Source organism: Micrasema longulum, unplaced genomic scaffold (assembly GCF_059751315.1).
Source record: "Micrasema longulum isolate JH-2025_06_02 unplaced genomic scaffold, ASM5975131v1 h1tg000435l, whole genome shotgun sequence".
NCBI lineage: Eukaryota > Metazoa > Arthropoda > Insecta > Trichoptera > Brachycentridae > Micrasema > Micrasema longulum.
Window position 1 is genome coordinate 1,298,762 of NW_028277635.1, and position 72,089 is coordinate 1,370,850.

Genomic DNA, 72,089 nt, shown 5'->3' on the forward strand with positions numbered 1-72,089 from the left:
GAGTGGGAAAAATTATCTATTAGAAAATCGAATCTAAAATCCCAACTGCTTGTGCGCCCTGTAGCCACAGGACAAGTTAGGACGTTTATTGTACAGCGCCCTTGATGTGATTTTCCACAAAAATGGCACTATAAAAATTATTCGGAATAAATAAATCATTTACTAATAATTAGTGGGCCAATAGGGAAATATCACATACTACGGTTACCAAAAAAATATATAAAATTGATTTAGAATAATTAACTGCATTTTCGAAATCAATATGGATATTGTAGAGAAATGTTTTTATACATAAATGCTAAAAAGAAATTCAATAAAAATATGTTAGTAGAAAAACGCGACGTATTTAGATTTGGTTGTTATGACGTCAAGATTCGTGAAATTGTTCTACACAAATTTCAATGGCAGGAACAAATAAACATGAATCGTGACGTATTAGGGGCGTGGCCAATGGAATCGCCGTTTTTGCGGGAATTCAAAATTACAAATTTAAAAATGTTTTTTATGCAATAATAATTAGCGCAATATTTTTTTTACTAGACAGTACTTTATAGACCTTAATTACTTTAAAAATGTGAAAAAAAAGTGATATTTCCTTATTAAAAACGCGAGTGGATAAAAGGTGTTATGTAACAAAATCAATAAGCAGAGACAGTTATTTGGGGTAAAAATTTTAAACACCAGTACAATTATTAAAAATATAACACCTTCATTTGCTCTCAAATTGTTTTTCTGCTATACAAAGGAAGAATTAAAAAAAAAAAACGTCTCAGTGGCAAATAACTGGCGCAGCGTTTATTTAGTCCTTGAAAAGTTTATTGATGATGAATTTTAGAGGTTGTTTTAGAGACCTTTAAAGATAGGCAGAATGGTGAATGCTACAGCGTGTAGGTAAAATGATCACCTAAAACAGTCGATTACATAAGCCCCGTAAACGTCTAGATTTTCATATTCCCTTCTTAAAAAGGTTCACTATTTCTGTAGGAGTATCTATTGAGTATCAATCTTTGTAAATATTATATCATATTAATCCGATGATAATATACCCTTTTTATTTTTATTAACAATAAATTATTTGTCTATTTTAATATTTGCAGTGTATAAATGAATTCGTGTTTTTTTTGTGATGGCAAATACTATTTCCCTGTTCTTAATTTTTTTGTACATACCTAATGCTTTATTTTTGTTGATTTATTTATTAGAAACTAGATATACTACGATAAGAATATAAATGCGGTACTTTATGCACCTTTAGTTGCGTATAAAGACATGGTGATGATGAGTTTATTGTGAAGTTTGTTGATTTTACACAAATTTATTTAGATAATATGCTATAATTTATTGTCTTTTCTTTTTTAAACTGCGTATTTCTAATAAAAGGACTTATTCACGTCTTGAGAATAATATAAAATAACTTATGAAAAATATCAAGTAGATTGGTAAATCAATTAATTCGATTATTCATTATTTTATATTAACAATTTATTGTTTTTATAGTTTTATATTTAAGAGAAACACAATATAAAAAAGACAGTAAACAATAGACATATACAAGTGTTGATTATTTTTTTATATACCTGCAATTCACAATTTGCCGCCCATCTAGGGCAGTGATCCCCAACCTCCAGTACCGGGCCGTGGACTAAATGGTACTGGGCCGCGCAAGGGCCTGCTTAAAAATCAAAATTACTTTTGAAAAATCGAACATACTTACCTATAAAATTGATCATAGTGCTGTAATGACTGAAAATTAATATTCTTAGGTCAATCCTTTCTCTAGGATAACAAAACAAAGTGTTTTTCCAAAGTATAAATATTTAGTTACTTTTCACCCCGGTTCCCCTATTCCTAAATCTCTATTGCCATTTCCGACATCCTATCCATGCGAAGCGGGGTTTTCTGCAGTGACAGCAACCAAAACAAAACAAATAAATAAACTGGACATACGCAAGCCACTTTGGGTGTCACAATCTCCTATTACCCCCCAGATGGAACCATCTCGCTTCAATAAGCAAGATCAGGGTTCTCATTTAGTAAGCAGTAAGTTCAAATATTCAATCTGATTTTATTCATTTTTAAGGGGTGTATTTTATTTTGAGAACATGTTTAAACACGATTCAATTAAAATATTCAATCAAAACACATAAAACTTTAACATCAAACTTTTAAAAAATATATATAAATAACTTTCAACTTAATATACCTGCAAGATATCAGAATAACATTAAAATCCCGATGTTAAAACTCATTCTCATAATTCTTTGATCTATCTTGAATAAAAATACTTTCAACTTTCTGTTGAACCTTAAAAATTTTGAAAATACCCATAAATCCAAAAGAAAATTTAAAAAAATATCTGAAATTTAATAATCCTTCAAAATTATTTTATATATTTTTTCTTAATTTTTCCCACAAACCTTGTGTTTTCTTTACTATTATTTGTCACTCCAACTTATGAACCACAGTTGTAAATTGTATTATTATGTATTGTTATTAATTAATTAATTAATTAATTCATTCAATGTGTTCCCCCTCCCACCAGTGGGCCGCGGTAAAATTATGAAACGTTGACCGGTCCGCGGCGACAAAAAGGTTGAAGACCACTGATCATATTTCGGATTTATTCGTTACAAAATGAATGAAACATACTAAGAAAAAAATTATATTAAGCATCAAATGAAAAAAAATTATAAATAAATTTTAATATTTGGTTCAATCCACATTATATGATTTCTTTTCCCTAGTTAACCCTTTTGTTCCATGAAAATAGATTAAGTAGAGTTTATGAACTTTTTCTTTTTGAGTTGTGTTGTATTTATAGCTTGAAAAAGATTATTTATTTTCTTGTTTTTTTTTTTTAAACTCTTTATATATATATATATTTTAAATGTGTTACAAATTTGTTCCATTAGGGAATTGCAATATAAAAAGTTGCTATTTTTGCAATACGGTGTAGCATATTTCCAAAAATAAAAAAACCCGTATTACAATCAAACCACAAAAAGGTTTGAAAAAAAAAATCTTACTTGTTATGATAATTATTATTATATTGAGGTTTGTACAGGAGTAGTAATTTTACACAGCCAAACGGGTAACAGCTCTTCGCAAAACTGATCCCCAGGAGTCATTTTTGGAACTAATTACTCAGTAATGGCCGAAACTATTTAAACATGTTGAAATATGTTCCGACAGTGATTAGTTACATCAAATAATGCATTCTCACTTAAGAGATATATGAGTTATTTTACACTTGGACAAATTTGTACTGCCAGGGAGCAAAGGGTTAAGTTACTTTTCTATGATGGCACTACCTATATATGATGGTATTATCTATATACGGCTAAAGGGCTTATGGTTAAAAATGCTATAACATAATAATGTATACAATAATTAGTATTGATGCTCTGGGCAAAGTTAGAATTAAAACTAAGTAGAATTGTATATTTACTTACATTTTTATGTATAGAAAATAGCAGAAAACTTTTAATTGGAAAAACATTTTTTTCAATGAATTCTTCGTGTTTGCTAACTTTCCTACAAAAAAATTGTGATAATTCGAGTGAGTCACAAAAACAAAAGAGTAATCTCCAAATTTTTAAAATAAAAATGCTGATTTTATTAATTTATACATCTTATAAACATCCAGAAGTTACTTTATTAATGAAAGGTTCACATGCTATTCTCTAATTGGAGATCGCTCGACTTGATTTTAATACCCCCCCTATTGTTTAGCATGCCGAAAAGATAATTCAAATTCAAAAATTGTTTTCTTTTTATCAAATTTGAGCCCATTGCAAGAGAAGTGAACCGAGACTTTAAAGGTAAAGTAAACCCATTGCTTGTCACATATTGCATTTCTGTAATCAGGACCTATAATCGGAAAACCTCATTTTCGTGGTTCTGTATGTACAAAACATTTTTAATTGAAAATATCAAAACAGTTTAGTAAAAAAATAGACAAAAAGCTCAGAGTTAAAATATTGAATTGAAATGTTTTATCATTTTTGCAGTTGTTTCACTTCACCTGCAATGCTTATTTTAATCATTATCAGTTTTTTAAGGGATGTTTTCTAAACATTGAACAATTGAACACAAAAGCTTTATTTGTTCACAATGTAAAAAACCCAATAATAATCCATTTTTTTCAAGTTTAGAACATTTATAGATTAAGAAATTGGAATAAAAAAAATTCACATGGGATAAAATAGTTTTATTATTTACATTCTTTTTAATTTACACTAATATCACAAGATATATTATGTTTTACACAAAAAATCATAAAAGGTATGCACACTAAATCAAACTCTGTAATTGAGTAATCTAATGTCCTGAAATACAAAAACCTAAAATTTAAAATGTCCTTGTGAGCTCTGCCATTCCCAAGATGCGTGTATTAATCATTCATTAACAATTGAACAATTATACGAATCATCTAATAACTACTACATTTAGCAAATAACAAACATAATTTTGCTACTTCCAGTTATTTGAAAAAACTCAGCAATTAAACAAATTGAGCCGATAAACTTTATTTTGAATATGTACTTGAATAAAGTCTTTTTTATAGAAGTAAAAATTAATATTGTTATTTTATACTGTGTGATTTTTAATTATGTTTTATCAAAATAAAATTGTTATTTCTGTTCTTTATCTAAACGCATTTTAAAATAAACATTTCAAATAACAAAAGACCTCTCCTTGATTAGGCACACATCTAAAGGATTCATACAAGGATTATAGTCAACTAAAAATTGTAGTTACTCCAGAAGTTTTCCAAATTTAATTGTTTTTTTTTACTATCCACCTTGTGGGGCACCGTGGACATAACCTGGTTGAGATTTTTACATTTTAATGTTGAAAATGATTGTTGTTGTTTAAATGATGGATTCTTTTATGTGATTCCCTGACTGTATTTATCATCTTGGATCTTAAGGCATCTTGGACAGTGAAGTTAAATAAGTGAGCTGCACAGTGAGGGTAACTTCTGCAGCCCTTTGAATTCTACACTCATGTTTGTGGCACGGTCATAACACTGCTCACTGAATTTTTCACTAGATATGTCCAAATGTACTAGAACTACTTCAGTATCTAAAAAAGGGTTTCTGCTTTAGTACTAACAGTTTTGTACAGCCCGATGAAGTCTTCTCTTGCCTTGAATTTTTCGTGAACAGTAAACACGAAGAAACTTCATGAATTGACCATATTTTGCAGACGATAAGACGCATCGGACCATAAGACGCACCTGAATTTTTCGTTGAATTTTCAGAGTAAAAGAGTGCGTCTTATGGTCTGAAAAATACGCTAAATGAAAACATGGAATGAGGAGTTGCAAATCTCGTTGACTATGATAGAAAAATACTCATGGATCTTGATTTTATTTATGATACATCACAAAATATTATCTCCCAATATCCTGGATAACGAGTAACTTGTATTCCAAACGCTAAACCGTTGAGCTTGGGTACGTTGTTTTTTCTCAAATTCAGTAACTGTCTAAAGTTCAAATATAATTCTTTATGGTACCAAATTGGTACCTGATCCTTGGCAGCAGAGGAACATTAGAGAAGTGAAGATGTCCATAAGAGTCAAATGCGCTATCATCTTAATGTCGATTTGATCATTATGTTGAATAGCTATGCAAGTTTTGGAAAGCGACGCCAGGTTAATTATATCTTCCTCGTGGGTTTGCATATTTTCATGTATCCGTAACTTTTTTACCCCTTTTTTCAAGTTTGAAAGCCCAAGAATTGTGAAAGTGTCCTCCTTAAGAGAGCTGTGAAAAATATCCGGTTTGCTTACCGTAAACGGACCAATCGGCCGAACTGACAGAGAATAAGCGGAAGAGAACCTCTGACTTCACACGCGGGGATATTTCCGAAATATAAAAGTTTAAAAAATCATAGCGCTGATAATACAATGTATAAAAATTGAAAAAAAATATATGGCTTAGTTTAATAGTCTTTTAACAAACAAAACAATATAAAAAATCCACTGAACTTCCTCAATGGTGGATAGCGCGTTTGCACTAGTATAAGTACTCAGGGGAAATAAAGGAGGATTAGCTGGTTATGGCGAAGCGTATAGGGACGGCGGCAATTGAAAAAAAAAGTAAATACCTATCTTTTCATTGAACAACCACTAAGATAAATTTTCGGAAGAGTTTTAAAAAAAATGAGATATTAAAGTGCGCAAAATGCGATTCGTTTACTAAAATCTAGTGCGGATGTGACCGTTTCTTGCTTCTCCTCTCCTGCCTGATCAATGATTTTGGTTAGCAACTAAACTCATGCATGGTCTTTCTTTACATAGCATCTGAGGGCTTGGTACTGAACAGTTCAGCTCATGGTAAGGAAAAATATTTTTGAAGTATATTTTTCAAAAATAAAACACAATAATCGAATTAAAAAATAACATAGTGTGTAGCGTGCTTTTCATTCGACACTTGGTCAATTACCCAAGGACACAGGATAAGATGTTGGGAGGGCTCTGCGCTATGGAGTCGGCAGAACATACTGATTTTATTAAATAAGCAATTTACAAATGAAAATTATTAAAAATTTAAATGTACCTTGAAATATAATGTATGTGTTATCTTTGACAGAACTTTGTAAAAGGATCATTGATCATCGCATATTATTTTATTTATGTAACATACAATTGAAATTCCATATAACTAAGTGTATTTTCAATATTCGCCACATCCAATTTAAACTATTTTGGCATAGAACAAGAAGTACTTTTAATACGTGTGTGCCTATTTTCTTTTCCATTCCCACATCCGTATTAAAAATCTTTGATATTTTTCATTATAAGTATCTACGAACTACCGTTTTTGCATTTTCGATACCACATGTCATTATTTTTTTACTACTTGGAAATGGTGAGTACAGGAAATAGATGACTCACTTATTTAATGTGCATAGTACATTTTGTGCAGAATAAAATATGAATAAAATAACAAATATTTCCAGATAAAATAAACTTTTCAAATCTGTACACAAAAAAACAATGAGGAAGTTTAGTTCTACTTGAAACTGTATTTTCTTTTTTGGACCTGATGATGAGTATCACCCAGAACACTGCACGATCAGGTACACCAAATGCAGTGTATCTAGATAATCTATTATACGAAGATAAGACGAGAAGTCTAACGATTCAGGTGGCAGTCTAGGAATAGTAACATCAATTTAATTGAATATTTAATGTCAACATTACCAGAAATTAAAATTAAGCCACTACACTACAAGATGGACTTTTTTTCATTTAGGCCAATCTTTCAAATTAATTAGAGGATGATTTCTACATGAGGCGAATTTATCTCCTGGATTCTGGTTTTATTTCACATACTCGGAGACAGACTATAGTAATTATAATCATAATATACAAAATCAAGCGTTATCAATATAACACAAATTGAAAAAAAAAAATAGCCCAGTTAAATATTAGAGTAAAAATATTTTTTAATAACTAAACTCCCTCATTACACATTTAAAATTGACAATGATGCATGACACTTTTAAATGACAATTGAATACTACTTAACTTACTGCATTAATTGTTAAATTTATTTTATTCATATGATTCATATATTTTTTTATTACTTTAATAGAGAGATCAAATACATTCTTTATTATATATTTGATTACAAACAAAACTTATGCTAAAGGATATGTATATATTATTTCTTAATATTCATTGAATTTACATTATAATATTTTCATTGGTTTTCTAGAAATAAATTAATGTAAGATTAAACTAGTAAAATAAATAATGTTCTTTTAAAATTCCTCAGTCATTGTTTAATATAATTTTTTAACTTGCGATTCATGGTCGATGCAAAATATCTTTAAAATTCAAGGGCTGACAGATCAGTGACGAAAATTGTAATAATATAATTTTAGTCACCATACACTTATTCCAGTTCTATTTTTACTGGCCAACTCAACTTTTCGCATTTAACACAATAATTGAGCTTCAACACATTGATGGAATTATTATGTTTTTCAGATAAAAAAAAAAAATGTATTTCAATATTGTTGTTTTTAACATTTAAACATTAGCCTGTATGAATTTAAATGTAGACAAATAATTTATTCCAATGTGATTTCTAAGATAACAAAAATAATTAAAGCAAGCTCATGTCTTTACATATCTGAAATATAACAAAGATTATGATAGCGAGGCATCTGTTTTGACAGACGGACGGTTTACTACAGGTAATGTTAAACACTATTGCCACAAATCCTTTCTTAAGAAAAAACTATTGAGCTGATTTTGATGTTTGCTGATTACTCAAAGTTTTAGTTAAAAGTAAATTATTTGAGGTTTGAATGGTTTGAGTTTCCTAATTGGCAACATTGTTTTATAAAAACCAAACATACTTAACACAACAGGATATTGAATGTGTAAATGTATTTGTAAATAATTATGTCAGAAAATAAGAATCAAGTTGCGTTAAAGTGGTGTTTAGAGCATCAGACATTTGATCTATAAATGCAGAAACAAGATAGCAACATAGAATAGTAATGTAAAAATGAATTATTTTATTAATTATTTTATTATTTTTTTATTATTATTTCACTTTTGATAATTCATCGATTTGTTACTTAATACATATTTTAAAATCTAGCTTTGCATTTTTCCTTTAAACACAAGTATGTTTTAGCAAGCATTTTAAAAATAAAATAAATATTCCTATTAGGCCTGTCGATTATTATACTCAATTTCCTTTAATTAATAAAAATAGAATATTTAAAAACTGTATAGTTTTGAATTATTATGCTTTCAGTGTAAAATCGTATTGCTAAGATATTATGCATTGTATATTGTATTTATATTGAGAAATAGACAACCATTGTACTTTTAACATTATGCGTAACATATTATAACTACATACTTATTACACAGAGAGGTCAGGGATATTGACAAGCAATTTACATATATTTATCTAAGAGAGCAATAACTTCATTGTGTAAATTCAAAACATATGTCTATTTCTATCTCAACTTATCAACGTGGATTCTGTTATTCCTGTTGAAGACAGAAACTCAACTACTAAATTGTGATATGTGATTATATAGCTACATATGTACATAGAAATAAACATATTTTTTTTATAGTATAATCTTAGATCACTCAAGATGAGAATTATTAACTACACTATTTAAATTTTATATTCTAGAAGAAAAAAAGATTGTCGTAAGAGATTGGCTAGTGTAAATTCCTTAATAAAATAAATAATTTCACATAAAATTAAATTGAGGCTTCTAAGTATAAATAACTTTCTATATTTACATATATGTATATTGAATTATGCTACACACAAACTCATGAATTTTAAAAAACTAATGTTTCAAATAAGGGCGATATTGTTTATTGTGCATCATGGCCAATTATGGTACTAAATAAAATGAACCCGATGAAAATAAATATCCAGTTAAAATAAAGGGTGGTCCAACCATAATAAACGATGTTAATTGTAAGTAAAACAAAAAGTTTTCAGAGAATTATCTTAATTTTTTAAATTTTGATAGAATGATCTATGACAGTTATGTGTGAAACAAAATATCGGCCAAATGCTCGCCTTGGCTTCGGTGGCATACCTCTATCTGTTGGTCCATATTTTCAATGACGCTGAGGCATAATTGAGGTTCAATGTCGTAAATATGCGGAATTATCTCATCCTTTAGCTCTTGAATTGTTCTTGGCTTATTGACGTACACTTGTTTTTGATTGTTGAAAAGCCGATGCATCAACAAAAAGTGACTGTTTGGTGTGGTTTATGGGCTGGCGGCGTCATCGGGCTGTACTTCTTCGAAAATAAGGTCGGCCAAGCAGTTACCGTGAATGGTGTTCGCTATCGCGAAATGATAACGGACTCTTTGTGGCCAGAAATTGAGGATATGGAGCTGGACGATATGTAGTTCCAACAGGACGGTGCCACTTGTCACACAGCCAATGAAACAATCGATCTTTTCCGCGAGAAATTCAATGGCCGTGTTATCTCACGTCATGGCGATGTCAATTGGCCGCCACGATCACGTGACTTGATACTGTTGGACTTCTTTCTTTGGGGATGTTTAAAAAAAAAAGTGTACGTCAATAAGAACAATTCAAGAGCCAAAGGATGAGAGAATTCGGCACATTAACGAAATTGAAACTCAATTATCCCTTAGCGTCATTGAAAATTTGGACCGTCGGATAGAGGTACGCCACCGAAGCCGTGGTGAGCATTTGACCGATATTTTGTTTCACACATAATTGTCATAGATTTTTCTATCATAACAAAAAAAAATTAAGATAATTCTCTGAAAACTTTTTATTTTATTTGCAATTAACATAGTGCGTTATGGTTGGGCCACCCTTTATATTATTATGGAGTGGGATGCTGTTAATAATTATAACTATGTGATTTTAAAAGCGACTACACAAACCTTGCTATTCTTTGAAATGTGCCTTGATAACAATGCATGTAAATTGGCTTTAACACATTGTTTGCGGGAACCGAGAAAACACGTCTTTTGCAAAGCTTCAAACATTGAAGTACGGATTAGTTGTGGTTTGTTTGAAACGTGTAATATAAGATATTCAGTGAAGTAGAAATCATGCGCTACCTATTGCTGTACTGGGTACTACCTATATGCCTAATAATTCATAGAATTAGGGCCTTATCATAAAAACCGTAATCTTAAAAATAGCGGTAAATTTAACAATTGAAATACAGTCAAACTTGCTTATAATGAGGACAATGGGACCAACTGAATTTGCTTGTCATAAGCATTACTCGTTATATCGGAGACAGGTTTTTTTAAAGTCTAATCACCATTGCATATTGTCAATAATGAAACAAATAAATATGGACTTATAATTCATACAGATAATCAAAAAAGTAAAACTATTAAGGAAAATTATAATAAGTGCTTACAATTTCAAACATGCTAGTTTCTACATTTCCATTTTTTAATCACCCACTCGTAATGTTTATTATGCATTGACCACAGAACGTTGAAAAAAACTGAAAAATGTTCTAAAAACCCCTGAAACAATTCATAAACTACAAAAGAAGTAATAAATTATTGTAATGTGGTGACGAGCACCGATTACATGAAATTTCAACCATATGCTTGATACTTTTTTAATGTTGTCGACCAAAACTACCAGTTAAGCACTTGGACACTTACAAAGTGTCATAAACGTAATCCGATCCGGATACCCAGCGGCATTGGTCCTAAGTTAGCCGACATTTGGATTTTACTACTTAGGTTCTTATTTTAAGAATTATGTTTTTAAACGATTGAAGAATTTTTGCTCAAATTTTGACAATATTTTTGTTCAGTATTTCCGAGAAATATCTCGTTATAAAAGTGAATGAATGGAGAAAACCATAAATTAAAATGTCAACTAATGTTTCCTCATTACATCCGAGATCTCGCTATTTCCGCGATCGTTATAACCAAGTTCGACTGTATGTATAAGAGGTACCTGCAAAATAGACATTTTGTTTTTTATCTTTCGGTACATTTTTTCCCAGCGTAAATAATTTGGGATATATTGTATGGCCTTGTCTTACACCTTCATTTCTTAAGTATTCGCAGAATATGAATACTGTTAATACGTACTCTATTTTCCTTTCTTCATATATTATGCTGTATAAATTTATTTTTTTAACAAAATATCTAATTATCAGTTTATATTATTCATAATTCATCACAGTGTTTGAACCGCTACCTTAAATAAATTTGTTACATTGTTTTTATAATAAAGTGATATTTGATATTCTAAAAAATCTTCAAGACAAGATCTTCCAGGATGACTCTACTGATATGAAAAAACATAATTTGGAAAAGATTGAAGGCACTGCATAGTTAAAAGAAGAATATATTAAGGAAATGGTGAATGTGCACCGTCCGCAAAAAACATAACTAAACTCGCTATAAGTGAATTCTGTGATGTACCATTACACAAAGAAACATGTTTCCAACTATATAATACACTGATTAGACTATAAGTGTTTATTGTTTTGTATTTTACAAAATACTTTTTTTTTCATAATAATAAAATTTAATCTTAAATATCGTAACTGCTTAAAAAAAAAAAAAATTGCATCATAATTATGATAAATAAAGAAATTAATATGCGAGATTCTGAAAATTTTATTTAAAAATAAGCAACAGTCCAAAAGATATGATTATTTTTTATGTGAAACATAACTTCTGATACGAGTGTGAAAAAATATTCCCGCTTTTTGAAGTGTATTATCTGCAAAATACCCGCTAACAATGTGTTCATTGTAAAAATAATAAAAAAACAAATTAAATAAATTTTAAATTAAATCCTCTAGGAATCCTTTAACTGTACGAATTGGATACTTATGTATATACAGCTTCCAACGACACTGTAAATAAAATTGTTTTTTTAATTAAATAGTAATTGTGAAGGATTCCATTTCTATATAAAATATGTTTAGCCCGTGAAGTTTAATGTGATTTATTTATGGTAATAAAATAATTATCCGTAGTACGAGGGTATTGATATGCTCCTTCCATATGGACGGAAAAAATGCTTTTGCAACTTATTTTTTGACATAGTCCTCCTGGACTTGTTTGCACTTCTTTCAACGATGCTCCAATTTTATATAGCTTTCTGGTAGAGCATTTGTCCGACCACTGCCAACTACACAGCGCATGACTTTATTGTCATCCAAAAATTTATTTCCACGCAAATGTTCCTTGGTTTGGGAATAGTTGGTGGTCGGGGCTTGATCAGATGAATATGAATATAATATAACCAATTTAAACCCAGCTTCTTAAATAGCAGCCATTGACACTGACTATTCATGAGTGACTTGCAACAATAAATGTTCTACCAGGAGGCTATAGAAATGGAGCATCGCTGGAAGAAGTGCATACAAGTCTAGGGACTATGTCGAAAAATAAAGTACAAAACTTTTTAATAGATTGAGTTTTTCTACTGACATTTCTTGGTGGAACTGCATTTTAATTATAATAATAAAAAATATGTATATACATAGTTTTATTCCGCTTTTATTTATAATTTTTACCAGTGACCGGGTTTTCGTCGCGACCGACATCGTCAGACTAGTGATCGATGTCGGTTACGACGAAACCCGGTCACTGGTAAAAATTATAAATAAAAGTGGAATAAAACTACATATATATGTGTATTTTATTTTAAAACTTTTTCTCATGCACTTAAAAATAGGTCAGGGGTGGAGCATATCAATCAACCCTTGTATATTGGACATAAAATAAAAGAAAATTATTAAAAGAGTTACAGAGTTACCTTTTTCTTGGCAATTATAGGTTACATAATATGATCTCATTTTTTCATGACGAACTAAAACACGAGTCAAAAAATATTCGGTCAAAACTGTTTTACCATATTTTTTATTTAAATTTATTTCAACCGAGGGAGAAAACATTTTTGAGAAGGGGATCTCCTTCTCTCTCTCTGTTGAAATACATTTAAATAAGAGTAACATAGGGAGGAAATCTAGCCAGTCTGCAAGCATTTGGACATACTCAAACATTGCAGCATTATCACAATTCATAATAAACTTTGATTAAAACAAAAAAATGTTTATGTTTAGGATTCTGAAGCCTTTTGAACCATCAAATTGGTTAATATATATTTTTTTGTTTTATTCTGCCAAAATAAGGGTTAAGAATAAATTATTTGGGACCTTTTACGTATTGATTTATTTGAAGAAAATAACAATATTCTTAAGAAATTTGCTAATAAATTAGAAGTTGAGATGTAAATTGTTAAAAAAGTCAAGATGATTTTATAGTCATCAAGTACTAAATTTTAGCTGGATTCCCTAATTAAAAACCTTTAAAATATATTGCAGAATAATAAGCATTAAAAAAAAAATAACAGCGCAGTTTAAAATATATATTATGAAAAGACCCAATCATTCCCCAATCTTCATTAACTAAAGAATAAGGGTGTCTTGCTAAAGAACAAGGTATGACAAAACGACATATTGTTTGTATTCATGTCGATGTTTCCACTACTCTTTACTGTGAATAATAATATGCCAAAATATAAAAATCGTTACTTGCATCTTCAGGAATCAAACTTAATTAAGTCTTATAATTACGTATTCAATAAACATTAACCAAAATATGAATGTTTCACTATTCAGTAACAATCATAATGAACTGGATTAAAGCAAATTCATGCACTAACTAATTTGTAATTTCATATACATTATTTATACATACAGTAAAACTTCCTTTTTACGTTCCTCGATTTTACTTTCTCCTGCTTTTTACACCGAAATGTTCAGGACCCATTTTTCTTCAAACATTCTCATACAGATATTCCCCCAATTAACGTTTTTTACATTTTTCATCACCCCGGTTTTACGCTTAAAAATTTTCAAAATTCATTTGATGTATCAAAAAAGCCAAAATTATGTCGTAATAATAATGCCACGGCCCGCGCGTTACCGCGTGTGCCACGCGAATGAAGAATAAAAACAGGTAAGCAAATAATAAAGGAATAATTTATTATCTTAACCTAAATTCAAAGCAGGTGCAGTGTAATTGACCTTTTTGTTTAAGTCTCTACCTTTAGGGTTAGTCTTAGTTTTCATTTGAACACAAACGTCATATTGACTTGTACAAATCATGATACGCAGTTGCCAAACGTTTAGAAAAAATAAAGTTTTAATATCATTAAATTGCAATGTTTAAAACATAACAATAGAAATATTAAAAGTTGCAAAAAAGTTGTCATAAAAGTGGAAGGAAAAATTTTGCCGCGATCTATATGACAGTAGTGATGCCATAGAAAAAAAGTGATCCCATATAAATAAAATTTCCCAACATTTAGGGGAAAAAATATTTTATGTTATTTTATGAAAATTCAAAATTCTATTTTCGTTTTTTTTTATTTACACATAAAATAATTTTAACATGGTGTTTTTAAATCAAATAAAAAAACAGATTACATAATATTAAAAAATATAAAAATATTTTTAGTGAAATCATTGAAAATAGGTAAAGAAATATTGTCAATTTCCACTTCTCACCGTTATGAAATTTTTTCTGGAAGTATATGCACACTATAGTGTAGCGAATCAATTTTATTTTTATGTAATTCCCATTTTTTCCGTACAATTTTCATTTCCTCATTTTAGTGTTTTCCTTAGTTTTACACTTTTTTTCTTGATGCCTTGAAAAACGTAAAAAGGGGGTTTTACTGTATTTTAATATGTAATGTAAAATAAATAAAATATATAAGCTTTTCATTTTGTAAAATTAAATATAAAAGACAAGCTACACTTTTCTTTCATCCACTGACAAACATTTTGTAGACTATACGTTGCTTTCTTCAGTCGTATCTTGCTCCATTAGATTAGAAGCTTTATTTTGAAAATGTAAGAATCCCTAATCAAATTTGGTCCAATTTTGGCGAGAAATTTGGAATTTCTGAAAATCTATTCCATATTTTTGCAGCAGCTCATCTTCTTGTAATCTTGCTCCCACAGGATTTAATGTCTGTAATTTAGAGAAAAAAACTCACATTATAGAAAAACATATGTTTTCCCATAAAATAACTGATTAAGTCAAAGCAGAAAATGCAAAAACACATAAGTATTTAACAAGTCACGTAACGCTTTCAAAAATATAACCATATGCAACTTAATGTTAAATAAAAATATTGTGAAGAAAATTGGATACATAAATCAACGCTAGTCAAAGGGTTTCAGGAATCAACATTAAAATAGTAATTACATAGCTGATTTAAAAACCATGATATTTAGAATGATACAGAGATTATTATTTATTACAGTTATAAAATCAATAGTCCATATTAAACTTTGGAACCGTAATAAACTCTTATAATATTGATTGTCAATTTTTTTTATGGAGAAACCTGGATTTGAAATATGAATATGCAAATCGGTTACTTAAAAAAATAAATACGCCATATTTAAAAATATTTTTTTTGTGTATTTATGTTACAAATTAATCGATGGCAGCTACATAAATGAAATTTTTAGAAGCTGATCAAATATATTTTAAAGTTGAAATTTATTGCAACAGAGAGGGAAAACATTTTAAAGAAGGGAATATGGAAGCCTAGGCATTTACAGGGCTTATGATCTGTCATTGGCTGGTCTCTGTTGCAATAAATTTAAATCTAATTAACTCCCCAATGTGAAATCCAGCCTTGTCTACAGACATTTAGACGTATTCAAAATATTGTTGAAATTATAAAGTGTTTATTATAGATAAAAAATTCTAGTGTCATATAGTTACATAAAGTTTACTAAGTATAATCCAAAATTCAAAGAAATTCTCAATTACAACAATGGAAAATTTACACATCTTTAATCAGCACTCCTGAACATTACAAAATATGAAAATTTAAGTAGTTGCCATCGATATTATAAAACCTCAGATCAAGAACAATGTATTCAGTGGGTTTCACAGCCACGCCATGAACATTCGTTAATCTAATTTTACTGTACCCACCCACTGAAGACATTCATCAATCATTAATGAATATAAATATAAAGAGCAGTTTTATAGATTTGAACCGATGGTTGTAGAATTTCATGCAAACAGGAAATATACAAAATTAAATGAAAATACAGAATAATTTTATCAACGCCAATAACATATAACACATAAATATTTGGGAGAATTTGTATATTTTTTCGCAAAACAAATCAATTTCAGTTTAGGAAATCATATCAAGTCATGTTTTTTTATCACAAATATAAAATTCTATACATTATGATTTATTTAAGATAATAAACATTCAATAAATTCATATTGCCCACCAAGAACCGAATTCACAAATTTAGTTTTCACACATAGAGGTTTTGGCATAAAAACAATTGGTGAAAATCTTTAGGAAATACCTAAATAACACAAGCTTGGGAGAGCTTGCACAAAAACCGCCCTTGAACCTGTAGCAATTGCACAGAAATCTTTAATCCGAGTCATCTTAAAAAAAACATTTCGATATCCAAGTGACTTGCTCTTCAAAGAATTCAGAGTACTGAATATTATTCAACAGTATATATTGAGAACGGTAGTGGTTACACACATAAAGAGAGACATTTACCCAAGCGTCAACCACAACCATAATACAAGATACTCTAATAGGGATCTGATACTAAGTGAAGGGGTCAACACTGTTCTGGCATCGAGACAACACTATAACGTAGGCAAAAAGGTCCATAACCTTTTGCCAGAATCGTGGAAAGACGGGAGTGTTGTCAAGTTACGGAAGGTGTTGACCTCGCTCTTTCATGACATTGGTCGCAGGGAGTCAGAAAAGTTGATGCATGCCACGGATTGGAGAACCTTACTGGATGTCAAAAATAAAATATAAAAAATAAGGAATAATTAAAAAAAAAAATATTTATAGATGACAACCATGAAGTTTCGCATAAATAAATTGTCTATGTTTTTATGAATGTATGTATGTGTATGCGCATGGGTGTATGTACGTGTGTGTGTATGTACATGTGTATATATGTGTATATTTATATATACATGTGTGTATATGTGTGTATGTCTGTATGTATATGAATCAAAATGTGTATCCGAATAAGTGTATATTTTGTTTGTCTGTGCTCTATATTAATTTGTTAAATATTATAATATATAAAAATGTAATTGCCTAGCTTGGAACGGGGTATGTACCCTTGTTAGCTGGGCAAAGTGAATATGGAATTGTATTTTGATAAAGAGTGTGAATAAATAAATAAATAAATAAATAAATAAACACTATGTGTTCCTACAGCAAAGGCAAGAATTCAAGATGCAGGCGGTGTTATCACTCCCGGGTTAAAAATGACACACTTGCCATGTCTGCCTAGATCTTGTCATGCCTGCTATACTTTTAAATAGATTCTGAGGATATATCATTAATGCCAATCAATTAAGCTAGGGTTTCCTAGGACAGTGGTGCCCGTATCTTAACGACCGTAGTGAACGGTGATGCGGTAGACAGCCGTCGTAACAGTGACTAGAGAGTGGTTTCCTAGGAAAACGGTTTTGATAACATTTATTAACACCGTTTTCCTAGGAAACCACTCTCTAGTCATCGTTACGACGGCTGTCCACCGCATCACCGTTCACAACGGCCGTTAAGATACGGGCACCGCTGTCCTAGGAAACCCTAGCTTCAGGGCTTTAATAACCTGTTGATTGGCTTAAAAATAATAAAAAAAACACTAATAAATTACAGGCCACAGTTATGTTATATTAAAAAGTAGGATCAATATACCTACAGTGCATTTACATGTTTAATAACCATGTGTTAATGTGTTAAGCTAGGGTTTCCTAGGACAGCGGTGCCCGTATTTTAACGGCCGTAGTGAACGGTGATGCGGTAGACAGTCGTCAAAACGTCGACTAGAGAGTGGTTTCCTAGAAAAACGGTGTTAAATAGTGTTGATAACACCGTTTTCCTAGGAAACCACACTCTAGTCACCGTTACGACGGTTATCCACTGCATCACCGTTCACTACGGCCGTTAAAATACGGGCACCGCTGTCCTAGGAAACCCTAGCTTTAGTGACGGCACATTTTCAAATAAAATATTCTAGTGTGCCTTCTACCACAAATGAAATTTGTATGTTTACATGGTTCAGCATACTGTATGCGTCTATTTGATTATAAGTAAATTGATTGACTAAAAATTTCTAAATTTGTTGCAACAAAACGGGGAAAAAAAATGAGAAGGGAATATGGAAGTCTGGGTATTTACAGGGCTTATGACCTGTCATATTCTTTTCTTAAGAGTTTTTTCTCTGTCTGTTGCAATGATTAAGATACTAATAACTCCCTAGTCAACAGAATAGGGTATAAATTAGCATTATTCGCTCACCATTTTACCACATTCAACCCAAGCAAATGGCATAAGCGCTAGGCATTCCTAGTGCAAACGTATCCAGCCATACATCCTACTGAACTGAACGGCACTCAGATTGCACAAAGTGCCAGCCTTTTTTTGATATTTGGAAGCAAAACAGGAGATTAGTTTTTAGTGAAAAGATTTCACAGAAAAGTTAACTGCGAACTGTGGAATTACAGTATCTTTACATGTGTGTGTGGCGTTTAGTGTATTAAAATGATACTCAAATTGAGGGGGCTAAAATCAAAAACACCACTGTCCATGATTACTGTTTTAGGGAAAACGTGCATGGTACAATCGCGTGAATTTGTTGGTATTGCCAAAAACAGTGATCATGGACAGTAACGTTTTTTTTTAACTCCCTCAATTGATAACAGTCGCCAAAAATACTATCAGAAAATCTGAAAGAATGGAAGAGCTTACATGGTCATCAGATAGGTCGGCTAGGCCAGCCAGTACCAGAGGACACACGGTAGTGGAAGATCTCGGCTTGGATGTAGTACGAGGAGAGGTAGCCAGCAGTTCAGCAAGTAAGGAAGCCGGTGTTTGACGTCGGGTGTAAGAAATGTCTGGCGCGTGGCGTAGGGTGGGTTCGCCCTCACTGTCAGAGTCCCCTCTTCCGCTTGGGAACATCGCCTCTTCTGACTGTGTGGGAGAAGAGTCCAGCAAAGAAAAGAACTTTGCTTCACTTTCTCTGAGCAGCTTATCTTCATCTTGGGTATAGGTTTCCATACACACAATTCCCCCACCGCTTGATAATGATCTAAAAAAAATGAAGATATAAAGGCTATCAACATATTACAACAGAAATGAAGAAAAATGTATAATATGGAAGTCTAGGCATTTACACGGTTTATGACCTGTCGTTCGCTGGATTAAGTGGCCACTTTACACAATCTGTAACATTCACTATTCTCCCTATATTTGAACATCTATTTTCCATTAGTTTTTCCATCAGTTGATTTTCCATATTCCCTTCACTAAAATACTCTCTATCTCTGTTGTAATACTTTAAAAAAATATATATATTTGCGTTCTTATGATGTGCCCAAATATTTATATTTTGGGGCCATAAAAAGTTTCGGTTTTTAATCAGTTCCGGCCAATAAAATAGGTTTTGGCCTAAAATTAGCCAAAACTTCAACTCAGCCGAAACCTGCAAGCAGGATGTGCCGAATTACGATTGTGATCCATCAAAAACGAATGTTGTTTAGAAACATTTAAATATACCCTTCTTTATGTACCGAAATCGATATCTTCTCAGTTTTTGTAGTATGGGCATTATCTCCGAATGCAGCCTAGGTATAAATAAACAAATACGGCAACTATAGGTACGATTTCATATCACTATTTTTAAAAAAGAATTAATCTATAGGGCTCATCTATTTCGAGGGTAAATTTTAGTGAAGATTTGGCAGTTACAGTAGCGATTGTGTCTTCTAAAACCTTTATTTTGTTGAATGTTCCTTTGCCCTGAATCTAAATTTATTAATTTTATTAGTAGAATCAATGAAATTTAAATATTCCTATATTACCAAAGTTGTCTATGATTTAAAAATAATATATAAGGGGAATTTAAAACAAATAATGAAAATAGGAGTAAACTATATAAATAAAACTCTATAGCCCATCGAAGACATATTTATAAAAATAATAAACAAATTTTTATTTATGTCACAATTTAAAAAGCACTTCACCTTTCATCTTTAGGTGACAGCGATATCAAATCCTGTGGAGTAGTTTCATTCACTAGAGTTTGTGGCTGCACCTGGATACAAGAAATTTAATTAGGAATTATATTATGTAAAACCTTACCTTTTCACTGGTATTATATATTTTGCAAATAAAAGGAAAATCATAAATAGAGGAAAGTTTTATTTTAAAGAATTGCACCAAAAAAATGAAATGTAATGGAAGATTATTTTTGTATTACATGTTGTTAGAGAAAGTCCAGGAAAGCTGTTTTCTTCCGACCCCTCTATGTCCCTCGATCTTCCCCTTAATGACAAGCTGAATTATGGCATATTTATCACCTCTCAACACATGGCCAAAATATGAAATCTTACGGAGCTTAACAGTGGTGAATAGTTGTCTATTAGTATTGGCTCTACGTAATACTTCATTGTTGGTTATCATATCGGTCCAAGATATTCTTAACATTCTACGGTGGATCCACATTTCAAATGCTTCAAGGCGGTTTATAATATCAACTTTTAGAGTCCACGCCTTTACACCGTATAGTAAGACAGACCATATATAACATTTTACCATTCGTTGTCTCAGCTTAAGGTTTATATTATCGTCACAAAGAAGATTTTTCATTTTCTTAAATCCTGTTCGGGCTGCTTCTATTCTGCATTTTATCTCAATGTCGGGGTCTAGATTTTCTGTGATGATACTGCCTAAGTACCTAAACTGTTTCACTCTCTCAATATTGATACCTTTGAGTTGGAGATTTACATTTAGATGACTCTCTCGGCTAAAAACCATAAGTTTAGTTTTGTTTCCATTAATATTTAAACCAAAACGTTCACCGATGGAGTTAAGAAAACAGCTTTCCTGGCTTCGAAACATACGAGCATGGACCAGGATTAGAACTGTGGAGGAGCTGTTTCGCACTGCTCGGGATAGGGAAACTTTCTCCCAAGTGATCGTCAACGTCGGGGAGACCCGACATGACACGTGAAGAAGAAGAAGAAGAAGAGAAAATCCAAAGAAGGGCAATTATAATGGTAGTTATAATTTCTCTAAGGAATAAACCATATAATGAACCCTTAAGGGAGCATTGTTTAAGTATACTCTAAGAGCAAAGGCGGCGGCATGGTGACTTGATTACGATATTTAAAATCTTGATGGAACAATATATTGTACCGAAATTGAAATCAATGTTCACTGTGAATAAAAACCGCCATCTCAGAGGTCATTCATTGAAATTTAACGCTACCTCCTTCACATTCAACCCCAGAAAGAACATTCTGACAAGCCGAATTTATACATCATGTATTATCAAATTACAACAGGGATGGAGAATGTTTTAGAGAAGGGAATATGGATGTCTAGGCATTTACAGGGCTTATGACCTGTCATTGGTTGGTTTAAGAGGCTACTTTACACACTGTGCAACATTCACCATTTTGCCTATGTTTGAACATCCATATTTCTTCAATTCTGCCAATTGTTGATTCTAGTGAAGTTAAAGAGATGAAACCTTTATTAGATTAAGTACTATGTATTAGATTACAAACTTTTATAATACGTAATAATATTACGTAACAAAATATATTAAAGGCATTGCAAGTATCATAAAACAATATGCTCGAATTTGATTGAAAAAAAAAAAATTCGTAAAACCTTAGCTATTGTTTCGGAAGAGAAACTGGAGTCTTGAGATCCTGTTGGCCTCTCCCACCATTCTGAACCGCCAATAGCCCTGAAAAGAAATTAATTTTATTATTGATGGTATCATGTAGCATGTTTTATCAATCACGCACTCACCAACATTGTTATGGAATTGATTCAAAACAAAAAAAGTTATGGTCATTTTTCATTTATTTAAATCTTCGACTCTCTTGCAAACTTCAGTTTTGGCACACACTTATTTACCCTTCTACTGTCAATATGACTTTTACGATACAATATTTCTTTTAATTAAATTTTATTTTAGATTCATAAGGCAAAAAGTTGTCATTGTGATGTAGTACTTTTACTCAAACAATAAATTTACAAATCACCAAAAATAAATAATAATTTGCTACTGCTTCTGGAAGCGACCTTTTTTTGTACATAGAACAGAATCCACAAATACTAGGCTAAATATACGGTGGATAAATATTACAACAAACTGAAAAATGATACTAACCCAGAGGATCCCCCAAGAGTACGTTTGGCTACAACCAATTTGTGTTTAAGTCCTTTGTAAGCAGATTTTACTCCTTTATTGCCAGAACGAACCTGCATATTAAAAAAGTATAAGATTAATTAGAACCCATAATTAAAAATAAATCGGAAATCTCATATAATTAAATTTTTAAAATATATATATTGCATAATTCAAAATCTGTCAATAACCTGTGACCGATTATACAGTTTTCACGACACCTTCAAGACTGGCCAAGACTAAATGTATCAGTCTTCTTTTATTTGTATAATAAATTGATTTCCACCAAGAATTTTCACTAACAAACTTGATGTTTTAGATACTTACAGTTTTAATAGCAGAGTCCATCGCAGGCTGAGTCTGAAAGATTAGTTAAACACCTTGTTAATTAAAGGAAACACACGATAATCTGTGGATGTTACGATAGTTTAAAAAAATAAATGGGGATAAGGATAATCAAGTTTTAAAAATAAATGTTATATACTACCTTGTGTTTAAGAGTTTTTAGAATTCTGGCAGGATTTCTTTGCCATTTTCTTCTTCTTCGGTAGTTTTCTTCCCAAGCACAGCACTCTCTGGCAAATTCATCACTGCATCCAGCTTTGGCCGCTACCAATGCCATTCTTCCTTCTAAAAACTGGAATGAAAATATCAGTGAAGGTTTCTTTTTCCTAAAGGTAGGGGTCAGTGCTATACTAGCTCCTGACGTCAATGTGGCAGGTTTACAAATTGTTTAAAACATTAATCATTTTTGTATACATGGGTTTATATTCCGTGTCGCATCACGTTTTATAATTCAAATGATTTTGAAAAACCACAGATTCACATAAATCAATTTGAATTAAAATTGAAATATTCTAAATAATTTATCATCGACTGTCATACTAAAATTATTTTTTATAAACTGTTAATACCTGCTGAAACATTTGCAGAGTGAGCATTTCACGGAGAAATGGTTGAACCCCAGACCCCCGGCTATTCACAAAAGCTTCCTTATCAAAATGAGGACGAGAACCGGCATCAGTCCTGAAAATAAACACAATATACAGGTGTAAAACATTTTTTAAAAAAAAACTCAATGGCTAATATGTAACAAGGCTTTATATTGATTAATAATTTAAGTTAACATTCTACTATTTAATTTTTTTTTAATGTATTTCGGGTGAAAAATACATATGCTTATCCTTTAGTTTTTAATAATGCTTATATTACTTTTTAAATTTATAAAATTTCTTTAACTTTTTTCTTAGTAAAGGTAAAAATAAAACCCGCACAAGCCTGTTTCGCTGTTTAGTGGGTTTAATTATTTTTCCTTTTATATTTTTCTGTTCATGTATGCATCTTCTTAAATGAAAATGAATTTTTTTTTTTTTAAAAGCCATATTTTAAAAATGTGATACGGATTAATGAAATGGAACTAACCGTATAGCATTTTCTATCCCTCCTAAAAGATGAACCAAAGTTTGTAGAAAAGCTCTGGCTAAAGAGTCTCCTACCAAATTTTTACAGCTTTCTAAAGATGCAAGAAGGTCTTCTACCTGAAATATGGAATTATATTTAATTATGAAGCTATTAGCTCATTATTTACGTATGTTAGTAAAATACATTATAAACTTAAAATACAAAAAAAAAATGTAAAATAAATTAAAAGAAAAACATAATTTTATTAAATGAGAGCAATGTTAAGGGTTATTTTATTAAATGAGAGCGATGTTAGGGGTTTGTTGGATGCCAGTTATTCATTTCAGAATAACAATTATCTAGTTTGCATACAGTCCCCCCCTACCTTCTACTATTATATTAAATTCCTAACTAACTATGAGCTATTAACTAACATATAAAATTAAGCTAGTCTTATAATTAATCGTATATTAATAAAGTTACTTCAGAATACTAAAATATATATATTAGGTAAAGAAAAATTAAACATAATATACAAAATATGGAACTACTGCAAGGATAAATGAAATTTATTAAATTAATAAGGTGTCCCTGGGATACGAAATATTATCAACATTATTTATTTATTGACGGACTTATGCAGTCCATTCTAACAATGGTAAATACAATTTCTTATAATAAATAGGTAAAATACAACTAAATAAAATTAAAGCTGGGACAAAAAAAAGTAAAAATTACTACCTCAAGACAAGATCCGATCTATCTTAGTGATTTTTTTTATCTATTAAGACTTACACCAAAAATGTCCAGATCTTGTCTCGAATTTACAATACGACACAATCGGGACATTGGTGCATGCAAGCCATAGTTTGTGCTGTGTTAATCAAGAACAGCACATTATTATTTTGCAACCGGCGCAGCCGATTGGAACATTGAATGCCACTTGTTCCAGTAACGTGGTACATCATTACGCCATTCAGTAAATTAAACATAAATAGTTAAAATCAATGTTATTTTTATGTTTTTGTAGACTTGAGATTTTTAACATTGACTCCATTTCTCCGTAAGTGTAGTCTCCCTTCTCGAGGCCAATCATCCATTATGAGCCTAACCGGAAGAATTTTAGGTAGCTGAATCTTCAGTTATTTTATCAATGAGATTTATTTAATTTACGTCGGTCTCAAGATATAGAGGTTAGCATAGTGAGTTACAGCGTAGTAAAAGTGAACTTGAAAAGTTGAACCAGGTTGTGGTCCTGTGGTAGTATTGTGGACTCACGGACCAAAGGTCCCAGGTTCAAATCCTACCCTACCACAACACGATTTCCATTTTTCTAGCACAATTTATTTACAACTTTTAAGAAATGGTCTGAAAATTAAAATATTTGAGTAAATTATAAGAACTCAAGTATTACTCTTTAAATTATTTTTTTTCAAAATGTGAAATGTAAATTATTCATGAGGTGTTTAAAAAGTAGGACTATATAAATATTATACACCTAAGATGTTGTATACATGTATGTCAATTTTTAAATCAATGATAAATAATAAAATACCTAAAAGCATTAAAATTCAGTCTCATTTGTAAGGTAAAGTTACTCTAGGATATTTCCCTTTATAAAACTTTACAGTGGGCACTGCTTGTTTGAAAGAAATGATTTATGCTCCTACCATTTAAAGTTCTGCTTCATAAAGGGTGATATAATAGTATGATTCTGTACATCAGTTTGTTGACCATATAAAATTTTGAAATAAATACCAAAGAATTAAACTGTGAAAGTTTTAATATTACTGCATATGCAGTGCTTAGAATACCAAGGGTTGAATAGATCAAGTAAAAATCAATAAACGTGTATAGACTAACTTACCACTTCTTGCGGTAGTGAAGCCACATCATCAAATGGAGAAATGATAGTACACTCGTCAACATTTACAGTTACCACATCACCAATGTCATGTAAGACAAGGCTCTAGAAAAAGAAAGTAAATTTTATATTTTAATTTGCAAAAAATTGAAAAAGTTTTATTAAAACCAAAAATACAAGTTTCAATAATTCTGAATCAATATGTGCAAGGTTTTGTGGTAATTGGATCAGTGTCTTATTCAAATTGGAAAAGCAAAGATTATCACGTTCAGCTATTAAACTCATCTTCTTTTCTATATCAGCTCTTAAGTGGAGCATGTGGATAAAACCAGACACCTACAAGAGACCCTATCGTCAACCAGCACTCTCGCTTCTTACCGCGTCAATCCTGCGTCCCTGAGGCCGGCCAAAAAGACAGCCGGTAAAAAAGATGCAACTTGTATTTAGGTTCTCCTGAGATATGCGCAGCACGTGTCCAAGCCAGGACCACTGCCGCTCATGACGGTCACTATAGGAGGCCGCTGCGTCCGTTCTCTGACTTCAATGTTAGTTTTGAAATTGTACCACCTTATGCCTAATATTCTCAAGTACTGGCATTATACAAGAGTTAAATAACCAGCATTTCGTTTTGACTGAGTATAGACTAGAGTTCCAGATAACGCATATATGTTTAAAGTTGCTTTAGCAATTTCTAGGCAGGTTGTGAGCTCTCTGTGCATGCTTCCACCCTCAATTATGTATACTCCCAAGCATTTAAAGCTGTCAACTTTCTTGATCTTTTACCCATTATTATAGGGAGGCTGATCAGGGTCAGGACAGTATTTGTTGCACGTAATCGGAGTCTTTTTGGTGTTAGTATTAAGAAAGAGAAGAGCAGAGTTTTCCAGCAGTTGGTCAACAATTTCCTGAAGATCACCAACAGATTTTTTAAGAAGAACCGCATCGTCTGCATACTCCAAGTCGCACAACTTTAGGGGGAGTTCACTTCTATGCCTCGATCAGGTGGTATTGATTTGCCTAAGATAAAATCCATCAATATGATGAATAAGAATGGTGCAACGATGAAGTCTTGCCTCACTCCAGTGAAGGCCCCGAACCAATCAGTCAAAGAGCTGCTGATTCTCACACACAATTACTGTCTATATGGAGGGCCTTTACAACAGCATTAATCTTGGGAGGAATACCGTACACACCGAGAATTTTCAAGGGAGATAGTTGATGCAGACTATTACATGCTTTCTCGTAGTCAATGAAGCAACACGCAAGGGTTGAGTTCATTCATTGCTCTGTTGGAGAATGCATCTTTTATTATGGATATGGTCCGCACAACACTAACTAGGAATAAAACCAGATTGGTTGACTCTCAGAATCTGCAGTACAGGAGCTCATATTTTGCTCAAGATTACGTTTGCAAGAATCTTTCCTGGAACGCTCAGAAGAGTTATTCTGCGGTAATTATTGCACTCTAAAGGATCGCCTTTCTTGTGAAGTGCAATGATTGTATCATTAATCAAATTCCCCGGACAATGTTTTTCATCCCAGATTTTTGATAATAAAGTGCGGAGAGGTTGAACAATTGCATCCAAACTACTTTTTATCAGCTTAGAATGAATTCCACCTTCGACCGGCGATTTCCCAATCTTCAAGCCTTTCACCGCCATTATGATTTCATCAATGGTTGGAGAATGGTCGAGGATATTGGCTGCTCTAGGGATGTTTGTTTGAGAAGCTTCTGCCGGAATATCAAAAAGATCCGAACCACAGGGCTGATAATCAGCCTCAAAGGTTAACGCTAAATTAGGTGATGTTAAGATATTCTGTAAACTTGCTAATCTAATTCGGTTCACCAAAACTCTAAATAGGTACATATTAATTGAAGTAAAAAAATAAAATGTACATGTTAACATGTTTTTAAAAATAATTATGAATTTGCATTCTTATGATAAAAACAAATATAAACATTTTTGGGGCATTTTTAACTAGTCCTTGAATAACTCCATGACATACAACAGGAATCAAGTTGTATGAAGTAGTTTGCTTGGGATTTTTTGCACTCTATATATCCATTTCCGGGCGGATAAAGAATAAACTAATAAGAAATTAGGAGATAAGACGCCGTACAACTACGAATTACGTGACTGATATTGCAGAAAGAGCGGGAAGACAAAAATGGCAGTAGGCGGGTCATGTGGCGAGACAAGAAGTTGATAGGTGGACCCTCAGTATACTAAATTTGAGACCCTACAAAAATAAAAGGAAAGTAGGGAGACCACAGAGGAAATGGACTGACGACATTGTCGAACTCGTGGTACATGGATAGAAGACAGAGTGCACAGGACAGAAAAACATGGAAACATTCAGAAGAGGCATTTATACAGCAGTGGAGAGAAACAGGCTGATAAAAAGATGACTACTCCGTGAAAATCCTAAAAAAGAAAATAGAGTGGAGATAAGTCTACATTGTAGTTATTGTATTGGTTAGCGCATTTGTCTACCATGCTTGAGGTCTCGGGTTCGATTTCTGGCAAGGTTGATGTAAAATATTTGTTTAATAGCTGGTGCTGCAATATTTTCTATTCCATAGACTTGGAGCGTAAGACTAACCACCTTATATTTTATGCACCACCAGATGTGGATAAAGGTATGGTGATGATACAAAATAGGCTGGGATTAAAAGGGATTAAGTTGATGATTTATAGTAAACATTCAAAGAATGTCTACAGATATCTCTATCTGAACCGCGAGGGTCTCAACTGTACGTAAAATGTTTGTGAATTTTACGTGATATGAAATAAGTTAGTATTTTTGTTAGATTATATTAAGCAATACGTACTTCATACACGGGATAAGGAACTCCTATTAAGTATGGCATTGGAGCAAGAAGACAATCCTTGAGAGAAGTCGGAAGAACAGGAATGTAGATTCCTTGCCACTCTAAAGGGTAAATGAGTTGATTGGCGGCCTGTACACAGGCTGATAAGCGAGACAGCTTGCGAGACACTATCATGATTCTTCTCTCGTGGAGAAGGGATGCCAACACTCCCACCATGCAATCTGAATCTATTGCGCAGTAGTACTCGGTAAGATTTATCTGAAAGAAAAAAAAGTTAGTTAAAGATTTTTCTTACCCTTGTCTACACCCAATAGCACATAGAAACATAGGAAAATTATTGCAGCATGCATTGATCATGCCAATGTGTCGCGTTACGTTATTAGTCTTGGGCTTCAAATCCAGTTCAGGAATTATTAATTCATTATGAAATATAGTAGTGGAAAAATACCTTTTAAATTAATTTCTCATGCTGATTTTGTCAGGAACTGAGCCCCAGGTAAACAGACTAACCAATGAGCAAAATAAAAAACGGATAGTTAAGAGAATGAAAATCCGTCGACTGGTATGATGGAAAAGATTGAAAAAGAATGACCAATATGCTTTGGCCATGTAGAACAAATGGATAATGAAAATTGGTAAATCAAATACTTTTATTCATATTATACAGGTGTTTATGGTGACTAAGATTGAGGACGGCCTAGAAAGATTTGACATGATCCAATCATGTCAACAGTCCACATAATTGAAGAACATGCATGATAAGATGTATAAATATAGTAGAAGCTAGGATAAAAGGATAGAAGAAGTCAAAATAGACATATGAGGCGTTTCATTCTCTCTGCTTACCCCTACAGAAAATGTTATGATTATATTAGGAGAAATGAAAACTCCGTTTTAGAAATTCTAATTAAAAACTTGAATCATTATCATTTCTACCCAGGGGGTAATTACAAATGTTATCTTTATCAATACGTATCAAGACTAAATGCTTAAATTTTCTACTGCCTTTATGAGATATTTCAAGGTTAACTCTACCAACATGTCGACATGTGTTTTCAGGAAGCTATCGATGAAAAAAAAAAGAAATAGGAAAAATACTAATTTTTCATTAAGGCAACATTTCTTCCCAAGTGTTGCTATTGCACCTTTTTTTTCTTTTTCTTATGACGCATTAGGGCGGGTCGAAAACAGGAATTTTTCAATTATCGAACTCAAACGGGGCTCAAAACTTGCGTATTGGCACGCTTGTTAAGGGAAAAAGAAAACAAAAAAAGGCATGCACAATTTATAGCGTAAAAGGGCCTAAAGTTTTTTAAAAATGACAAAATCAAAGAATTAAAATTTTGTGCTTGGAATATATTGTTAACATTTTATTAATTTTAATAGCATCCAAGTTCAGTTCAGTGCTGAAAAAATCGGCGTTTATACTAAGTAAAGCATAGTATTATATATGATCTGTTTGCAAAACCGTGAAGAAAGTAAAAAATATAAAAATAAACAAAATTAAAATATAAGTAAACATATTAGGCACTGTCTATTCTCACTTGGTAGGTATAGTTAATACCTGTTCTGAGGTAGATGGCATTTTCTTTTTTTTATATATATAAAAAATTCAGCATATTTTTTATTAGAGATGTCTAAAGATAATTAATAAAAAATTGAATAATATATAAAAATAGGATAATCTTACAAAAATTATGGAACTAAAAAAAAAACAAAACTGTCAAAGTATAAAATATATGTAACTGAAAAAATATATGAAAATGAAAAAATAAATAAAGAAAAAAAAATACCCATAAAAAGGTATAAAAATTAGTCAACGAAATTTGTAGACTAACATTTGAAAAAAAAAAAAACAACACACTGACACACACAGAAACTCTTGATGGTGATTCGAAACGAAAATATGAAACTCAATATTCATAGATGGCGCTTTTATTAATTTTGATGCATATTTGCAATTATTAGCTTTATTTTTACTGGAATACTACCAAACTCGGTTTGCAAAAACTTTACATTGTATTGGTTATTACATTTATCATAAGAATATAATTAATGTGAATTTTCAAAAACCGTGTACAAAACAAAAAAATTTGCTCATCTTGTTTTCACACATACAAATAGAACAGCATACAGCAAGAACGTATGTGACAGACACATTATACCTTTCTCTCTCTAATAATCACCCTGTCCTTATCTGCTCTATTTATGAGGAAGAAGCTACAATAGTTCATATGAATATGAATTTACTGTATTATTATTTTCTGTTTTTCTTTTTATTTCGCATATTTTTTTTCTCATGTATATTTGAAATTATATAACTTTAAATGACTAAATAACTATAACAACATAAGTCAGTCTCCAAGCAAAAGAACTAGTCTCTTTTTTGGAAAGTGACAGTTATAACATTTACTAAATATATAAAAGTAGATTGTAATAGAAGAAAAAACATGTATCATTTATGTAACTGTATTAATTAATGAAAAAAAATTTTTTGGAGTATTTCTCATTAAAATTAGATTATAAATTTTTTATTTGAGATTTGTTAAATTAATATAATAACAGAAACTGTTAAAATAATCACCAAATAATTTATTTGGTTTGGAAATTTACGACCATCTTAGATTCAGCTTGGATTCGATTATTTTGTTTTTAAAATAAAATAACAATATTTGGAGTATGGATAAATCTTTATAGACCAATACTGGATTTCATCCTGGTAGATAGATATCAATATATGTATGTATAAGATATGTCAAGAGAGGTGTAGAAATTTTATGGGAGGAGAATATGGAACTCACAGCATTTGCAGGGCTTACGACCTGTCATAATATAACAAAAACCGAGACCGGAGCGAAAGTGATAAGGGAGACTCATTCGGGAGGATGGTAGGCAAGGAACCGACTAGAAAGAAATAGAGTTCAGTCAAAAAATTAAGTAGCTTATGCACAATTGTATTTATGGCGCCTCCAAACCAAAACTAACCAGCTAAGGCAAGGTAACCCTGATAGAAAAATCCACCAGAGAAGGCAACGGGAAATCACTCTGGTCATCTTTTCCCAGGAATCACTATGGCGAGTACATCCAACAAGCAGTTGTCCCGGCCTCGGACTAGCGCAGAACCGAGATGCTTTCGCTGTATTGATCGCCAACGTTAGGAGGACCTGATAAGTCACCGCAAGAAGAAGTAACGAAATAATCAAAGAGTACTTTAATGAATTAATAAAAGTAGGTGTGTCATTAACTCATGTAGTAGGTGCGTTATTTGTCATAGTACATTGGATGAAAATATATTATACATGTGTACTTGACAAATGGCTTATAAAGTGTGTGGGTGAGTGATTGTCACTAACACAGATAAGTAATCTGAGTGTAGTAGGGCTGTTATCTATCAAAATATAAGCAGCGTGTAACAGTAGCGTGCCTAGGGTTAACCAGTAAGGCAAGCCCATTTTTTTTTCTTGCGTGTAAACATAATAATATATGCTTTCTTCACTATAAGTAGTGCGTCTACAAAGCACCCAGAAGGCGCATTATGACATATCATAAGAATAAATAAAATATATAATCAAAAAATCCATAAGATTATCTTTCAGAGTTCTTTATAATATATGTACATACTATAAATAGTAATCTGCTTAAAATTTAAAAAAAGATACTATAATTCATAATGAACCACAAAAAAAAAATATTTTAAGATTTATTTTTGTAGATTGTAGATCGGCAAATAAAAATAATATAATAATAAACCATAATAAAAGAATATACTTAAAGCAAAAATTCTAATAAAAAATATTATATTTCTAGTTTTTTTTGTTGTTTGGCATTTGTAGACTCTGGTTTTACTTAGAGCAGCATCCCCATAAGCAGTCTTAAGCATTACAAAAGTTTCCGCGGCCGATTTTCCCAACAGGAAACAAAATTTCACAGCCGCGCGTTGCTCTTGGGAATCGGCCATCATGTTTATGGCGAAATGGGTAAAGTTGTTTCACTAAAAAAATTCCTACAGACAAACTGATACACTAACAGCGACAGAACTTCACACACTAACTCAAGAAACGCGTCCCTAACTGACAGCAGATCCCTCCCCATCACAGTGCGATTCCCGTTACTTTTGGGTCCCCCCTCGTATTATCAATAATTTGGGTGAAAATTCTTTTGTATTCCCAGGAAAGTAACCAGTTAAGAAATTCCTTTATCTTATTGCTGCAGTAACCAACGTCGATTTGCGATTTTTGTATGATATTATATAAACTGTCAGTTGTTTCAAATATTGCGTGCAAGAAATTTTTTTTATGAAATGATTTTAAAGAATTATAAAAAATTCTACCGACAAATTAGTATCCCTTCCCATTGCTGAGGATTGTCAGTTATTTCAGTGAATAACTCAATTAGATTATCTAACTTAAAATATAGTATTAACAGTACGCGATGAATACGCCTAATGCGTTGCAGAAATAGGAGGTAATTTCTTACTGCAAAATTTATCGTAATAAGCGGATCGTTTTATACTGTTACTAAAAGAGCAGAAAAAAATTCATTGACTTCACTTATTCTACTGCATGACTTAGATAAAACCAAATTTAATATACGAGCATTACACCAAATATAAATAGCCAGAGGATAAAACTCTTTAATTTTTTGTTGAATACTGTTTCTTACGCCGGACATAATGCTAGCGCCATCTCTGCGCGACTAATTTATTTTTGCAGTCATAAATATTATGAAGCGCTTGACAATTTCAGCAAGCACATCTGCAGTTCGATTTTCAGACACGTCAATAAAACCTAAAAATCGATCATGTATATTGTTTCCAGAAAAATATCTAAATATCATACATAATTGTTCTTTATTGCTAGTATCGTGGGTTTCATCTATAATTACGGAAACAAAAGTAGATATCTTTATTACCGAATCTATTCGAGCTTTCTTTACTTCGGATACGCTGCAAATAATATCATTTTGTATTTTATTAGACAAATAACTGGGACCCTGTTTATTGCTTTGATGCACATGTTTCTCTAAAACAACATTGTATTTTGATAACAATGAAATCAATGAGCTCTAGGAAATTGCCTCTATTTAGTAGAGTTTTGGATTCATCGTGTCCTCTAAAAGGAAGCTCTTGCTGAGCAAGATGGCACACAACATCAACTAAACGCTGCAAAACATTACAATTATGATCTACTTTTAAATTGTGTCTAATGATCTCCTTAGATAATTGCTGAGACAAGGAAGTTTCTATCTTCTGTGTACCGAAGTTGTGGAAAGTAACAACAGCGCTTAAATGATTGTGTATTTCGATGTCTTTTTATGGCGTCGTTATAATTTTTAAATCATCATAACCGGACAAATTCCACAATTTTTTGTCATTGGAGAAAAAAACGCAATACTAACAAAATAATTTGCTTAAATAAAAGCAACCGGCAATTCAACAATTTTTATATACTGGCCGAGTAAAGTTCCTTTTATGTAACTAATTTAGAGAAAAATAACCTAACAAAGAGAGAGAAAAACAAGTGCAAAATAAACAATCACAAATACATTCGATCTGTTCTATCGGATCCGCATGTAACTAACATCACTTCAAAAGAAGCTGGCTTCAAAAAGCAATATATTATATAAGCGACTAACATTTGTGATCCTTATGTTTGTATCTCATGTTCGCAATGCGACATTTGTAATTTTTCTTGCGACAAGAAAGCTACATAAGAAGCCCACATGAGAGAGCGAGATGACTATACATACTGCAATAGCATCCGCGCACATGGATTTTATGGGATTCAGGTATCAGCTAAGATGTGGGAAGTAAAGTCGTCTTCAGATAAGAATGACGACTTAACAAACGAGAGCGCTAAATTTTAAACAACAAAATTAATTATTTGTAATCATTAGGTCCAGATTTGGTAATTTAGATTTGAAATCGGTTAGGCAAGCCCGGCTTTTGAGCTTCATTAGTGCAGATTACCTACATTTAAAATCAGTTTGTACAGAAAGTGCATAAAAAATACAGCTATAAAATTTATTAAAATAAGATTGGAAATAACTCTTCTACTGTATTTAGAATGGTTACTTTTCCTTTTATTTGTGTTATTATTACCTCATTCTCTAATGAGAAATAAAATATTGGATGATAAACGTGCAAGATTGGAAAGATTGGAGGAGATAAAACTCTTTACTAGCTCTTTCAATGGCAATATTAAATGAATTAATACAAATATCTTTACATCACATTCTATTTACGATGGAAAAGAAAATAGAACATCTAAAAAGTCGAGTATTTTGCAGGTAGGTACTTTGTCTTAGGACGCCGTCAGAGTAATAAACAGCATTTTGATGCTGAGTTTGGTAGCTCAAAGCTGTTAGAAACTCTAAAGTTGTAATATTAATTTTTACAAAATGGCAGTTATTGCCAAGTCTCTATCAAATCTGGTATACAATTGCGTAATCTCACCATGCCACTCTTTCACCTTTATCCCCACTCCACAATACATAGGTAATGTATAAACACAATTCACAAAGTCACAACTGTTTGCGTGTTGTGAATTGTCAAGTTTCATGTTGGCTTTACTAATGTCAGACTTGGTGGCAGAGTGCTGATCGCCTATTGCAAACGAAAAATTTTTCGCCGATACAATCAATATACATAAGTATGGTTTCATTGCTATTTCATAACATTCACCTGTCTGCTCAATCGGAAGATGGTGAACTGTGTCGTGTTAAGAGAAACCCTGTAGAAATAATAGTCAGAATCATTCCATGTTCACTCCCTAGTTGGAGCATATGGTATCCACAAAGAGCATCCATGCATCTCTATAGACTGCCAGCTCCTGTGCGTCCTCCCAAGTCAGGTTCTCGTCACGAAGTTCTGACATAAACTGCCGACAAACACTCAGCAGTAAACGTCCAGGACGTTGAGAACCTGATGCCTTGTAAAATAGGCAAGTTTGGTTAAAGCTCTCAAGAGGCATACGCAGTATATGACCCAGCCAACCGTATCGCCTACGCTTGATGACAGTTGTCACCGGAGTTTGCTGCGTCCGTTCTCTTAATACTTCATTCCTCAAAGTCAATATTCAGAATGGAGTGAAAGAAAATGGTTTTGTATTTATTATTTAATAATTACTCAGGGTTAATCTTATGCGTTCCCCTTCAATCTATGGTACTTCAAAACTCAGTATGTCTAAAGTTTAAATAATTAAGTATTTAAATAAATTATCCTACATTATCTGGAAGGGTCGGCAACTTGTGCGGCTGGGGAATTGGTAAAGGTTTATTGTAAAACTTTTGAAGATGATCAGCAACCATTGGCGAAACTTTCCCATGTTTAAGTTTAGGAGAACTAGTAAAGTCTGCAGTTTCTCCTGAACGGCGATTTAAGTCTGCAACATAATCTAGTAACCTGTGAAGAAAACAAACATATTGTAATAAGTAGCTCTGTCTTAATACATTGTACATGTGGTTTTAATAAGATTAAGCAAGTTTCAGATAAAAACGTATACATACAATAAATAAATAAACAAGAGGGTTTTTTTTTTTCAAAAGGCTCAAAAATAAAAAGGGGAGAAGAAAGATATAAATTGAAATATGATAAAGTAAATAGGAATATCTGTAATTAATCAGAATTTTATCACATTATTGAAACACACGTCTATTTAAAAATATGCATGTCTCACAATTTATCAATTCATATAAACTGTCACATTATTGCACCAATTTTTTTGTTCCATATTTAACTACCATGCCGCAATTCCGAAAAGCAGAGTCAACAATTTTAAATTCTCATTTTGTAACAATGATTTTACACATTTTAGGACATTGTCAAATTAATAAACAAATTATTTATATTGGGGTTGCAAGTCTGCAAAAGTATTGTACAGAATGCATATAGAAATAAAACGACCACTTTGTGTAGTGGTCAGCGCGTTTGCCTACCACGCAAGAGTTTTCGGGTTCGATTCCCGACAAGGTTGACATAAAAATATATATTTTAAAAGGTGTTTTTACACTAGAATATTTTATAGTCCCTGGACAGGTACCTGGATCGTAAGACTGATCATCTTACATTCATGAAACGAAAATGATCGAGATACACTGCGATTGGTGTACCAATGCAGTGCCCTATGCACCATTAGGTGTAAAAAAGGAAGTGATGTTGATGATGCTTTTTTTTTTAAGTGAAAAAGACATTGCCAAAGACCAATATTTCATGGGACGAATGTGCAAAATATTTTAATAGCACTAGTTAGTTAGACCCTAATAGAATTCATATCAACGATGGGAATTTGAAATGCTACAAGAGACAAAGTGTAAATTGTGCAAGAGAGTAAAGAGAAAGTGTGTAAAAAAATATATTTCTTTTGGTTTGTAAATATTATATAAATAGATGATATTCTAGAACAAACTTTATACAACAAAAAATGGATTCACATGTTCATAAGAACAAGAAATAGATTTTCAATTCCCTCTGAAAAATTTACACCTTATCCCTTATTTGGATTTCTGCCGTTGGTATGTTTTCTATCCAAATACTTTTGGAGACTGCGTAATAAATGATAACCAGCTGCAGCTTTGTCGGGCAAATATGGTGGGTGAGGCATCGCTTCCCATTCATAAAACCTCTCACCTTTGTAATGTTACACTCATTGTATGGGAATACTGAATGTTCACAAGAAAGCCACGGACCCAATTTTTCGACTTTTACAATAGCAAGCGTGCATCAGTGAATGGTCGATTAACCAAATACTAGATCTCAACTAGTTCCTCAACAGTTACGGGGGTGTTTTTACAATCAAGGTTAGAGTGATGTCTTCATCGAACACTACATATTTTATAGGATAATACTTGTCTTCTAGGCTGTAGTTACCAGTCATTGACACTGGCTTGTATTTATTATCTTCTCGAAAATCGAATTGCACCCTTTAAAACTTGAACTTAGATGATGCAATTGGAAAATCCACATTATTTATAGGTTAACCTAATATCTAATGAGAGTTTTATCACATTTTTACTGATTACTTTTCAGTTGATGAGTTTCATATGAAAACAATATAAGTATGTGTAGTAAAAGTTGCTTACTATGAAATAATTTTTAAAAAACTCAAAATAATCTTACTCGTAAAAGGCATCATGGTATGGAAAATGAGATACAATAACTAAAGCCTTCTCCGTAAACGGTTCATGTCGGCAAAATCCATAAGTCCAAGTGGAGTCCAATGATGTAAGGGCAAATGAAAAGTGCTGTACTGTACTTCTGTAAAAGAAATCGGTTTTAGACTAGGTAGAAAATATATTCTTAGCTTGGTCACATTTGCAGTAGTTAACACGTTTCTTACTCTACGAATTTCACCGGTCTTCGGCTAACTAACCAATTGAAAAAATTGTAGTTTAAGTATTCACTTAAAACAATGTATTTTTTTTAAAAACTTTAATCAAAACTTTTCTTAACTTGTTAACGTGTATCAAATACTTTTCTTCTGTAAACTCACTTTAGTAGAGGCTTCAGAAGAGGTCTAAACAAAACACAAAAGTGCATAAATTTAAGTTATTGCAAATTACAAAAAACTCATGTTGAAATTTTTCTCAGTTGTCCTTGAAAGAAAATGTAACAAGGTTTTTTTTAAGAGTTATTTTGCAATCTCTTTAATAAGCATAATTATATTGTTGGTAAAACTGATAAAAACCTCTAAATGACAAAATCTAAGAAAACAAGTTAAAAATGCAGTTGCATGTAATTTTTAAAGCTTTATCAACTGATAAAGTTCTCTAAATTTTCTGAGGTTCAAAGTTGGCACGGCGGGTTATAAAACTGTGGAAAAATATTTAAACTTTTTGATGTGGTTTTGACAATATGTTTTCGAGAGTTCTGCATTTTTTATTGAAATACTGATCTCTTTATTGAATTAATTTCATGAAATGCGGTTTACTCTAGTTAGCATTAATCTACGAACTTACATTTCGATTGTGCAGGGGAAGGTAAAATCTGGTATCCATTTCAGGAAATCGTTTCTGAAGTCTTCAGGGAAAATTCGTAAAATTGTCGGATCCTTTGCTCCCTTTAATCGAGAAACTTCACAAAAACATTCGAATATGTGTTCGACGTCATTACTGCAAAATCGAAAGAGTTAGTTAATGACGGGTCTATGGTAAAAAATAAAATCTCGAGAAAAGAAACAAAATATTACCGAATCCGGGAAGACATGACTGTTTAGTTATTAATTAAAGTAGGAACAATCTCCTATGACGATAAATATATAAAATACATTATAAAAAGAACTACAATTAATAATTAAACTCTGTAATAGGATCACAGCAAATGATCAAATTTTCTAGCAAAAACTCTAAAATCTGGAACACTGTCAGATGCAATGACAGTTCAAGATTGCCATACGAAAATTTAGTTGCCATTTAAAAAACCTACCTAAGCTCACTGGTTCAGAATCAGAAGTTTGATAAAAAATAAAAATATTATTTTACTAATGTAAACGGTACATACACAGTATTATTCATCCTGAAAGCATTAGTTATCTAGATAATATTTAAGTGGTTATCAAGTAAACACCATCATTTACTAGAAAATTTGACTGTGAAGGCCCCAAAACTTATTTTACTCGTTTTTTTTTAACTCCAGCGAAATATGTGTGTAATATGTGTGTCAGCAGAAAAACTCAATCCATTATGTATGTAATAATTGTAAGATTAGAACTAGGTACTCTAATTTAAAGTGAACATGTTTTGTTTATTAATTAATATACAACGCCCAGATAGCAGTCAAGCTTTGTACAATTTTGATTTAAGATTGATTATAAATTGATGCGTCAAATTAGACGAGACAATTTTTCATCAAAAATGGCTGGAATTTTGTTATGTCAAGAATGGTATTTCAGGATCTGAAAATCATACAATGATGATCAACTAGTGTCACATTAAAATATGGATAGAGGGTGCATTTTTTAAAGCTAAATAGTTTAATTGCCTAGCTGCTCTAGTTGTTGTATGTTCAATAGACCATTTAAAAAAAATTAGTTATGAATGCCAATATGTTCATTATCTTATTACGCGTCTATGTAGCTAAAGAATGATTATTTTTCCGTTATTAAAAAATAGTATTTTCAGCATTTTTTGAGTGCCAATCTCCACTTTCTGATTTTACTTACTTGACTTTAAAAACGAATAAAATGTATTTTGTACAATTTGCAAAGTGGTCTATTGAACATACAAGAACTAAGGCAGCAATTGGTCAAATAAAAATTCTTAAAAAGTATGGTACGTAATTTCTTTATCTATAACTAGTAAAGTTTTATAACTGCGTGCCCAAAACTGATATATCGTGTTATAACTATAAATGTCATGTTTTATATTAGTTGCACTAAAACATTATATCCCAAGTAAAACTACTTCTTTAACTTTCAGAAACATATGGGGAATCACGACTTACTTTTTAAAAAGCGGAAGAAACTTCCAATTAAAACTGACGATAAAGTGAAGAAAATAAAGAGAAATACAAAAAAAAAAAAAAATTGTAACAGTGAGAGAAAAGATTTTTGAGAAGAGAATATGGAAGTCTATGACCTGTTATTGACTGGTTTAAGTGGCTACTTTACACACTTTGTAACGTTCACTATTCTGCCTGTTTTTAAACATCTACATTTCCTCAACTATTCCATCTGAGTGGAGATCTTTAAGCCCACCAACTATTCCATCTGTTAACTTTTGTGAAGCATAAGAGTTGAAACCTTTATTATGTGGGTGAGATTCATCCGGTTGAACCATTTCACCTTCTACGCAACGCCTGAAAATAATTTTTATACTTCTTCTTTTACCGCTTAGTTTAGTCAAAAATGTTTTGAATATCTCCAAATGTTTATAAACAGGATGAATATCTTCCTTGGGGAGTTATTTTAGATCTAAATTTGTTGCAACAGAGGAAAAAAAAATGTGAAACGAATATGGAAGTCTAAGCATTAACAGGGCTTATGACATGTCATTGACAGGTTTAAGTGGCTGCTTTACACACTATGTGACGTCCACCAATCTGCCTATATTCAAACATCCACATTTCCTCAACTCCATCTGTTGGCTTTTTTTAAGTATAAGGGCTGAAAAACGTGAAAGAGTTGGTGTACCTTAGAAACAATATCATCTGGAATGGGAGAACAAAAAAAAATTCGACTGCCGCATACACCAAGCAACGCTTGAGTTTAACAAAATCGAAGATTTTTTAGTCAAATAATATAAACCTAAAACTCCGTAAGCAACTTGCCAAGACGAGACGAAAGAGATAAGAGGCCTTTGACATGTGGTATTACAGAAAAATATTAGGAATTTCCTGGAGAGACCACATCACTAATGACGAGGTTCTCAGCAGAAAAGAAAAAGGGAGGCACCTAATCAAAATCATTTCAGAGAGGCGAGCCCAATGGATCGGCCATATAATACGCCTTGAAAATCTACTGTATGACATAATAGAGGCAATGGCTGAGGTGATAAATTACAGAGGGCGCCCCCAACTGGAGAATTTGGAGCAAGTATGCGAGGATTTGAACTGCGCCTCATTCACCGAGTTGAAGAGAGTTGCAGAGTATAGAAACCGATGGTAGACGAGATGCAGAATAAAAAGAAGAGCTGATCTGGCCGAACCATTTTACCTACTAGGCAACGCCTGAAAACATTTTTTAAATATGTATCCTTCTTCTTGTACCAGTTAGTTTAATCAACATTTTTTTGAGTATGAGCCAATGACAGGTCATAAACTCTGGAAATGCTTAGACTTCCATATTCACTTTAAAAAATGTTTTCCCTCTATACTGCAACAAATTTAAATTTAAATAACTACCCAGGGAGGAATTCCAGCCTGTCTAAAAACATTTGGACAAATTCAAAACATTATTAATATAAAAAAGGTTTCTTTATAAGAGGATTCGGATTCATCTGATATTGACAAACATGTTTAGAAGAACTGTCAGAAATGATCTGTCTTCAATTTACATGTATTAAAAAGTAATTATATTTTTGTAGATTAATGGTAGCAGGTTATTGTATTTATTTTTAACCCCTTATGGCACTGTTGACATGACAAGCTTAGCAAAGATACTGCTAGTTTGTTGTGGCAATATTGAAGCATATTTGTAGAAATAAATATGCAGGTTTAATAGGTGGTAACTAGGAAGTTTGATTTCAACTTGTCTCAAGTTTACACAGTTACTATGTCAAACTTTCACTTTCACTTTTGATATTTAAAACTTGACGCAAGTTTGAGTCAAGTTTACATTGCTACCTGGAAGTCACCTTACGATTCAAATAGTGCCTTATTTAAGAGTAGCCATTAGCTTCAAGGTTGGCAAGAAAGGGAGAAAAAATCATAGATAACAATACGCGTCGTTTCAATTTCTTATTGGTATTACCAACATTTAAAATTAATGCATGGTTCGTGGTGTACTGATATGTGGATTTGTATGATCAAATTCATTACCAACCGAATAAAATGGCTTTTCTGAGACATCGAATATTGCAAACAAAATTTATGAGTAAAATTATTGATTATTGGGGCTTTTATAAACACAAAAAGAATCAAAAATAGTTTGAGTTTGTCCAAATGTTTGTAGACAAGGACTGGATTCAACTCCCTGGAGAGCTGTTAGCATTAACATATTGCAACGTAGATGAAGGATATTTTAGATATGGTTATATAGAAGTCTAGGCATCTACAAGGCTAATGACCTGTCACCATATCTTTAAAATGTTCTTCATCTCTGTTGCAATATGTTAATGTTAACAGCTCCTTAGGGAGTTGAATCCAGTCCTTGTCTACAAAAATTTGGACGAACTCAAAATATTGTTGATAAATCCACCTGGTCTATGAAGAAGTATAGAAATTGAAAAATAAAAATTTTCAGGCGTTGCCATGTAGGTGAAATAATTCAATTGGATGAATCTCACCCGCATAAATAAAGGTTTTGGCTCTTTATCTTCACAAACATCAACAGATGATAGAATTGGAGGAATATAGGTTTTCAAATATGGGCAGAATGATGAATGTTACACATTGTGTAAAGTGGCAACTTAAACCAGCCAATGACAAGTCATAAGCCCTGTAGATGCCTAGACTTCAATATTACCATCTCTAAAATGTCCTTCATCTCTGTTGCAATATGTTAACAAAAATAATCTTTGAAAGATCCTTTATATGGACAATATGCCTCCCGAGTGATAATATTCTATTAGTGCAACACTCATTAAACTCTGACCACTTTGACGTAAAACTTATACGATCCGAAATCTATGGGTTTTGTTTGTCTCTTATATATCCATTATCTATGTATGTGGCAATTTTGCCAACCGAAGCATGGCGAACTTTCGGTAAATCTACCGTTTTTCGGAGGAATCTACCGATTCGATGGAAACTCTACGGACTTTTAAACATTTCGTTATATTATAATGAAATTTCAAACTAAAAATGCCTTTTACTATGAAATTTTAAACAATTGGCAATTTTTATGACACAACTGCAGCTACTCCCGTCCCGCGCTCGCGGCTTTTGGGTGGAAAACAAAAAAATGTAGAATGGTGTAAATCAATCTTGAGGTTGGCAATGCCACCGCCTCCTCGTCTGCGACACTTGGGTTGATTACGAATTTACCTAAATCTACCGATTTATTTTCCAGAATCTACTGATTTTTGCTTTATTGAGGTTGGCAATGACTGGTTCAATGATAATTTGACAATTGACATTTTACTATTTTTGAGTTTTCGCCGATATTTTTGATTATATTTAATTACGTTATCTTTATTTGATTTTTTAAAAAATGATAGGAAAGGCAATGGGCTTATGTAGATCCAATCTAATTTTACAAAACCGGTGAGTGTATGTGATTTATAAATATCAATAAATACAAATATCGGAATTTTCTGATGGTTAAATGGACTTTTCCTAGAAAAAAACTGCCCCCTTTTCACTCATCGTGTATTTGTGGAGTCAAAACCTTAGACATATTAAACTTACACGTAATTTGTATTTTAATGTAAATGTCATCACACTTTAGTCCTTATCAAGTTGAAAAAAAACACTTCTTAAATATACAACAAATCTTGAATACTTGATAATATGCATAAAAAAATGCTTCCACTTATTTTGAAGGTTATTATGTTTATCATAATTATATCCATTTGTATTAGAATTGTCAGTTGATAGGGATGTATGGCACAGTGTTTTAATTGTTCAGAAGAGCGAAAGAGAGCAGAAGATAAATAATATTATTCCTAATTTTTGCATTATATTAATAATAAACACATTTAAATCCTTTACAACAAAAACTGGTATTTATGTATACCTATATTAATATGATCTTTCAAAAGTTTTATTTTTTATCTTTTTAACAATTTACATCCCCTTACAGCCCTTGCAGCGTTTTAAATTTCCGCTGATGAAACATACTATTATGTACTTGTACATGTTTACCATGCGCAGTTCCCCTATAGGTTAAATGGAACCAATGCTTCCTTAAATTTGACTACACAATCAATACATTCTTAAAAAATCTACTAATCGACCATAAGTTATATAATCGTTGTAATAACTAACTTTAAACAACAAATAATTAAAAAATATTATTTATCATAGTAAACTCGATGGGTTTGAAAATCATTGATTACATTTTTTCAAATTTACTTGACTTCTCGCTTGTGCAATTACGTGCACACTGTAGTAGAGATCGCTCCGATCCACGCAAATCTGGAATAAAAACCTGCAAAATGCATTGGATTCGATTAAAGCGTGCACTTAGTACCAAATTCAAAGTCAGCATATGCACACACATTGCTTATTGGATGTCCTTCGAAAGCAGTTTGACCAAACTAATCCTTTTTATTTTTTTGACTTATAGCGCAACTGTGTTTGAACAAATAAAGGGCTATAATCAATTGACAGTAGTATTTTGATATTACACTTTAAAATGTTTTTCTTTATCTTGGAATTACAGCATAAAATAGCTTACTACTTTATTTTATAATGTTAAAGTGATAATTTGTTTTACTGTCACACATTTAAAAAATAATTACAACATATTTCAATATAATTTAAACAGCCTTTTCATGAAAATCACCTCAAAGGCATAGTATATTGTGTAGATAATAGGTCAGCATGTTTGCCTACCATGCAAGAGGTCCCGGGTTTGATTCCCGACATAGTTGACATGAAATATTTATTTAAAAAAGTGTTTTTAGAATCGAATATCTAATATAGAATAGACTGGTAACTGAAACGTAAGACTGATCATCATACCTTCTTGTTACAAAAATGATCAAGTTGTACCAATGCAGTCCCCTATACACCATTAGGCGTGGAAAGGGAATGATGATTATCTATTTATATACTGACTGCTTCCCTAATCAAAAGCCCCACCACACATCCCTGATATAATAATACATTTATTTTTAAGTTATTCTTTTGTTTTAAGCCTTAAACTTACAGTGACTAAAAACATTATTGTTGTTTTTAAAAACATAATTCATTTCAGGAATATGTTCACCACAAGTGCGATTTGGCAAGAAAAAAACAAACCCGCGAACAGCGACAAACAAGTTAATGTTTTACAGAATTATCTCAAATATATTACTTTCTACGAACAAATATTGGAAAAAAGATTCCCAGCTGCAAACAAAGTATACAGAGTGTTCAAAGATGGAATTCACAGCCTTTTTACAGATCTGAAGACATTCGCCAAGATTAAATTATCATTAGAAAATTTAACAAAAGAAGATGTGTTTTCAAGTTTAACAAAACGAGAAATTGAAATATATCACCAAATGCCTAAAGATTTGATGAAAATTGCTCCTGTTTTGTTGGTTTCTGCATTGCCGTTTGCAAATTTTGTCGTATATCCGTTAGCGTGAGTTGTTCATTTATATGTAAAGATGTATAAAGTTATTTTTAAATAATTGAACAAAGTTCTCTTTAACTATCTTAACAGTTTTGTTTAAGTTGGATTTGTAAAATTCATAACATGTGGGATATCCTCATTTGAGGCTGTTCTAGTTTTACACATTCTAATTTTTATCTTTTTTTATCATAAGAGTCTTTATTTAATAAAATACACAAGTTACTACAATATTTAACAAAAAGTATTAAAACATATTTGCCTAGATAAACTATAAAATAATTAAAAAAATAAAACAACTTTGTTTTTAACCACTAATTTTAGTGGTGCAAATATAAAATTTATATTAAATAATAGTTTGTCGTCGGGTGCTCGAATATTTTTAAAATTTAGATTCAAATAAAAGAGTACAGACCTAATATTGTAAAATAATGAACATATATTTTTTTTTGATGATTTGAAAAAAATTAAAAATAGTAAGTATTAAGAAGAAAGAAAGAAAAAAAAACTCAACAAAACCAAATAAAATAGTTTAAAATATTTTCATAAAAGTAGAAAAATAGAGAAAAATAAATAAATTAAAGAATAAACATATACTTGAATATATTATTTGAAGCTTTAGAAAAAAAAGTAAAAGTAGTGGGTGCTCATAAATGCAACCAAAACAAGATAAAAATAAAACAAAATAATTTTTTTTAAATAAGTTATATTTACAAAACAAAAATCAAAACTACTCATTAAATTTAGGATCTAAAATATGTAAATATAATAAGAAAAGAAAATGTTCAAAAGAAAATTGTGAAAATGTATTTAACGAGATATAAAAATACTGAGTTTCTCTAATGAAAATTTTACATAAATAATAAATCAGTATAGAAACGCTCTGTCTTCTTACCACTTTGGTAATAAAAATATAATTTTATTTTTATTATGACATGTTTTTAAGTCAAGTAGCAGCATATGAAATATTTTTGGAACAATATAATCCAACGTACGCTGTCCATATTTATTTTTAAATGTTAGTACTACTAGACCATCAGCAGATATAAATCTTGTTAGATAGCTGTGTTCTAATTTATTTTTATACATTGAGCTGAACATCTGTTGGATAATAATTTTGTCTCCATAAAATACCCTTAACTGGTAAAACATTTAATTCTTTATACATGAACGAGGTATTATGTCTCTGGTTGTATAAATTAGTTGGTGCAATCAATTTAACAAGTGCGTTTTGAACATTTTGTACTTATTTGTTTGTTGCACAATAATGTCTCGAGGCGGTGATCCCGTATCTTATTATTGATTCGGCCAGAGACAAATATACTAACCTTAGTGCGGAGAGAGGAACTAAAAACTTCAATTTGTGTAGCTGGCTAACTACGAATCTTAACCGTTTGCATGTTATAAAACATGAATATTCCACCTAAAAAAGCAATCAAATAAATAATACCTTAATAAACATATTCGTCCACAATGTCTACAATGTCTAATTTATCACATAAGCAAATTCTGAATCGAATCAAATGTTAATAAAAATGTTACAAAAATGATTTAATTGCGCAAATTTGTCTCTTTTAATACAAGCTTGGCCTAGTGAAAAGTCAAATAGAAAAAAGGGAAATGTAATTAGTTCAGATTTAATTAATAATAAATACATTATTTATATATCGCCGTCTGGTTTAAAGTTATCAAAAAAATACAGGGTAACATCCAATATAAATTATATCAAATAATACTTTCTTTATTTTTCAGTTATATGTATCCACAGAAACTCCTTACATCCCATTTTTGGACGATTCAACAGAAAATTGACTTTAGTTCATCGAATTTGAATAACCGACTAAAACACAGTAAACCAATACTCAATTGCATTAAGACTCATGCCAAAGACATTAAAGATATTAAGTTGGTACCTAAATGGACAGAAATATTACAAATATTAGAAGGCGGCGATCATCCAACAGTTCAACAGTTAACTGATTGCAAACACTTATTCATTACAGGTCCATATTCTATGAAAAAGCTCCATTTCATTCACAGGGTAAGTTTTAAATTACATACTTTTCATTTATGACAGAGCGTCAAAAATTATCTGCATATAGATCATAACACACCCCTAATCTTTAGCCTTTTTGGCACCCATAGTTATATGTAGATATTGGGTTTTTTTACATTTGCAATACTTAAACTCTTAGGAAGTTCAATTCTATGGGGAATTGGAAATGAAAAATGTATTCTTACAAAGTTTTTTGAAAATGTAAAAAAAAGGAAAAAGATTTTAATAAAAACGAACTTCTTTGAATGACATCACTAGTTCTTTAGTTCTTCCGAATTAACCAATGATGAGAGAGTTGTGATAGATTTTCGGTTTACAGTAAGTCAACCGACCAATTGGCAGAACTCATCTAAAAAAAAATATTAAAAAAATATAAAACTCTAAAAAATCTTTTATATTATTTTATTTGGGATTTTTACAGCTATTACATAAACAAAAAAAGTAGAAAAAGAGCCAATTAAAAAAATCCACTGTAAATCTAATGACACATATATAAGAAAAGAGATTACGTAATTGTTTGTGTGTGACGTTTGTATTCATGTGTAGGTGAATGTGTGTATGCGTGAATGAATGAGGGAGAGGGTACATGTGCGTGTGGGAATGAATGAGGGAGAGGGTGCGTGTGTGTGGGTGCGTAAGTATCAAAAATAATTGTTTAAAACTTGTATTTATATTAAAAATGGTACAAGAAAGAGCTTGGTAAAAAGTTTGAAACCTTTTTGTTACAAAAAAAAACGAAAAAGAAAAGTCAAAAAAACTAAATCAGAATGATACTAATACTTATCGGAATACCAGTCAATATCAGCTCAAACATTAACAAAAGTGTATTTCCGTATAAATATATCCATATATACATATATATATATATATATATGTATATATATACAGTAGAACTCCAATTATCCAAATCAATTGGGACCGGACCCCATTCGGATAATAAAAAATTTGGATGATTGGATTTTTTTCCCAAAAAGGGTCTATTTGAATTAATTACCGTGTGTGTTAAAAATAGGAGAAAAAACAATTTTCAAAGAAAAAGAGCTTTTAATTAATTAAATGAACAGGAAAAACTTTTACGTGTAAGGCGTAGTTACAAGTGCTGTACATTTGTATAGTATGTACGTACCGTACTGTTAATGAAAGTCATTGCTTGCTAAACATCTCGGTCAAAGTAAGCTGTTTGACTGTCATCATCTGTTTTTGGGCAGCCAAGTCGCGCATCCAAGTTGACAGTGAGAAGTTGCATGTGGTCACTCAGGAATCCGATTTGGATAATCAGCGATTCGGATAGTCGGAGTTAAGATAATTGGAGTTCTACTGTATATATATTTTGTCACATCTGTATACTATACTGCCGGTGTCAGTTTCAGGCAGTTTGCAGATGATTGTTGGCGCATATTTAAGATATTCAAAACTTAGAATGCAAGATTTTTTAAATCTCGTTCCTCACGATTAAGTGTTTCGGGCCACACATAAAAGCTCAGCGAGCTGCAGGTTAAGTATGGCTGATCTAGATAGACAGATGTCTCTAAAGAGGGAAGTTATAATAAATTGAAACTGCCGTCTTTACTGAGATGAAAGAATCAAATTAGTTAAGTGTATTGGTGGGAGGTCTTTATACACTGGGTTACATAATAAATTAAGGACATATAACTTTTATATGTCCTTAAATTAATCATAATAAATCGTATAAAAATGTAGATATATGAATGTCCGAAACATAGGCAGAATACTGAATGTTAAAAATAGTGTATAATGTGATCACTTAAACCAGCTAGTAATAGGCCAAATGCCCTGTAAATGGGGAGACTTCTATATTTCCCAATAATTCCTTCTGTGTCTGTTGGCATTGTTATTATAGTTTTAATATTATTGCTGTTTCTTTTAGTAATTTCAAAAAGAAAAATTAAATTTTAATTTTTGTGATCTTACGGGGAATCGAACCCGAAACCTTCAGTACGTGAGTCTAGCATCTTAGTTATTACATCACGGAGACTGCCAAAGGTATTCTATCTACCTAATAATGTATTAATCTGTTGAAATATCTGCCTATTTACATAGGTTAAATTCTGAAGAGGATTAAAAATCTAGTACTTGTCTTAAATGATTTGGAATTACTGAAAATCTTTTGTAAATATATTTTTTTTAAATTTCATTTGCTAGTAATTATCTTGTTAGTATTGATTCAAATACTTTTTGCATATTTTTCTGTTAACCCTAGATTCATAAACACTCGTCTCTCATATACCCTCAAGTAATAAAACTGTCACAGCGCGCGGCGTGCAATGTGCGGTAGTTTGAGCCTAGAATGATCTGATTAATTTTTTGAATTGTTTTTTTATGTTTTAATTCCAAATAATAACCCTTTCTAATTAATCTATGATGGGCCTGGTTGCGTACTGCGAACCTGTTTCTTTATAAAATAATTCAACATGACATTGGCAAAAGCGTCAAATTTAATATGCAACGCCATTTTATTTAAAAAAAAAAAACTATGTAGATTTTTTTTGCAAAATCTGCCGTAATTATTAAATTAGGTGACCTTAAAAGTAAGGTGTATCAGAGAGAGACATATGTTTATGAACAATGTAACTCTTAATACAGTTTATGAATCTAGGGTTAAATACTATCTCGTAATGAACTTTTTATTATTATTGTGAATATCTGCGAATAGATTGCGAATGTTTACTGTGTAATTGTTTTTCTATGTGTGCGCTTTTACAAATGCATGCAATTTTTTCTGTTGAAAAAAATATTCCTACAAAAGCGAAATTAATAATTCAAACGAAAAATTTTTATATTATTAAAAAAATAATATAAATAATTTGTTAATAAATTTATTTATTATACAAGATTGGGCAATAAGTATCACCCCATCGGAAAGTGCTGCCATTTTTGCAAATGGCGTCGTATGTAAAATTTATAGTGGATAATAATGTATCGCTATACGTCTCAAGAACGCGTGATAATTGTGATAATGTTTGCGCGCAATAATTTATCAGTTGTATTAACGCAATGTGAATTTTGGCAAAAATATCCCAATCGAGGCAGTGCCCACAGTGCAAACAATTCGACGTCTGAGCTGCACAACACGGGACAACCAAAGGCTCGGAAGGCCCCCGAATCGGCCGTTTGACTGAAAACATAGAAGCAGTAAGTAAAAATGTGGTAGAGGAGCCCGAAACATCTACATCCTCATCCTCAATAATTGCACATTTTGCGGCGTTCCCTGCGCCGCATTTTGACATTGGAATTAAAAATGTTGCCATACAAAATTCAGGTGGTCCAACAGTTGTTACCAAACGACAGTGGCGCCTGTTAAGAATACAGCCGTAAGATTTTGTAACTCAACGACGAAGTGGATGATTTTCCATCAAAATTGATCATGAGCAACGAGGCTCATTTTTATCTGAGCGACCACGTCAATAAATACAATTCTCGGTTCTGTGGCACGAAAAATCCACAAATTATTTATGAAACTCCAATACTTCCTCTCAAAGTCACCGTTTGGTGTGCAGTTACGTCAGAAAGGTGATTGGGCCTTATTTTTTCAAAGGAGCCGACGGTAACGGTATTATGGTGAACGGTGACCGTTATAGAGCCATGCTGACTGAATTTTTCTTACCGGAAGTTGACGATCTGCATTTGGAGGACATGTGGTTCCAACAAGACGGGACCACTTGTCATACTGCACGCGACACAATGCGTATTTTCGTATTTTAAGGGTTGTTTTCCTAGCTTGTGTAATCTCGCGTTTCGATGATTTGGCTAGGCCAGCCAGATCTCCCGATTTGACTGTTCTGGACTTCTTTTTCTGGGGATATTTAAAGTCGTTGGTGTACGCGAACAAGCCCCACACCTTGGGAGAGTTAAAGAACAACATTCAAGCCGAAAATTGACAACGTTACCCCACAAATGCTGTGCACAGTTATGCAAAATGTAATCAAAAGAGCCCGAATTTGCATCAACACCGGCGACGGCCATTTGTCAGACATAATTTTCCACAATTAATTAAAACTAAATCTATAACTGCAAATAAACATAATCAGTTTAAAACCTAATTTCCAAAAAGTTATAGCGAATGAAAATCAGATGATGCTTTTTGCCCCACCCTGTACAATTCAGTGGAGCCTTGTCCATAATCATAATCACTGTATATATATATATATATATTTTAATGCCTTTACGTATCAATAAGGCTGTTCCAAGCAAGAAGGTAGTAACCAACATTTAAAAAGTTTTGAGGAAATTAATTTTTAGTTTTTGGTATTTTTTTTTACTGTATCAAAACAGTTTTTTTTTAAAAACTAGATGTATTTATTAGAGTAAGTTGTTTAGATGGATTACAATTATTTACCAGATGGCATTAAAAAAAAACACACTTTTTGATTTTTGCCAGTTACTGCCTTTTTGCTTGAACGACAGAATACCAAAAAACGTTTACTCATACTGTATGTTTGAAACAAAATATTTTTATAGCATCAGAGAAAAACTAATTTTATGACATATTTATGAGCGGCAATCAAAATAGTGCTTAGTAATTATCATTATCTTGCATCTCATTTCACAATATAAATTTTAGTAAATTGTGCAATCCCATTTGCAGTGTTGAAATATTTTTTTATATTTTACAATATGATTTTTATAAGAATGATCGCCTGTATTTGGCCGACCATGAAGATCATTTATTGAATTACAATTCAAAACAAATTAATTTTATGCTTCATAGTTGATGTGAACATCTTTTTGAAACACTCAATGATTTTTTTTATATTTTTCAAAATAATTTGCTTTTTAAATCCCTGATTCATTTAGTTTTGAAATTGATATAAAAATATTTTTGACATGACATTGATTTAATTCTGCATACGTATATTGCTTTTAAATAGTTTCCCAAGAAATAACGATTTATAGAACTAAAGTTGGATCCAATTTGGGAGTCATTTTAAATATTATGCTGGGAGTTAAAAATATTATGCTGCTGTAAATCATTAAAATATATCATGTACTAGTATGTGTATTTTTACTTCACATTTTAAGATAATGTTTTGTTTGTATGTTCCAGAATCACATATTGCGATTACACGGTCTCTCTGCGATATTCTCTGTAAACAGCAAACTTCACCAAAGAGCCTTGTATTTGAACGAAATCGATAAAGCGATTATTCGAGAAGACGGATTGAGAAAAATGGATTTTTTCGAATTGCAAATAGCTTGCTTTACAAGAGGGTTCAACGCAAATCACATGTCAAAACCAGATATGATAAATATTCTGGAAAAATGGATGCAGCTCTCTAGCGTTGTAGGAAAAGAATCTTATTCATTGTTACTTCACTCGCCTGTTTTACTCGGCTACAACTTGTAAATGAGTTAATTTGTTTTTAGTATAGCACTATTAGATAAACCGAAGAATGACCTTGTCAAAATTGATAGATATTTTAACGGAGATAAAATTTGATTCCGACGTACGGAAAATATTATAAAATGATTATTTTATTCATTTTATAATAATACTTGAATTCTTTCTCGTCCTTTCCGTTTTGACTGAGGATGGCGACTGCCGTCGATCATTCTTTTTGTGGTCTGCCTCCAGGTAGTCCTGTTCTGGGCAGAGCGAAGAGCATTAGTCACTGAAGACTACAGCGTAGATTTAATTCATTTGCTCCATCGGATAGGGGAGCGACCTCTGAATCTTCTTCCCTCCAATCCGCCCATCACAACGAGCTTTTCGAGGCTGTCTGGTTTTCTCTTGGCGATGTGTCCAAAATATTGTAGGATATAGTTGACAGTCCATCCCCAACATTGAATTTATTCAGTATGGGCACATTTGTACGCATCGCCGTCCATGGGATCCGGAGAATTATTCTCCAGCACTACATTTCGAAGGCATTAATTGTTTTTCTCTCTGACTATCAATGTCTATGTTTTAACTCTATAGAAATATAGAGAAAATCATAGTTTTGACAAGATGAACCTTCATATTTTTAATAATGCTTTGATCCTTCTATATCTTGACAAGTCTACTCATTGCACCCTTAGCCATAGCAATCAACCTTTTAATTTCTTTCTCACAAATATATTTAATATATAAGTTTAATACTAATAAGTAAATAGTTGAAAAATACATTCAATGCAATAAATAATGATAATATATTATATCCACTGCAGTGTTGATAATCTACAAAATATATTTGTACCTTAAAGCTGAAATGCTGGAAATCACATTTGGTAAATTGTTCATGAGAGCGGTTTGAAGTTGTAAAACTGTTTCAAATGTATCTCTCGGAGTAAAAACACAATTTATTGCCGTTTTTGGAATTTATAGGCTTTTGATAAGAATATTTTAGAAAAAAACATTTAAAATATGGACTTTCAGATAACTATGGGACTTCAATGCTTTTTATTCTAACCGCCCGGCACGTGCCCTAATTCCTCCTCAGACTTTAGTATAAAAAGTAACATAGAATATTGAATGAAAAACAATGTATTTATAAAACTTTCTTTAGGCAAAAATATTAAATAACATGCCATTAATTAAAATAACGAGAAAATATAAAGTTCATGACATGATATTAATAGCAATAAAACAGTTATTAAAAGTAAACAGTATGTAAAAAATAGCAAAGTAAAATAATGAAATTAACGGCAAAAGAAATGACATAATGGTTAAGTATGGTTGATTATCACAATAAGGCTTAATTGTGTGCAAAATCCCTCGCTGAGTCAGAGATAGTTTGTTACAAAAATTGTGGAATTATTCGGTATCCACTGCTTTAATACCAGCAATCCGTTGAATTTTGTTCAAAGCATGAGTATTATTACACAAGCTATTTCAGTAGTGGTATACGGAAGGACTCCAATGTTTTAAGCATTAATAGAATCTGAATATATGAACAAAATGACAGTTATAACTCAATTTGGCTAAAAAATTCACTTCCAGCCTTTCAGCTTTAAGGTACAGATATATAGGTAATAGCTCCGTAATCTTCATCACTATGTATTGATGGAGTATATACTCATGATGTGCGCGGTAAGAGGTGCAGCGGGGTCACTTTTTAATGAATTTTGACCATTTATCAGACCCAGTGTTTATTAAAAATGAACATAAAATAATTGCTAAAGTGTAAAAGATTTAAAAAAATAACAAACATTTTTTAAATAAGTTAAATTCCTTTAGTATTAGATGTTAACATAGTGTCAGTTTAGTTCCAAATTTAAAAATGGGCGCCAAAATTAAAATAAAATAGCGAAGGTTAATTATACCTCATTTGAAAGAACAATTTCTGCTCTATGAGATTATTGTGTTTACTTTTATGTTACATATATTATTTTATTTGATAACCAGCCTTCAAAATGGAATGTCAAATATACAAAAAGTGAGCATTTTTGACGCCTTCTATTTGCGTTCAATCGAGGAATAAAGCTACCAAAGCTGCTCGTGATATTTGCACAGTGTACAGTGAAGATGCTATGAATTATCGACTAATTTATTGTAAAATAATGAAGGAAAATACATTATTGTCAATTTTTTTGTTATGTCCTCTTGTTCTCTTCATTTGGAAAAAACAAACAACCTATGTTCACATCTAATATAAAATATTGTTTATACCCACAAGAATGAATTTTCACAAAGATTGTATATTTTGTTATAATAATAATAATAAGTTGGAAACATCACTATGCATTTAAGGGTTGTAATATTATATTTTCACAATTTGAATTTATGTTTTCACAGAGAGTTTTGACATGCATAGCTTTTTTTTGCATATTCAATTTGCTTGAAAAGTAAATTCTACAATCTGGGCACATTACCGTATTTTTCGGACCATAATATGCACTTTTTTACTCTGAAAATTCAACCAAAAATTTGGGTGCATCGTATGGTCCGATGGGTCTTATCTTCCGCAAAATACGGTATATTCCAATAAAGTTTGTCCATTACGACCTCTGTGAGGTTTTTATTTATTGTTAGTATATTTAATGCATTATGATATTTTACCAAGAAGTGCATATTTTCAAATAATTGTTAAAAGTCTAGTCAAATAAACATTATTATTCCAAATCCATTTTTAATTAATTATATCTAAAATATCTCCCTGATGACATTTTTATTTTAATTTTATATTTAAATGGACAACACAGCACAACTGTCAATTACAATCTTAGAGTATATAAGATTACAATGTACAATATATGATTAGGTAGGTATTTACAAAACATGTTCAAATAAAGTGCACCATAGATTGTTGAGATACAATAAGTAGTCTATAAAAACTTTTGTAAACAAAGACAACTAAATTATCAACATGCGTTATGATACATAGTTAGAGAGGAAGACTCTAAAACTGATAATCCCCGCATAGAAAACACCCACCTCTCTCGGTAGGCTGTTCAACAGACCACTGTAAGTGCTGGTTTCTTCCATCTCCAACAGATCAAATCCGTGTGGAGAAATATTCCTATGGATGTAACTAAAGCTCTTGTAAATGCTTACGTCGTTTGCGTCTAGATTACTGTAATGGAATATATGCAAATCTCCCAAAATATCAAACTAATAAACTTTAATCTGTTTTCAATGCAGTAGCAAGGTTTATTACGGGAGTAAAAAAATATTCTTACATCTCACAACATCTTCGAGATTTGCACTGGTTGAAAAGCCCAGAGATAATAAAATACAAGCTTTGCTGGACAGTATTCAAATCCCGAGATTTGCAATGGTTAAAAAGCCCATAGAGAATAAAATACAAGCTTTGCTGGACAGTATTCAAATCCCTTCATAAAATGGCTCCAAAATACCCATCGGACCTTTGTATTAGGGAAAATACATGTCAAAGAAAATCTACTCTTAGGTCAGCATTTGATTCAGGAAGAGGAAAACTTGTCAAAATCCGGCGCTCCCCAAACACTAGATTTGGAGATCGTGCTTTTGCCGCCGCCGGCCCCTCTGCTTGGAACCAAATACCTTCAAACTTACGAATCATTGACAGTCCTAGTCACTTCAGATCCCAAATAAAAGCCCACTTCTTTAGACTATCATGCCCTCAATTTTAAATCTGGAAATATAATATATCACTTTAGTTTAGTTAAAATGTAAGTTTAGGTATACAATTGTAAGGCGCTCTTGAGGTGATTTTTTACAAAAATGGCGCTATATAAATCAGCCAAATATTATTAATCATCCTCCGTGCGGGCATAATTACCATAAATTTGTGTTTAGATATTTATTTTGTTTTGTTGCATACTGCCATCTATTAAGTATTTTAAAAACTAAATGTACTATTAAATATTAAGTAAATAAACAAGTTTTGATTTATTATTTATAGATGTCAGGGCATTCTTGAGTTGGGTGTGATATTTTATTTTATTTTCAAACATACGCCTACAAGGCTTTTACAATACAGTTTCTTACCCCCTATCCGCACACGATGGTGCATAGAGCAGTTCATTAGAACACCAAATGCAGTATATCTCGAACATTTGTTACATGAAGGCGAAGTGATCAGTCTTACGCTTCAGGTACAGTCGAGGGACCGTGAAATATTACGGTGTTATGCCATTTTTAAAACGAATGTTTTAGTCGACCCTACCAGGAATCGAACCTGTTTCATCAAGCATGGTAGGCGAATCCGCCAGCCACTACACTACGGGGCTGACTTGTCCCCACTCGATTTCCTTTTTCAGGCCTTTTACCTGAGAGTAATAATCTAATCAAAACACTCGTCTGGGGTTTTGGTTCTGTTTCATACAAAAAATTGTATTCTATATCCACCTGGACACACATAAAAAATGATGAAATACTTAGGTATGTTTTGGTAGGAAGTCAAAACATGAATAACATTGCTATAGCCAGCAATCAAAATAATTAAAGAATCTGGTTTTGGTCTCTGGCTACTCTGGGACTAACGGATCAGAGGTCCGAAGTTCGAACCCCACTCTACCCCAACTTGATTCCCATTTTCTAAAAGTGAATTACTTACAACTCGTTAAAAATGCCCCCAAACATAGAAATATACGGGTAAATCATCATAATAATATTAACAAATTACAACAGGGATGGAGAATACCTTCAATAGAGGGGGTGAAATCCAGTCTTTATTCTACAAACATTTGGATAAACTCAAATATTGCAATAATAATAATAATAATAATAAATAATAATTTATCAACAAATTTTTAGTTTTTCCAAATTTTTAAGACTCGAACTAGATTCAACCTAATTGGAAGTTTTTAATATATTACATTAGAGAAGTACATTTTACAGAAGGGAGTATGGAAGTCTAGGCATTTACCGGGTTAATGACCTGTTGTTGGCAGGTTAAAGTAGCCACTTTACACACTGTGTAGAATTCACCATTCGGCTACGTTTGAACATCTATATTCCTTTCATTCTTCCATATGTTGATCTTTGTGAAGTCAAAGAGCTGAAACCTTTATTGACAGGGTGAGATTCTAACCGAATTATTTCCTACTTCTACTTACTTACTTCTTTTTGCAGCTTGAAAAAAGAATTGAAGGAATACAGATGTTAAAACATAGGCAGAATGGTGGATCTTACACAGTGTGTAAAGTGGCCACTTAAACCAGCCAATGACAGGTCATAAGCCCTATAACTGCCTAGACTTGCCTATCCCTTTTCAAAAATGTTTTCCCCCTGTGTCGCTACAAATTTAGATCTGAATAACTCCCAAGGGAGAAAATCTTGCTTGTCTGCAAACATTTAGACATACTCAAAACGTTGTTGATAACATTTTTGTGTGTTTTAAACGAATAATGGCATCTAGCGGCAATTCTCATGATCTACATTTCTGTTTAATAAAATTTTACATGAACGCTCTACTTTCCAAGATAATAGGGAAGTATCACTTTTTCAAAAACATTTTAAAGTAATAAAGGTCTATGAAATACTGTCCAGTAAAAAAAATTTTTTGCTAATTATTTTAAATCTGTAATTTCAGTTCCCGCAAAAACGGTGATTTCATAGGCTTCGCCCCTAATACGTCACGATTCATGTTTACTTGTTCCTGGCCGCTGAAATTCGTATAGAACAATATCACAAATCTTGACGTTACAACAGCCAAGGCCAAGGCCAAACATGTCGCGTTTTTTTGCGAACGTATTTTTACTTTAAAAAAAAAATTACATTTATGTATGACAACATTTCTCCACAATATCCATATCGATTTTGAAAATACAATCAATTATACTAAATACATTTAATATATTTTTATCGGTATTCGTAGTATGTGATATTTTCCTATTGAGCAAGAAATAAAAGCATAAAATGGGAATACAGGGTGGATGTCGGTTAATCACTGGAAATAAAGCGGCTATTTAAAATTAATGCTAAAAATTTTTATTAGGTTATTTGAATGTCCAAGAGGTTTGAAAACTTAAAAACGTTCTATTTCAAAACTTCCTTTTATGACATGAATCCTTTATATCCTGCACCCTTCATTTATAATGTACGAGCTAAACCTGGCAATGGTTTGCCATTGCTAGATTTAAGCATATACTCGTGTATACAGGGTGTTCTTTAAACCCTGTCACATCTGAAACCACGATGATCAGTATGAGCAAGAAGGCAAATTAGCCAAATTAGTCAAATTATAATTTTTTTTATTTAGAACAAAATAAAAATAATAATTTAAAAATGAAAATGTTTTTTTACATTTTATTTTTTGCACCACAACAGGCCAGGAGGCCTAATTAAAGTGGTGAATTACATCACAGAGCACCCAGGCTTGAGAAAAATCACATTATAACTTTTTGTATTCTCACCGGGAATCGAACCCGGAACCTTCCGTGCGTGAGTCAAGCGTCTTGACCACTACACCACGGAGGCCGCCGTTGGTTACTTCTGCAAGGGAGAAGCGAGGGGAAATGGCCACATGGTTGTCAGCGTATCAGGCTCCCCTCTCCCCCCTCCTCGTTCTCCCCTGCAGAAGTAAGCAACCATTTGCTTTTTTGGATATTTTACTTTTAAAATTTTATTCCTTCTAAAAAAATATTTTAATGTGTCAATATATATTTTTGCTCGTTCTGATCATCGTGGTTTCGGATGTGACAGGGTTTAATGAACACCCTGTAGATTAAATGAACCCAATCGAAAGTTTTATGTCAATATATTATTAGATAGAATATTTAGTTCAAATTAGATAAGTTCATATACATTAGTAAGATATTTTCTGTATTGTTAAGTTTTTCCTTTTTCAAAAATAGTTAATATATTTGTGTAGCATGCGCCCTAAGACAAAATATAAAACTGGGCATTTTTACGGGTTTTCGAGTGGTTCTAGTTCCCATAGTAAACAAAACAATAGGGACACGCTAATGGTAAATATTTATAGTGTGTAAAATCGATGCTCTAATGCCATTACCCAGAGAGAAAATACGGGAATACGTTTGTATGAAAAAAAGTTAGATCGCGTTTCCTCTTAACATTAAACATTTTAAAGTATAATTACAAAACTTTACTTCATAATGCTTTTACGTAAACAAGAAAGAAACAAAAAGCTTTTGTGTTCTTAAATAAAGCCATAGACCTATTAATACACATAGGATACATAGTAGACTAAATTTGTTGCAACAGAGACGGGAGAGAAGAGAATTTGGAAGCCTATGAATCCAGTCTTTCTACAAACATTTAGACACACTTAAAACGTTGTTGACATAGTGGACTAACTCAAAAGACTGCACCCTGCCTGTTCTCTAGGACCCGCTTCGTTTGCTCTGAGATCTGAGGGGTTATCAGGGACAAATGAACGTAGTTATCCAGAAAGCAGCCAGTCCACAATTTTGAAAAAATAGATATTGGTGTTATCGGGTGCAGTTAGGCCAATTCTATGTTCTGTTAAAAACAGCCAGACCGTTTTCAAACAAAAAACTGTATTAATCACCTTCTGAAAATGATGCCGATCACAAAAACGGCATTTCTCAATTTGCATAAAACACCCACAACACTAGCAAAATCTTAGGGTACTTGAAAAATCATTAAAGCTGGTCAAATACACAATTAGATTCTTGTTTGTAATATATAAAAACTAGTATGTTCATTGTTTATCTTTTGTCAGAGTCTAAAACATTCAAAATGTTGTATATATTTGATTAGTTACTCTTTTCACAAAAGTGCTATTATCTCAGTTTTACTTTTCTATGGCTGGCTGCTTTCTGCATAACTAGGTATTAGGACAATTATTAGGGGTTTAGCGCAAGATTGGACTATTGATATTAGGACGATTAGGGGTTTCGATCAGGATTGAAAGAGAATTTTGTGAGGGTTAAAACGGGAGAAAAGTGACCCTTTCTAAAACCCCATACTATATGTGCCCACGGGCCCCTGCATGGTTTCAGACGACGCTGTCCATATATCTTCAATTCTTCCATCTGAAGTTCTTGGCTTCCAAGATTTAGTTATTCACCATTGATTAGTAAAATTAGTAAAAGAGCTGAAACCTTTATTAATATGCATGAGATCTTATCAATTTCTTCAGTTCTGTACTACAGGAGAAATATAAAAAATATCCGTCAAACTTGACACCCCCCTGTAGCTTAACCCTTTGACACCGTATGAATGTGCAAACGAGCAGTCACATTGCGATTTAATTTTTCCCATAATAAATCAAATCAAAATGTCGAGTTTTTGTTTTCTGCCGGAAATCTTCTCTATGACGATGACCTTTGTTTTTGTTCGCCAGGTTGCAATCACATTTTGACAGTTCGACTCTCGTTAGAGCACCTAAATCCTTCCGTTATTTTTTGCATTTTTTAAGGTCAAATGCCAACTGGTCTGTGACCTAAAATGTTTAAATTTATGTGTGCTACATAAATATTTTGACTATAATTGTTATTTTTTTTATCGAAAATATGGATTTTAGCATGTATTTGCAACGCGTATTTATTTCCACCCCAAAGGTTTCAAAAACCTAAAGTATGTTCAAACAAACATAGCAATAACTTCTAAACTACAGGTAAGGAAAAAAACAAAACAATGTAATGTTTTTTGTTTATAAAATAATTAATGGTTATACCTCAAAAGAGTTGACTCAAAAGGTTTTTTCTAATCAATGTGAACACGGATATAAAACAAGAAATAAACATGAAGTAAGACTACCATTTCGTAGGAAAACAAGTACACAGAACTCATTGATGCACCGAGCTGTACAGTTATATTATAAGGAAATACCATTGGAAATAAGAGAGCAAAAAAATATTATTTCATTTAAATGTCAATTAAAAAAGCATGTGTTTAGCAGATAAGTTTTAAAAACTAATCTTATTCATGTTAGCTTTATAGAAGTTTTCTTTTTAAGTGTACGTATATCGTTTGAAAAATGTTAATAATTAGTATGTAAATTTAATAATAATTAGATATAAGTTAATATTAGTACATTCATTTATTATGTTTGTACTATTTAAAGACAAAATAAATAAAAAAATAATAAAAAAAAACAACGAAAATTTTCAAACAATTATCTTATAAAGAATATTTTTTTTAAATTCGAATTTAATTCAGGTTTTATAGAGTAGAATCCAGTCTTATAATAAAAGATTAGAGTTAAAATACAGTTGACAACTAGTTAGAATCTAAGGAAGTTTAAAACGGTAAAGCTAGGGTTTCCTAGGACAGCGGTGCCCGTATCTTTACGGCCGTAGTGAACGGCGATGCGGTGGACAGCTGTCGTAGAGGTGGCTAGAGAGTGGTTTTATTTTTTAACGGTGTTATCAACACCGTTTTCCTAGGAAACAACTCTCTAGTCACCGTTACGACGGCTGTCCACCGCATCACCGTTCACTACGGCCGTTAAGATACGGGCACCGCTGTCCTAGGAAACCCTAGCTTAAGCGTTTATCAATACATCTAGAAGGGATCTTCAAGGTTGGTTTGCTAAGGATGCGTTATTGTCACCCATGTGTGAAATAATCTTGAGATTATTTCGTGACGGTGAGAGTTGAATCCAGTCCTTGTCTACAATAATTTGGACAAACTAAAAATATTGTTCATTATAATTACAAATTGAATCATCATCACTCCCTTTCCGCACCTAATGGTGCATCGGGCACTGCATTGGTATACTAATCGAAGCGTATCTTGATCATTTTTGTTACATGAAGGTAAGATGATCAGTCTCACGCTTCAGGTACCAGTCCAGGGACTATGAAATATTCTAGTGTGAAAACACCCTGTTAAATAAATAGTTCATATCAACCATGTCGGGAATCGAACCCGAGACCTCTTGCCCGGTAGGCAGACGCGCTGACCATTACACCACGAGGCCGACTACATATTGAGTACCTACGTTGATTTAAAACTGTGGATATTTTTTTCTTAATTTAAATATAAATTGGATACATTTTTTTTATTCTTACACGAGGTAAAAATAAGAGCATGAAAATGTAATTACAAAAAAATAAAAATATTTTAATAAGAACAAACTATTTAGAATTACATCACAAGTTCTTCCTAATCAACCAATCATAGTGTTGTGATAGATTTCCGGTTTCCGGTAAGCTCACTCATCAATTAGAACAACTCACCGACGTCACGGGCGGTAAAATTTCAAAATAACAAAACTTCAAAAAATCATAATGACGGTAATACGACACGGTATGTTCATGAAATATTTTTTGAAAATTGGCATAGTTCGATAGTCTATTGACGAATAAAAAAAGTAAAAAAAACACTGAATTTTCTCATTACAGCAAAGATTACAATTTCAGAAACGGCAGATATTTCTTCTCTGCTTTTGAACAGCCATATTATTTCGAAGAATTAAGATAGGCTTTCTGAGATCCTACTAAAAATATAAAGATGAAAGGCATTTTTATCAACAAAAAGCATCCACTTCAATTTATAACATATTTAAAAAAATGTCTGATCGAATTTACGAACTCAACTTTATGTGGATATTAGATAGGTTCTACCTACTTATTGAATTTTGTAATAATGCTCTAGTGACATTGAAAATGTTCACTAAAAATAAAATAAAAATATGTTAAACAAAACACATAAATATTTGTATATTTTTAAAATAACGACAAACCATCAGGCCGCTTCTTCTACATTCATACATCGTGACATGTCCATCTTCAAGTATTTGATGGATTTAAATGGTGCTATGTTTTTCTCGGTCTTACCCGTTTTCTGCATCCGTCGACATTCGCATCGCAGATCTTTTTAGCCGTTCTTTCGCTGTCCACTCGCTCAGATGTCCAAACCAACGCAGCACCCTTTTTTGATTTTTTCGATGAAGCTTGTCTCAGCCATACGTAGTGCACGGATCTTGACATTTCGTCACTTAAGCGACAACATGACCTATCTCATTTTTTTGCACTTTACAGGAAAGACAAAAAACGGAATAAAATATACGCCATGTCTATAAAATTTTGATGTAATTTATTTATTTATACATTTATTGCAAAAAACTAATATACATACTTAATAACAAGGAATCTATATAAAACCAATTAATGTAAAATGAAAACGGAGTGTTCTCTGTTTATGATAGTGTCCATCTTACATGGCACAGCCTGTTCTAAGATGAAGATTTTCTATCTTTAGAGCATAAGTAGTCCTATACTAATAAAACAATAACATAAAAAAGAAAAACTAAAACTACTTAATTATAAATGCCTAGCTAATCAAATGTAAGAAATAAAAAATCGTTATTATACAAATATAAAGTATATATACAAATAATATAATCACTAGATCCTCAACACTTAGACAACTTAAACAAATACAAACTAAAACCACTTTCGGACAAAGGGATTTTGAGTATTATTCAATTAAAATCTATAACCAACTTCCACTATCTATTAAAATAATTAGTAACGAGAAAATGTTTAAAAAGGCTATAAAAAATGGATAGTGGAGCTAGGTAGAAGTAAAATGGATTGTCTCATTCGCCCATACCAATATTGAATCAACTGCTCCACAAGTGTATAGCTTATGTTAGGTTTTTGTTATTTTCATTGTGTGTTTTGTAATATAAATAATATAGATGTACATAAATACCTTGTTTTTAAAACTGCCTGAATATTTGCTAATTATCTTCGTTTTTTTAAGTTAGCCTTCTTTTTTTATTCTCAAATGTAATTTAAAAAAGTATATTGTTAAGTGTCCTCGGCACGGGAAACCCCAGTGAGGTCACATTATTTTTATTATTAATTATGGTTTGTAAGCAAAAAACATGAATAAATAAATAAAAATAAATATATTTGCCAAGAATACATGTTACGAGTACATAAACATAAATAATATAGTATAATATATAATAAAACAAACATAAAGCAATGAAATACATAAAAATATAAATAATATGTGTACCATATATATAAAGTAGTACGTTTTTTGATTTACATATATTTTTCAAAAAAATCTCTCGCTACACTATTTATATGTGCAGTTATTTTTATTTTAAAATTTGTTTTACATTTTTAGTCTTTTATATTTGGCAATAAATCATTAAATATATTTGGAGCAATTATATTGTATTGCTTTTTACCAAAGGCGTTGATACAAATGGGACAATAGAGTTTATTTGTGTTGCCGAACGAGTGTTTATATTTTGTTGGGTTCTTTCGACCTCACTTAATTTATCATAAAATTAAAGTAGTAGGCACCTCACAAACAATTGTCTTATATCCAATATCTTTAACTCAGCGAATAGATCTTCCGTTGAACACCTCGAGGGTTTTTTGAGAATGATCTTCATGATCCATTTTTGTGCTATTTTTACTGGTTGAAGGATTGAACGAGAGCAACCTCCCCAAGCTAAATTGCAATATGATAATTTGCTTTGGCAAAAAGCAAAGTAAATTTGACTCATAAGTTAAGCATTCAAAATATTTCTTAGGCTTTTATAAATTTATGCTGATTTCCGTATTTGCTTCGTTATGATGTTGCTGAATCATTCTCATACTCTCGCTTTTGGCTCTTCGCGGACGACAGCAAAATTCTCAAAATAATTCAAACTTTACAAGACTGTTTTCTTCTTCAATCAGACACTAACTCTATTAACCAATGTTGTAAAGTCAATAAATTAGAACTAAATATTAAAAAATACAAAATAATGTCATTTCATAGAACAAAATAACCAATTTCCTTCGAGTACCTATTAGAAAACTGCAAAATTGCTGTAGTCAAGTCCATCAGAGATTTAGGAGTTGTTTTGGACTATAAACTGACATACAACGAGCATATAGATAATACAGTAAATAAATCACTGAAATTACTTGGCTTTATTAACAGAATATCCTCTGATTTTACTAATGTCCGTACAATCAAAACTCTTTATTGCTCAACTGTTCGCCCTCTTCTTGAATATGCCTCCGTTGTCTGATCTCCATTCTATGTCAATCGCATAAATCACATTGAATCAGTCCAACATCGCTTGCTTCGAAAAGTAGCGTGGATGCTTGGACTAGAGAGAGGTAATTATTCTTATGCTGATATAGAGTCGATGTTAAATATTTCTAGTCTACAAAAACGTAGAACTAATATTGACTCCATATATATGTTCGGCATACTGAATGGTATAATCGATGTTCCATTATTACTGGGACAAGTAAAATTCAATATTCTGACTCGTAGGTTGAGAAACAATGAAGTACTGTTCATCGATCAGCATAGAACAAACTATGGCCTTAATTCTCCAATGACCCGTCTTTGTCGTATTACTAACTCAAGACAAGATCTGGACTTTTTTGGTTTAAATTTACAACGATTTAAACGAGCACCAAAGAAATAGTCCAGATCTTGTCTTGATGTCCTTATGTTTGTCAATGCTATTTTTCTTTTTTTTTATGTTTTAAACTATTCTTTTATTGTAATATTTAAACCCTATAAATTGTATAAATGGAAAATGTCAGTTAATAAATAAATAAATAAATGTTAATACGAGTCGGTTTGTGGCGCCTCTAGCGGGAGTTTGTCAAAACTGAGTATGCAGGTCGATTCAAAAGGCTACAAAGCTTTTTACATACTTATCTAAATCTGGTAAAAACATCAGATTGGTTATGTTGCCGCTTAAGCGACGATTTGTGCACCGATCGCATTTTGAAAATATTTTCTGATTTCATTTTTTGTTTTCGTATTTCTGATAAAAGTGTTTTATTTATCCCCGACTCCCCTTCCAATAACAATTAGGAGAGAGTGATACAACCATTAAGATTAGGTTACCTATACCTATCTGTGTTACCTATCTGTCTAGCATTTTTCAAAGCACTGGTAGATGAAAAAATTGAGAGCAAAAAAAAAACCGCGTTGTTTTATTGCAGGCGATTAATCTGAATACTCACGTATTGACACAAATAGATTCCATCATCGATTCAGTGACAGTTTGGCTTCAGTATTTCCTGTTTCCCGGATAGCGCTTGGGAAATTCGCCGACAGCTTTCGGGAGTTTAACCCCTTCTACCGCGATTCTCGCGTCGCTTCTCTCCCTCGGCCTCGGGCCGGGACAGAGCGGGACGACTGCGAGTGGGCGGGGCGTGAGCGGTGCACGCCCCCCGCCCCGTGTCAGTTGATAACGCACATGCGCACAGCGAATGTAGCATCACATTCACGCTGGCGAGCGTGTGAGATGGACTCCGAAAGCGTTTTGTAACAATAACTTTCATTCGAATCGGGAATCTGTGTAAAAAGAAAACAACTATGCGATGTGAATAAATCGAAATACTGTGTGAACAAGTTGTTTTTCGAAGTTAGTTATTGATGTGTTGTGTAAATTGTACATGAAAAGTGAAGATGTTTTATGAATTTTAACGGGAAATACGTTTTAAAACTTTTTTAATATCGCACAATTTTGACATTAATGAAAATAAACATTACACCAAAGTAATTTGAATTAAATCCTATTATCATAAAATCAGTTTCTGTGAATTTGAACGGTTGTATTTCTGCGTATTATCGTAGAAAATGTTGTTTCAGTATGAAAATAATATCGACATGTTTCGTTCAGAGTGTTGATCATTTTTGGCATTGACAATTGGCATGATGCATGGGCGTTCTGTTCATACGGTATAACAAAGGGGCGTAACTATATTGGTTAACTATTCTGCAGATGGGAGTTTATGAGGAGAGACCCGCGTCCGGGACTGTCATGCATTGGGTAAGATCATTTTTAGAACTTATACAGCGCCATTTCGGAATTTTATTATTATGTTGATACTCCAAGAGCGTTTGACACAAATATATTTAAGTAGGTACGCGATGTTGTATTTTATTTGAATGATCTATTTTAGGTAAAATATTTTTTTTTATGTGGTACATTAGAGCTAGTTAGTACCTACCTACTTTAATAAAGGAAATTATTTTAAAATCAAAACATGAATTAAGTTTTTTTGATGAAAAAGCCGTATTGGCAGACTGTTTTGATGTTTTAAAATCATTAATTTGGATTTGATATTATGTTTTTACCGAGTGTTTCGTACAGTAGGTACCTTACCTGTAGGCAGGTACTTACTAACATAAATGTGCTTAGATACGAGTAGGTTTTACGACAGATTTATTGAAAATTTAAAGTAGGTACCAACATGTAAGCAAAATTCAATGTAATTCAGATTAAGTAGCCGATACAGGCGCTGCATTTTTTTTAGTTTGAATTCGTGTAAAGTTTTAAAAAAAAAGAGTAAAAAAAAATATTTTTAGATAAAAGTAACTGTGGCATTTAGGTGAAGAATATAAGTCACTATTAGTTAGTAACCGACCGAAACAAGATTTTTAACCGAAACCGACACTGAATTTCGGCTTCTTTTCTAGTTTCGGCCAAAACCGAAACTTATTTAAATAAGTTAAAAGGCAACAATGTTTTGAGTGATGTTCAAATGTTTGCAGACTGGCTGGATTTCCTCAGTATGAAGTTATTCAAAACTAAATTAGTCGCAACAGAGAGGGTAATCATTTTTGAGAAACCGGCCAATGACAGGTCATAAGCTCTGTAAATGCCCGAACTTCCATATTCCCTTCTCAAAAATGAGTACTCTCTCTGGTGCAACAAATTTAGATCTAAGTTAAAAGTCACTTCAAAATGCCCAAAATTAGGCGTCTTTATTGTTCATTAAAATACGTAGCAAATAATATACGAGTACACAGTGAAACAAAAGGCATGAATTTAATGAGTAAATTTGTTTATTTTTAGCGCTTTTGATTTCGTTGTTATGTTGTACTATACATATAACTTATATGTAACAGTTCTTCAATGTACGCTGTAGAAACTTTAACTTATAAACTATAAAAGAATTACAAAAATATACATATGAAAGATTTTAGAACTACTGACTGCTATATAGTCAACAAATCGCAAAATCAGTGTAGTTTTTATTTTTCATGTTGGACAAATTATTTGAAAGAACAACAATCCGATATTTCTTATTGTATTGATTTTCCACCCGAGGACAGCTGAACGTAATTTTTACTTTGACCGTAGGTTTCGGCTAATTTGAAACCGAAATTTCGGCCGGTCACTCTATGTATTAGCTGATTGTGCATGGGGCCCGTTTAAAGTTCCTTCCTGGGCTAACTCATTGTGATACAGTTTTGGATGAAAATACTCGTAGTAGGATGAAATTTAAATGTTTAAGTCATATTGTGTTGTCATGCTGTTGAAGGCAATTTTGATACATTTTACATGTATTTTTTCACCTAATAGTACTTTAGAATCACTTAACTTTCCTTAGGTGATTCTAAAATGGGTGAGCTGAATTTTAGTGACCTCTTTACCTTTATGCCACAGATTTTAGTTATTTATTTATTTTAAAGAATCAAGCAGTCGAAAATGATATAGTAACATAAAAAAATACAGTTTAAAGGCAGACCAGCAAAGCTTCAAAGTTTTATGTACAACCTATACTCTTGTTAATAATAAATAACGTATTGTTTGTTAAATATATAATTACAATACGAAATTATGTTTACCTATTTGAAAACTTTGAATTACTTGTTGTATAGTTTTTCGTCAGTTATAATACTTGTGATTTAATAATGATTTAACTTTATTTATTTTCTTTTTAAATATACTTGACAATATACGTTTATTTTTCGTGATGTAAAGCGCCAAATAAGTAAGGAATTATCATTAAAACTGTTTGTTTTATGTACAATCGTTGCGTTTTTATATCAGGTATCTACTTAAAAACAAATTTAATTTGTAAAAAAACCATTATTAAACTAGACTGTATAATTTCTTTGTTTTTTTATAAATTTGCCACTTTCTACATCCGAGTATGTTAGTTACAGATCGTTAAATATAAAGGAAACTTTGTGATTTTTGCCGTATATTCAATAATGTCCTGAAAAACTATGGGTCCTCTCAAATTGATAGCACTGTTTTAATAAAATCAGTTTGTTTAAAAATTCAACGTTAGTGTCAATTTTTTTTAACTCATTGGTAGAAGGTAGTACTATTTATCGTTTTTATTCTAAGGCAGGTAAAAATACAATTTTATAAAAGTAATACCTACCTTTATACAATTGTTTTATGTTAGATTACGAAAATAACTTTTATAAAGTGATTTAAACTACTCATAGAAAAAGAAAACATAGGTTTTGATACACATAGACAAATCATTAAAAATAATAATTTGATATATTTTTTTTTCATCCGCCTATTTTACCTATATCTATTCATATTTATTTTAACAATAACAGTTTAAAAATATATATGTATGTCAAAACAGAACAAACAAACAAAACATCACGCCGTTTCCCCGTAGGGATAGGCAGAGAGGATACAAATCTCGCTTCCTCTACATTTATACATCTTCTCATGCACGCACAACGATTTTTCTGACTTTTGACATGTCCATCTTTAAGTATTTATTGGATTTGGTCGTGCCATGTTTTTCTCGGTCTTTTTCATTTCCTGCATCCATCAACATTTGCATCGTCAATCTTTTTAGCTATCCATTCGCTCTACGTGTCCAAACCAACGCGGAACTCCTTAAAAATAATGAATAATGGTAACTTGTATTTACATAATATTATATAGGCATCAGGTGCTTATACTAGGTTACTTTTGACTTAGCTACCAATATAGGACTTAGGACTATCTGTAAAGTACTATGAACCGGCTGGAATTTACTGTAATTTGAATTTAATGAATATGTTAAGTGTATTTTAATACATTAGAATATGTGGCATAATTCATTTCGTATCATTTACTCTTTACTTTATAAAAACATAAACAAAACTAACGATAATTTAGAAGACTACGTAACTATAATATGAAGCTAAAATAAATATATGCACTGAATATATGTTGATCAATCGGACAATTTTTAAACCGTTTTCTCAAAAATGCGTCTGATTCCCGCCGGAAGATGGGATAGAAAAAAAAAATAACCGTAATATAAGCACCTAATTAAATTTCAATACGATTTTTAAAAACAGTTCAACGTCTATTATGTAAATTGATTTAAATGTTTCGAAATTTTAAACATAAATATTCAGTCAATTTAATAATGTGTTAGTTACTAAAATAAGTTTTTTTGTCATTTTGTTATGATAAAAATTAATCTCTCAATCTCATTGTTTCATATTATTTATTTACTATTTATTTTATTTTTATTTTTATTTTTGCACCACAACAGGCCAGGAGGCCCAATCACAGTGGTGAATTACATCACAGAACACCCAGGCTTGAGAAAAATCACATTTTGATTTTTGTGTTCTCACTGGGAATCGAACCCGGAACCTTCCGTGCGTGAGTCAAGCGTCTTGACCACTAAACCACGGAGGCCGCCATATTCTTGAAATTACAGTTTATTTATAGGTTTATATATGTAAACTAGTGCGAATGATATAAACATATGTTATGTGCTATAGTGGCTTATTACTAATAAGTAACTATTGAATTCAAGACGCAGTCAATCTTAAATACGATACATATTAGGTATGATTATATTTCGCATTATGCGAACTATTGTTTCAAATACTGATCTTTGCAATGTAAAATCAGATAAGAGAATAGGTAGTTGGGTTTTAAATCAAAGTTTTCCATTGATAATACGAACATTTTCCGTTGGCATTTTAGTTATTTTTTATTTGATTAATTTTGTTTATTAGCGCCCGAAGGCCGTTTGCAAAAATTTTATACATACTAACATATTTAAAAATAAAACACAAAATAAACAGAAAAAAGATGTGTAGCTACAAAAATTAGAAAGTTAGAAAAATCAGAAAAGATATCATTACTTACAATGTTTTGCAAACTAAAAAAAAATGATAATGATGGTAAAAAAGAAAAAACCGTAAGCATATAAACAAAAAATGCAGACAT

The 72,089-nt window shown here is 31.8% G+C and overlaps 2 protein-coding genes across 3 annotated transcripts; one reads left to right on the forward strand and one right to left on the reverse strand.

Moving 5' to 3' along the window:
• Positions 1-15,160: 15,160 nt before the first annotated feature.
• Positions 15,161-39,250, reverse strand: LOC148281592 (DENN domain-containing protein 1A-like). Of its 2 annotated transcripts, XM_088226496.1 has the most exons (15): positions 39,066-39,250; positions 38,836-38,988; positions 37,997-38,134; positions 36,106-36,283; positions 28,882-29,139; positions 26,052-26,153; positions 24,206-24,321; positions 23,698-23,809; positions 23,271-23,420; positions 23,111-23,143; positions 22,766-22,857; positions 22,258-22,336; positions 20,604-20,674; positions 19,330-19,669; positions 15,161-15,527 (listed from the first exon to the last, which is right to left on the reverse strand). In XM_088226496.1, the coding sequence occupies exons 1-15, from the start codon at positions 39,080-39,082 to the stop codon at positions 15,417-15,419; spliced, it is 1,950 nt and encodes a 649-aa protein (XP_088082622.1). In that variant the 5' UTR covers positions 39,083-39,250; the 3' UTR covers positions 15,161-15,416. The 2 variants fall into 2 exon arrangements, with proteins under 2 accessions (XP_088082622.1, XP_088082623.1); XM_088226497.1 differs by lacking the exon at positions 23,111-23,143.
• Positions 39,251-43,548: 4,298 nt separating this feature from the next.
• On the forward strand, positions 43,549-55,873 carry LOC148281593 (LETM1 domain-containing protein 1). Its single transcript, XM_088226498.1, has 4 exons — positions 43,549-43,738; positions 45,396-45,767; positions 47,508-47,796; positions 52,877-55,873. The coding sequence occupies exons 1-4, from the start codon at positions 43,686-43,688 to the stop codon at positions 53,174-53,176; spliced, it is 1,014 nt and encodes a 337-aa protein (XP_088082624.1). The 5' UTR covers positions 43,549-43,685; the 3' UTR covers positions 53,177-55,873.
• Positions 55,874-72,089: the final 16,216 nt, after the last annotated feature.

Coding starts and splice junctions, on each gene's coding strand:
- LOC148281592 (XM_088226496.1), bottom strand. Junction 22,337..22,765: donor ACTCTTGGGGGATCCTCTGG/GTTAGTATCATT, acceptor ATTTCTTTTCAG/GGCTATTGGCGGTTCAGAAT. Junction 20,675..22,257: donor CTTCCGAAACAATAGCTAAG/GTTTTACGAATT, acceptor TCTTGTATCCAG/GTGCAGCCACAAACTCTAGT.
- LOC148281593 (XM_088226498.1), top strand. CDS start 43,686: ATGATAGGAAAGGCAATGGGCTTATGTAGATCCAATCTAATTTTACAA. Junction 45,768..47,507: donor TTTGTCGTATATCCGTTAGC/GTGAGTTGTTCA, acceptor TTTATTTTTCAG/TTATATGTATCCACAGAAAC. Junction 47,797..52,876: donor AGCTCCATTTCATTCACAGG/GTAAGTTTTAAA, acceptor TGTATGTTCCAG/AATCACATATTGCGATTACA.